We start from the raw sequence: 71,647 nt of genomic DNA on the forward strand, positions 1-71,647 counted from the left end.
GGACTGGAACTGTTTCTATTTAGGCTCAGTTTGTCCCATTCATAAACATAAAGTCAATTGAAATTACAAACTAAAGGAAACAGTCCTGAGCATGCCAAATTGTCCTTTCCATAAACAGTCAGTTTATGTTGGGCTCTCTTACCACTCATAGAGTCACCCATTAGTTCACTTAACTCATAGTTGATTTGACTTCCTCACTGCATCTTCATACAGCGATCCCCAGGATGATCAGCTGTTCCTCCAAGTGTTTGGACTTCCTGCTAATTATGAACCGTCTTCCCTCCAAACAGTTGACTCTCTTATCAATCAGCCCTCTTGTAGAGCTAATTTCTTCCCCTCATATCACTCTAAGTCCTTCACTTCCCAGTCCTGACTCTTAGTGACACCTCTTATCTTTTCTCTGGCATCTGTGCGGGCTGCTGTCTCCAACCCGATTAGGGTTTGAGTCATTTTCTCCTGTCTCCATGGTGTAGACTGATGGGTCTCTAATTGCCCTCTGTAGGGCTAATTATCTGCCTCTTAGGGCTTTTATTTCTTACTCTCATTCTCTCTGCTTCTGTCTTTTTGTCTTCCTTTGCAGTGCAGCAGTCCTATCAAATCACAGCAGTCAGCAGCAGCAGTGACGATCAAAGCATCCCCCTCCCAGCAGCTGTGTATCTCCCATCTCTCTCGTGGTTGGCCTGCCAGCACCTCCATGCTGGTACCAGGTCAGTCTCCTAGTTCTTCTTCCCCTTTCCAGGGAATTTCCCTCTCCAGTACCTTATAGGTTTTTCCTCCTCCTGGTGGCACAGAACTCCTAGGGTCTTCTGGGATTCCACTTCTTCCCCACCGGGCTGGGAAATGTTGGCTTTAAAGAGCCTGTGCCCATGGTGGTGACTCTTTGCCACTGGACTTCTGGGCCTGGTTTGTCAATGGGATGTGAGCATAGTGGGGCTGAAACTCAGCTCTGTGCTCCACTGTGGCAGAACACTTCAGCCTCCCTGGACACTCCATCCCTGACCTCAGAATTGCTGTTCTCAGCCAGAAAAGTAATTTTGAAAACCCCTGAACAAGAAATCATCCACAAACTGGACTGTATTACGTATGGCTTAAGCAGGGACTACATATTTTTATATTATTACCTGGATTAGCTTTTGCGATCCCTTTGTTCCCATGAACTTAATGTTTGTTTGCTTGTTTTCCCCAGCACCGACTGCCTCCACCCTCTGCTTCTCTCTCTCTCCCAACTTTTTCTTTTTTATTCTAATTTCTCTCTGTAACAGGGAATTCCTGCCTCTGTTATTAGGAAGGTGGTGAAGTGCAACAAAATTTTACATGGGGGTAAAAGTGACAGCAAGTAGTAACAGCACAAGTAAAATGAGCCAGGAACTAAAAAACACCAGACTGTTAATAATGGGATTAGCAGAACATAGCCCCTGGGTGCAGGAGAACAGGTTACATGATCAGAAGGAGGCTGGTCTTGAACATATAAACTTAGTTCTTGATTATGTAAGGGGTAGTCTGGCCCTGGCTGTTGCAGGACACAGAGCTCCCAGGTGAGAGCTAGTTGCAGTGAGGACACAAGGGGATTGTGTATAAATATGCAACATCGAAGAGAGAGATCACCCATGAAGCTTGTGGCATGGTGTAGGGGAGGAATGGAGCCATACAATTTGCCCTTACGGTTACAGATGCCTGGAAGAGATACAGAAAGGCTTAGAGGGCTACTAATCTGGAGAGAAGGGCTGTGACTAATGGGACCCAGGAGGGACCCAGTGGTGATTGATACAGACTCAGGCTCACTCAGAGTCCATGGGCAGCCTTCCTTACACAACCTTCAATAAGAATAAGATGTGGCAGGAGAGTGATCAGGGAAGTCTATGCCAAGCCTTAGCCAGGCAAAGGCTGCACAACCACTAGGGGGCATCAAAGCCTCCTCTGTGGCCATAAGCCTGCCAAGTTAGTGACATTTAGAGGTAGAGCCGAAGCCAACACGCTTACTGAATATCGCATGAAGCTGCAAACAGGAGCATGAGTTCTTATAAGCCTGCTTTTGGAACAGACCTCTGAGACTGCTGCCACAAGAAAGTTGTCCTACTTCAGGTTTGCCTCTGAATCCAAGTACATCAGCAGCTACTAGATCCTTTTCCTTCGCCATCTGATCAACTACTATATTTATCCAAATAGAAGATGAGGTTCCCCCCCCTCCCCCCCAGTCAGCATGGGGACCTACTGATTTAAACATGTCCACCCCTCCAAAAGTACCCTAACTAGGTTGTCCCTGACCCTAGGCATGGCGATGCCTCCCCTGGGTCTATCCGCAATTCTAGTGGGGGAAAATGTCTCGGTCCCTGTTCAAGAATCTGGAGGCAAATAATTTGTTAAAGAGGTCAGCTTTTTCGTTTGCTGCAATCATGAGATTGCAAAGTCGGTCTTGTAGGGGCCCCACATTACCTGGTACATAGGAAGTAAAAAGAAGGTATTTGAAAAATGACTTTTTATTATCCTTAATTCTGGTCACTAGCCGTAGCTCAATCTCTGATTTGGCCTTCCTAACAGCCTCCCTGCAGTCCCGAGCAATGGAGGTGTAATCCTTCTTGGTGATAACCCCTTGATTCCACTGTTTGTACACCTCCTTTTTTGCCCTTAGGCATCCCTGGATGCCTTTGCCAAGCCACAGGGGCTTCTTAGCACTTCTTCCCCCCTTGGTGCATGTTGGGACTGACTCCCTTTAAGCTCAAAGGATTGTCTCCTTGAGGAACAATCACCTGTCTTGGACTCCTATCTCATTGAAGCTCTGAGACCCCAATGCCTCTCCTACTAATCTTCTTAGCTCATTGAAGTCAACCATCCTGAAGTTGAGGACTTTTGCTTTACTGCTTGCTTTCACCACCCTGTGCTGGATACTAAATTCCAGCAGGCAATGATCACTGTTGCCCAGGTGGTTGAGTACCCCCAGACCCCTCACCAGGTCATTGCCTGTGGCAAGGACCAAGTCCAGCAAGGCATTTCCCTGGTGGGACTATGCAACTCCTGGGTTAGGTGGACGTCCTGTATCCCAGCTAGGAACCTACATGAGTGGTTGGACCTGGCTGACTGCTCCTCCCAGCAGATGTCTGGGTAGTTTATGTCACCCATGACAACCACATCCCTTGACTTTACTGCCTCCGTGAGCTGACCTGAGAATTCCAGGTCCAGCTTGTCCCCCTGGTGAGGTGTTCTGTAGTAGACACCCACTATCAAGCCCCTTTCCCCATGCCCCCCTTGCATTCTTACCCAGAGTGCCTCATTTTGCCCCTCCTCTGACCCCATCCTGATCATTGACAATGTGTATTACTCTTTGATGTATAGCGCTACACGCCCCCCCCCTTTTTTTTCCCTGCTCTGTCTTGCCTGTACAGTCTGTATCCCTTGATGTCCACTGCCCAGTCATGAGTAGAATCCCACCAGGTTTCCATGAGCCCCACTAGGTCTGGGTTTTTGCTAGGTAGCAGGTGGGCGAGTTCCTCCTGTTTATTCTCCATGCTTTGAGCATTTGTGTACAGGCATTTGAGGCCTCCTGTAGGTGTCCATGCCACCCTCTTGTTCCTAAGCCTGTCCTGGCCCCTGTCATGTACCTTGGTACTGCTTGTGCATGTTTCCTGCCTTGATGGCGAAGTGTCCTTGTGTTCCACTGTGTCCCCGTCCCCTGGTGAACCTAGTTTAAAACTCGCTGTACGAGATCAGCCAACCTGGAAGAAAAAAACACGCTTACCTTTTGGGGAGAGATGAAGTCCGTCCCGCCCAAGCATGTCCTCTGTGTGGAAATATGGGTCATGGTCCAAGAACCCAAGGCCCACCTGGTAACACCAGCTCCGAAGCCACCAGTTGACCTTGCTGATGCATGTCTTGTGGCGCCGTCCATGTCTGCTCACTAGAAGGATAGAAGAAAAAAACACTTGTGTCCCTGTCTCCTTGAGCTTTGCCCCTAGAGCCTTGTAGCCTCTCATGATGCTGTCCAAGAGATTCAGTATCAGAGTTCAGCACTGTAGGTTTAAGCACCGTAACAAACATCTGTACCAGATCCCATCGTAACTGACACTAGATCATATTCCACCAGCAACCCATGGGGCTCTGTGGCATCCTGCTCATCCCCATCTCCCAGGGTGGTCTAAGCTCCACCAGAGCTTATGTGGTCTGCCTGAGCATCAGGTTGCCCCCACCCCTGCGCTGTTACTGACAATAGTCAGCGAAGCCTCTGCCGCTGCGCCTGCCTGCGTCCTCCTTCCAATTAGCAAAGATCCATCTACACAAAGAAAACTGCTTATTAATTATTTTCTTTCATTGCATACTGTCATGGGTGCAGGTGAGCAAGTGCTGAATGCGAGTCAGATGTTATGTTTTTTCTGTTCATAGTTAACCTGTACTTGAATATTCCCAAAATGTACAGCAGCATACCTATACACACTAATATGTAGCATCACTATTTTCCAACTTGTCTGGGGGAACCAAATGTATGTGTAAAATGTAAAAGGTGATAAGCACTTACACTGCCTGTGTTTGGTACAAGATATGGGACAAGAAACCCATGAGTCCATCTCAGTGACACAAACATTGTCACCCCCATAAACATTAGATGTATTCAATAGGCCATAAAGAAACAGAGAGTGTTTCTCAGTTCTCATGCCTTAAAAAATATTTCTATTAATTCTTGTCACTCGAGTAATGGTTTGAAACCATCTGTACTTGATAGAAAATTGTTTCAGACTGTCTGTTACAGAGTTTGAGGTATGCTGCTGGGAGTCCCACAGATACATACATAGGGCAGCAAGGTCCAGGAACTCTGGCTTTGTGAACCTCTCACAATTGGTTTTATTAGTTACCATTTTACAGCTGTCACTTTTCCTGGCTGTATGAATATAATATCTAGTGGTCTTGCTAGTCTTAATGTAGTGTTCCTTTCTTAGAGCCACACACCATTAAAAAAAAAACCAACCCTCTGGAACGTGGAGCCTATGTTGTTCCTCTTAGGAAACACCTAACATTGTTCAATGGGAGGAAAGGAAGCTCTTTCCCTCATCTTCCCAATCTGCTGCTTGCAAAATCATTGACTTTTATTTTCCTTTCTGCACCCAGTAGTTTCTCTAACATCTGTACAAAATTTAGGAAGCCAAGAGACAAATAGGGCCTCATTGCTGAAGCCATAGTGAGTGGAGTGAGTCAGGGTGTCCCATTTGCTGGATCATGCCTGAGAAAGGATGATTTAGGATTACCAGGTTTTTGGTATTGTGTCAATACTCCATCAGTTGTTTTTCAATTGCCTAAATAGCTGGAACCCTAACATTAGCAACTGGTAGGATGCATTGTGTGTCTGAAGGACGGGCACTGCAGAAATATGTTATTTGCCAAGAAATTGTTCAAAGATGTTCAAAGGCATCATTTGTTTGCACACAGGGCAGTAACACTCTCATTGTGTGTCGTCTGAAGTAGTCTAATAGTGAAGTGAAACTTGGGGCCATTTGTTTTTGTTTTGTTTTGTTGCTTTTGGGTTGTTGGGTTTTTTTGTATTTTATCTCACAATTATTTAGTCACATGCAAATTGTTGAAATGTAGTAATATTTAATAGGGATGTGGGAAGTGGGCGCCATTCAATTTGGATTCAGACTTGGCCTGAATTGGGGACAGTGATTCAATTCATTGGTTTGGATCACTGTCCCTAATTTGATTTGGCCGAATCTGAATCTGAAGATTCAATGCTGATTTGGAAAATCAACAATTTGGACATGGATGCAGCTTTAAAAGTTTTTTCTACATGCCTTGAGGTAGCAAGCATGACTCATGATTTCTGTGATGCATCCCACAGGAGCTTGGTGGCAAACCCAGAAGTGGACCAGAAGTAGTTCCAGTCCACTTCTGGGTCTGGTGACGAGGGACAACAGCAAATTCTGGGTCTGCTGGGGAGCGCGCAGCCCCCCCCCCCACACACACACCCCAGCTCGGCAATAGGCCATGAGGATCTGGGGGGCACCAGTCACTGAGCTCGGGGGGGAGGGGGGCGGCCTGGTGCACTCCCTGGTGGACCCAGAAGTGGACCAGAAGTGCTGCTGCTCCACTTCCAGGTAGAGTGCCAAGTGCACTGGGGAGTCCCCTGCTCTCCTGTGGGATGTTCCATCTGCCCCAGCATCGCAGCATTCACAAGCCCCTGCTACATAGAGGTATATATAAAAAAACATTTAAAGCTCTCTCTATGTCCAAATCATCAAATCTTTGGATTTGCTTCCTAGCAGTGAAGTCGAGAAATAAGGTAATCTGGGGAAAATCCTATCCCTAGCTGGGTAATCATTAAGAGCAGTTACAGATACTCAAGAATTCTATAGTTTGGGGGAAGGACGAGGGACAACATCAAATTCAGGGGTGAATAAAACCCACTAAAACTTATCAGGTGAAGCTGATATATACACCTATAAAATAAGAATAAGAGCCAGTTATATGTGTGTATGTAAATCAGGAAAGCAAATTTCTTACTCCATCCAAAAGTTTTTTTGGGAAATACCCCCCAAAAAAACAAACAAACAAACAAACAAAAACAAAAAAAGGAACTATTTCTTGTCTTGGGTATCTACAATCCCTAACAGCTACTCTCTCCATCTTGCTGCTTACTTCATAGTTCCTCTAGAGGGGACAAATGTACCTTACCTTCTCCCTGTCTTTAGACACACAAGACTAAATACCTCTCTCAGAAGAATTTTGTAATGTACTGATGGAAATAGTGTCTTGTTCAAACCAAGTTTGTGTTTGTCTGAGATTTAGGTTAGATATGAATGTTGAACCAAATGTCCTTGGTTTTGCCTAATGAATTAAAAAATCACTTTCACTTAAGGGATAAATCTTTAAATATGAATTTTCAATTTTGGTGAGTAGGAGAGTGTTTGCAACAGAGTTTTGGATCTGAACCTCACATATGGTTTTAATATGAACACTAGAATAATTTTGTTTATGTGATCTCTCCTAATCTCTGTCTCTTGCCTCCTTCATAATGTCCTTCCTTTTAAAATGTCATGCCTCTCCATACCACATCAGCCACCACAATTCACCCCAACTTCCTTTCTTGCTCAGGGTTATAAAGTACATATCTAGATATATATATATATATATATATTTTTTTTTTAAATATCAAAATGAATTTGTAATGTTGCAAAACATCCACTTGATAATGTAAGTGCCTTGTGCCTTCTTGTTTCCGACATCTATATTTATATAGAAATATCCCCAAAGGAGGAACTTTGTACATGACCAATAAAGGATAGGGAAATAAATGGTCAAAGTGAAAAAAATGAAATTTAATAAAATTTGGGCAGTAGTATTTTGGGTTGAAATTCATAACTTTCCACTAATAGAATCTACTACACTAACGTCCTCCATTTATAAAAGTTTAAAGTAAGGGTGGCTGAGTTAGCCTCTAAATATTTACCGTCACTTTTTAAAACTTTTTTTTGGAGGAAGGTCTCCTGACATATGCTACATTCCCATTGAATTCACATTGACTCCCCCTCTTCTTCCTCACTGATCAACTACACAATTGAGTATGTGGGGGAAGGGGTGCAGGACTGAATCTCCAAGCTAGGGAGAGCAGACAGATGCCCCATGGTAACTTTAGGAAAACATGGGGCACAGCCATCTGTCTCCTTGATTGGAGATCAAGGACCCTTGAATTTTACAGCCCAGGCAGGGTATGTGGCATTGCCAAAATCACAGGGCAGGTGCTGAAAGCCCCTGGACATTTGGAGATTCTGAAGGTTATCTGGCCAGTGGAGTCCAGGTAACATGAGAACAGGGGCCACAAGCCTCTGAAGTGAGATTGAGAATATGCACCAGGAACTAAACCCTCATGCATCCACCACTACTTCCATCTATCCACCCTTCCAGCCTTCCATCCACCCACTTGCAGCCAGATCCTTCCCCACCCAGACACTGAGATCCCATGGGCCCTGCTGTGAATCATGGATGAACCAACCCAACTGCCTTTGCCATTACCAGCCAAACCTGGGCACGCATGTGGGAGTTCAGGGAAATAAAGGATCCAGAGTGAGGAATACGTCCAGTGCCAGCTTCAGATAGGACATTGAATCAGAGATCTCTTCAAATGCATTGCCTAGAAGAAGTATGCACAGGGGTACAACAAACACTGGTTGCACTGCCTCAGAAAGACCATGTTGAAGAGGCAATTATGATTCTATCAAAGCTTTTGATGCAGCCTTCCATAGCATTCTCACAGGCAATCTCAGGAAGTATGGTGGATAGAAAACTGGTTGGAGCATCAGGCTTAGAGAGTAGTAACCAATAGCTCCATGTCTAGTTGGCAGCCAGTATCAAGTGGAGTGCCCCAAGGGCTGGTCTTGGGGGCGGTTTTGTTTAATATCTTCATCAATGATCTGGAAGATGGCATAGAGTTCACCCTTAGCAAGTTTGCAGATGACACCAAACTGAGGACAGTAGTAGATACACTGGAGGGTAGGGCTAGGATTCAGAATGACTTAGACAAATTGTAGGAGTGGGCCAAAATAAATCTCATGAGGGTCAACAAGGACAATTGCAAAGTCCTGCACTTAGGATGGAAAAAACCCAGACACCAGTACAGGCTGGCAGCTGACTGGCTGGGCAGAAACTCTTCAGAAAAGGACCTGTGGGTTACAGTGGACAATAAGCTGAATATGAGCCAGCAGGATGCCCTTGTTGCCAATGGCATATTGGGATGCATTGGTAGGTGTGTTGTCAGTAGTTGAAGGGAAGTGATTATTCCCCTGTATTCAGTACTGGTGATGCCACATCTGGAGTACTATGTTCAGTTTTGTGCACCCCTCTCCCCACTACAGAAAGGATGTGGACAAATTGGAAAGAGTCCAGCAGAGGGTGACAAAAATGGTGAGGGGGGTGGGAGACATGACTAATGAGAAAACACTGAGGTAATTGGCCTTATTTAGTCTAGAGAAGACAAGACTAAGGGAGGATTTAATAGAACCCTTCCATTACCTGAAGTGGGGTTTGAAAGAGGATGGAACTAGACTATTTTTAGTGGTGGCAGATGATAGAACAAGGAACAACAGTCTCAAGTTGCAGTAAGGGAAATTTAGGTTAGCTATTAGGAATAATTTTATCACTAGGAGGGTAGTAAAACACTGGAACAGGTTACCCAGAGAGTTGAGAGAATCTCCATCCTTGGAGGTTTTTAAGACCCAACTAGACAAAGCCTTGGCTGGGATGATATTGTGGGGAATGGTTCTGCTTTGAGCAGGGGGTTGGACTACATGACCTGAGGTCCCTTCCAACCCTGACTTTCTGTGATTCTGCCCCTTCCATGAAGAAGGGACCCTATATATCCCTGTCATGACCTCATCACTAAGTTCCCACCAGAAGCAGCCCTATTGGCTGATGCCTGGTGCTTTCAAGTGACCTTACCTTCCAGGTCCAATCAGGCAGGTATTTCTGATGCCAACCAATCAGTTTAAAAAGCAATTCTGGTCACCTGGTAGTGTGGGTCCCTGTCCCCTTGCCATGAGGTCACTGCTAACATAGTAGAGAGGTGGAATTCCCACCCCTGGCTAACTGTAGCTTCTCACGTCCGGAGGAGTAGGTCCACCTTCCCTCAGGAATGTTTCCACCTCATGTGACAACTCAGGATTACATGAGACAGATGGGGGGAGGGCTGCCCACCCACTGCAGTGATCATGGCAACCAAATTGACAGACAGGTGATAAGCTTGCTAGAAGAATTTAGGGAGATACTGTGATGGCATTCTGCCACACTCTTGTAAAAAAAACAAACAACCCAGACCTTCCTCCCAGTCTAGGAAAGGGGCACATGTGATGGAAGGATTCCTGCATGAGAATAGTTCTCTTAGCCACTCAGCTCTCACTGCCAGGGTAACTCCTGGGTTGCACATCTGAACAGGATGACAAGTGGTCCAACAGCACTCCTCCCCCCCCCCCCACACAATCTGATCCATTGTTGAAGTCCAATAGCTGTTGGTAGATTCTCTGATTCCCATATCAAAAGCACTCACTTATTGACCTTTCAGGGCAACCCCCAACCACCTCCTCCAATCATGGCCCTATCCCTGCCACCCTCACACTCCCAACCCAAATCCTGAAAGCTAAGCAATTCCTCCTCTGTGTCTACAGGCTCTGCATCTGTGCACAGAAGGCCAGCTCACAGAAGCTGGCATGGTGGGTCCAGAATGGGCAGCCAAACATCTGCAGAGCACATGAAAGACATGTGTATGGGGTGCTGGAGTAATAAGAGATTTTACAAGCCATAGTCACCAGCCTCTGAACTCCAGCCATGGACTGTCAACTCCTGGGACTAGGGGTGTGAGACTAGGACAGGAAAGGAATTGGGACATGTCTGGGGGCAATGGACAGGCTGGTGGGGAGGGCAGTGCTTATACCCAGGTTGGTGAGTTACATGACCAGGGGCTCTGGATGGCCACCTGCTATTTGTAGGATACAGCTCATGGCACATCAGGGCTGACAGAGTTACAGCACCAAGGTAGGGAGTTTATGAATAGGGTCATAGGGCACTTTGGGTCCACCTATGAAACCCATGACTGGCACCAGTGCTGGCTCCTTCAGAGATACTGTAGCTGCACCAGGCAGGGGTGGTGGCTCAGGCTGCTGCCCAGCTCTCCATGGCATGGTGAGTATTGGTACTGGATTTATGACCCAGTCCTGATACCTTGTTCCAGGGAAACTCAAACCTTAAGACCAACTACGACATCTTCCTTTTGATAATAAACAAATTTTATTGATATGTAGTGATAGTGGATAAGAGTACTGTAGGCAAGCAAACAAAATAACGCCTCTCTCCCCACCCCTGATCCTACTTATCTACCAATTTCCAGGTTTTCACAGAGGGACAGTATGCCTGGCCAGTAAGCAAGTACCACCCTGTGGTTCTCTGCTTCAATGTCAGACATCAGCAGTCTTGGAGGTTGAGGGTCAATGCCCACCCCCTCCGATGGAGTTGCGGGGTATGGGCTGGTGGTGTGCCCTTTGCCCATGGTGGCATCAGGATCCCTCCCTGCTACTCTGAAAATCTCTCCTTTTGTATTTTTTCTCCTCCTGATGACTCTTCATTTCTGGGTACCATTGATTGGTCTCCCTGTGGTCATCATATTGTCCACATTCTATTCTGCCAGCATATCCCTTTGTTTCTGAAACATCAGATGTATACATCTTAATTTGCTCATTTACCAGTACCTTAATTTGGGCATCCCCAGCCTCCTGATTTGGTCAGTCCAACAAAACAGGGCCCCACTCCAAGGAATCTTTCTTGGTTAGACAGGAACAGGGGACCCAAGGAGGGGACTCCAGGATGGTGGCTGAGGGAAAATGCTCCCCATTGTGCCCTGACTGAGATGGTGAGGGGCAAGGGAGAGCTGTGACAGGAGGTGTGATGCATGGGAGCCACTGATCCATCTGAAAAGGCAGGAATGTATCTAGCAGGGCCCGCTCCAGGGAGCAGAAGTAGGTCAGTGAAGTGGATCTGGGTTGCCTAAGACATCATGTCAATATCATCAGGAACACCACCTTGCTTGGAGGCCCAACTCGCTACCTCTGAGCACTGGTGGTCACCCTGTATGCCCTGTCTCCCAAAGCAGTTCCAGACCAGTCACGAACAGGTGTAGGAGCACTTAGAAAAGTGGAGAGAGTATGGTCCACCAGCCTGCCAGGCCAGGGGGTCATTGGGGCAGCTTCTGGCAACAAAGCCCAGCAGTCCGAGCTAACTGGGAAACCCAGGGGGGGAGCTGTTCCACTCTCTGTGGCCCCACTCCTGGCCTGGGTCCCACTGCCAGGGACCAGCACAGCCTTGGCGGGGATAGTCAGCCCCTTGCAACATGTCAGCTGCCTGACATGAACCCTAGGTGTTTCATAGATTCATAGATTCATAGTTGTTAGGGTCGGAAGGGACCTCAATAGATCATCAAGTCCGACCCCCTGCATAAGCAGGAAAGAGTGCTGGGTCTAGATGACCCCAGCTAGATACTCGTCTAACCTCCTCTTGAAGACCCCCAGGGTAGGGGAGAGCACCACCTCCCTTGGGAGCCCGTTCCAGACCTTGGCCACTCAAACTGTGAAGAAGTTCTTCCTAATGTCCAGTCTAAATCTGCTCTCTGCTAGCTTGTGGCCATTGTTTCTTGTAACCCCCGGGGGCGCCTTGGTGAATAAATCCTCACCAATTCCCTTCTGTGCCCCCGTGATGAACTTATAGGCAGCCACAAGGTCGCCTCTCAACCTTCTCTTGCGGAGGCTGAAAAGGTCCAGTTTCTCTAGTCTCTCCTCGTAGGGCTTGGTCTGCAGGCCCTTGACCATACGAGTTGCCCTTCTCTGGACCCTCTCCAGGTTATCCGCATCCTTCTTGAAGTGTGGCGCCCAGAATTGCACGCAGTACTCCAACTGCGGTCTGACCAACGCCCTATAGAGGGGAAGTATCACCTCCCTGGACCTATTTGTCATGCATCTGCTGATGCACGATAAAGTGCCATTGGCTTTTCTGATGGCTTCGTCACACTGCCGGCCCATGTTCAACTTGGAGTCCACGAGGACTCCAAGATCCCTTTCCACCTCTGTGCCACCCAGCAGGTCATTCCCTAGGCTGTAGGTGTGCTGGACATTTTTCCTCCCTAGGTGCAGCACTTTGCATTTCTCCTTGTTGAACTGCATCCTGTTGTTTTCTGCCCACTTGTCCAGCCTATCCAGGTCTGCCTGCAGCTGTTCCCTGCCCTCCGGCATGTCCGCTTCTCCCCATAGCTTTGTGTCATCTGCAAACTTGGACAGAGTACATTTCACTCCCACGTCCAAGTCGCTGATGAAGACATTAAAGAGTATCAGTCCAAGGACCGAACCCTGCGGGACCCCACTGCCCACACCCTTCCAGGTCGAGACCGACCCATCTACCACGACTCTTTGGGTGCGACCCTCTAGCCAATTCGCCACCCACCGGACTGTGCAGTCATCCACATCACAGCCTCTTAATTTGTTCACCAGTATGGGGTGGGATACCGTATCGAAGGCCTTCCTGAAGTCCAGGTATACGACATCCACTCCTCGTCCTGTGTCCAGGCGTTTCGTAACCTGGTCATAGAAAGAGACTAGGTTGGTCAGGCACGATCTGCCCTCCACAAACCCATGCTGGTTTCCCCTCAGCATAATTTGTCCTGCCGGGCTCTCACAAATGTGAGCCTTGATAATTTTTTCAAATACTTTACCAAGAATGGAGGTGAGACTGACCGGCCTATAGTTGCCCGGGTCCTCCTTCCTCCCCTTTTTGAAAATGGGGACCACATTAGCCCTTTTCCAGTCCTCCGGGACTTGGCCTGTGCGCCACGAGCATTCGAATATTCCCGCCAGTGGCTCTGCAATGACGTCGGCCAGTGCCTTCAGCACCCTGGGATGGAGCCCATCCGGGCCTGCCGACTTAAAGACATCCAGTTCTTCCAAGTGACTCTGCACCACCTCAGGATCTACGCATGGAAGTCTGGCGCCTTGCTGCTGCCTCTCTACAACCCCAGTGAGAGACTTGTCGTGCCCCTCGCTTAGGAACACTGAGGCAAAGAACTCATTGAGGAGTTCAGCCTTGTCCCCCCTATCTGTCACCAATTGCTTCTGCCCATTTAGCAGGGGTCCTATTCCTCCCTGGGCCTTCCTTTTACTCCCTATATATCTAAAAAACAATTTCTTGTTGTCCTTTACTTGGGTTGCCATCCTCAGCTCCATGGTAGCTTTGGCCCGCCTAACTGCCTCCCTACAAGCACGAGCAGAGGAGGTATATTCATCTTTAGTGATCTCACCCTGTTTCCACTTTTTGTGTTGTTGAGGGCCATGTATCCATGGTCCTCAAAGGGGAAGACATGACCCCAGGACCCCAAGGGGCCCATGTAGGAGAGCTAGGTTTTCTTTGGACATACTGCAGCAACACCTTCTGACCCATGCTCCCTCCGCCCACCCCTCTCCTGCCCAGCAGCTGTCTCCCACCTTCTCAGACAGACATTGGGTCCAGAATCATGCAACTGTCCAATTCCTACATGAAGAAGTCCCTGATCTTCACTCTGGAATCCTGAAAGTAGGGTACCAGCTCAAAAGTCCCCTACCCCATGTCTGTCTTGTGTTTTTTGAGTTCTAAGATCAGTGGCATTCCCTCTGACCCCAAACTCCCTTCCATGTTCTGTCACCCCTTTCTCAACTCCCCCCTATTCCCAGGGGAGAGGGGTCATGGAGGGAGAGGGGAAAGGGGATAGTGCCTTGCCAGCCTGGGCTGTGGGCAGTGCTGCCCAGGACATGGGGCCAGAGGAGCCTGGGACTAGAGACCCATGGTCTGCTGCTGAGGTGGCGGTGTACCAAACTAAAAGTAAACTGGTTTTGTTTTGTTTTTTTTTCATGTCTGTAAGCAGCCATAGATTCTTTCTGTCTCCCTCACCTGGACTGGCAGATGGTTTTATTGTTGCTTGAGGTAGCAAAGATTTATAGATTTCACCTCATCTCTACAAAGCACACATGCACCCTCCCTTGTTTTGCAAGATCAACGAGAGTGTAAAGCAGCAGTTGTTTCAGTTTTCTGAAAAAAGGAGACCTGTTTCTGATGCTGCTGCCAGTTTAACTAGCAATCTTTCCCCATCACTCCCACCACCACAGCCTGGGTGCCGTCATGTCAGACATGGATCATAGCTGTGCTCCATCCCCATACTGTTACCACACAGTAATCCTGAGACGTCCATAGAGACCGGCCAGGACTTGGGTGGGCAGGGCATATTGCCAGATGGGCGGGATGGGGTTGCAGGTGGACAGGGGCTATGTCTGGGGCTGGGTCCAGAATATTGGGATGGTGACAATACGGGGCTGGTTCCCAGGGCAGAGCCATAAGCAGAGGGAGGAAATATTATTTGTGGGGGTTGGGCAGTGTGGGCACGCCCATCTGACCCCCTACCCTCCCTTCTGCAGGGCCATTGTGGGAGCCAACATACATTGGTACTGTACATGTGGCAGTAGTGGAGCATGTGGCAGGGGCACTGGGTGCAGTGCTGCAGTGGTGGGGTGGGGCAGTGGCACTGTCACTGGCAACCACAAAATTAGTATAGGGGGCTAAGCCCCTTTAGCCCCAGCCTTCCACTTCCTATGCATAGAGCCACAATCTGCTCCCTGCATGCCCCTGCCTATGGATCCTGAATGTGTCACAGGGGTGTGCAGGGAGTGGATTGCAGCTATGCCTCAGCCTTGGCTCTGCCCCATGATCCTGAATTGTGGGTCTGCCCCATGATCCTGCTCCATGATTCTGATTTCACCCACCCATTCTGCTTCCAAACACTACATCTTGCCTGCCTGCAGCCCCATTACCTGTACAGGTCCTGCTCCCAGCAGGGCACATGGGTAGGGGGTTCCTGGGCAGCAGGGCCAGGTCTGGCCATGGTGCCCAAGCCCTGCTGCATGCCTGTACCATGGCCCAGGCTTTCGCTTGAGCCTGGGCTGGGCAGGACCAAGGGACCCATTGTGCGCTGGACAGAATCCCTTGGTGGGCTGGATATGGCCTGTAGGCTGTATTTTGCCCGCCCCTGCACTAGAGGCGTTGTGATCAGGGGCAGGACAAGGAGCTAGGGAACGAACAGGCTAATTGCTCCTTTTGCTCCTGTGTGGAACCAGGTTTGGAAGCTCTGGGTACTGGGGTCTTGTCTATACTAGAAGCACACTGCTGAAAGCATTTCTGACAGCAGAGACCCACAAAGTATGTCCCTTAGCTGCATGACTTCTGGCAATACAGCATTTGTGCAGGCAAAGTGCCCAGTGGACCCTGGAAGGCTGTGGCAGAAAGTGTGGGCACATCTATATGGTCTTTTTGGTGGCTTCCTTGTGGCAGCAGGGACAGAGCTTGCAGGAGCAGAGGAATTCCACACAACCAGTGGCAGGGGCAGAGCTGGTATGAGTGGTTGCTGGGAGCAGTACCCCTTTACTGCTGCTTGTATGGGCTTGCTCTGCTCCTGCAGAGCAGAGCTAGTCTGGGCAGCAGTGGGAGGCACCATGGCCTCCTGGGATGCTGGAGGGCTTCATCTTGGGTTGAAAAACTGTGGAGAGTGGCCACAAATTAATGGAACAGGAGCAAAATTAGGCAGATTAGAAATAATCCTGCCCTGGAGTGGCATAATGTTAAACAGAATAACACGTGTTTTAAGCCATTTAAAGGTGTTAACGTGCAGCCAGGCCAGGGGTTAAGAGTTCCAGTATCTGCCTAGAGTTACCATGTAACAAGGGCCTGAGAAACACATATTCCTTTTCCTCATCTGTTAATCACAATGTGCCAGTACATTGCTAAATTTAAATAAAGTAAAACTAAACAATGGTGGGACTATGGGACTGGCACTCAGGATTATCAATTCCAGGCTGCTTAACTGGAATCACAAGGGTACTACATTATCAGACACTATGGTATTGAACAGCCTTCTCTCTTTGCCAGTATAAGTAGAGCTGAGATTTCCCTATCCCTGAGGATACTTTCTTGGCGTGGTAGAAGTAAGAAGCAAAACACAGAGAATTTGGATAATATACTCCCCTCCCCCCGCTCTGATTTTGTAAAGGACTCCAATCCCTAGCAGGGCTGCTATTCTAGCCTTTCTCATTAGCACTAATTTCATTAGAAACAAACCTTTGCTCCTAGCTTTGCTGCAAATTAGTGGCATTCAGCTCAAATTCCCTCTGAACAAACACTCCCTTTCCAATCCAGCTAATTCTCCTACTGGGGCCAGTTTAGAGGCAATTGCTTCCACATTGGCCATGGCCCAATGCATGACAAACAGTGAGCTATGTATCATACACAAGGGTCCCACCATTTCATTCAGCAGTTTTACTGAAAACACATGCCACAGATGCAGGCTAAAATGTACACAGGATGGAGTAGGGGGAGCAACTGGAGTGTACCACACACAACCATAAATTTTTCTAGTTGAATTCTAAATAGGAATGGTTGAACACCTAATCCAATCTTTTGGAGACCTGTGCCAGGCCAGAGCATTCTTGATGGCACTATATCTTAATGTAAATGTAACATTTGAATGAATAGCCCTTTAATTATGCTTTATCTGCCCTGCTCTTTTGCTTCCTGCTGCAGAAAGCCAAGTGAATTTTAATGGGAAGTTGCTCTGCAGGGCTGCTCACAGCCTCACACCTGCTTTCTTTCATGCTGCTGAATGCCTGTGCAGAGTATTAATTAAGTAATTAAGATGGAGGAGGTGTCCATTAGATTTTTACCCTTAGTTAAATGCTCTCTTCAAGGTCATTGGGCTCTGTTATAGCACCTGTCATTAAAGGTAGCTCATTGTACCTCCTGAGTCGGGTGCAAAAGAAATGCATTAGAGTCTCTGTGTTAGTCAGGCAAATACAGCATTTGAATCAAACAATGAAACTCATCTCTTTCAGGGATTCCATTTGCGCAGAGATTTGGCCTGACCTTTTCTTTTTTGGGAGCTTTCTATGTGCTGAGAAAAGCACTGTTTGAGCAGAATACAAAAGCTTTAGAAAAACTGTATCCACTAAACCTTCCTAGGACTCTTTTGTAATCTGCAGTTCAGAAACAAAAGCCCCTGTACTCTGTCCCAGTTTAGATGTCTATCAAAGTCTTTGTGAGAGGGCTGCCATACACAATCTCATTGGTAGCAGCAGAGTGCAGGGTTGAGGGCCTTTCCTATTCAATAGGAGCTGCAGTGTCTCTCTGCTGCTCATGTAGAAATATAGTGGATGCAGTAAAAATCTATTATTTATCTAGATGCCATTAAATGAAAGCAAGAAAAAAGTGGATAATTACTTTCCACAATAGTCTGAATTTAGAGCTTGGAGAATTCAAGTTCTAAAGAATTTAAGCTTTAAACGAATTTAATTTTCAACCAAAAGATACAAAAAGGGAAAGAGCAAGGGACGTTTCTGGCACTTGGTTTTCTAAACAAAGCATTATTATAAATGTTATTGTGGAACTCATTGCTGCAGGATTCTAGAGAAAAATAGATTAGCATAATTCTAAAACCATCAGGGACAGCTGGTGCATAATGCAATAGAAGGCTTGCCTTGATATTAGCCCCATGACAGGGTCAGCAACATTATAGAGGCCTGCCCTAGTTATCAGCCTCAGTATTACTTAACCCAGCGACTTGAGTATTGCAGTACAGTAACTGCTGAAGAATACTGGCATTCTACAGATAGACTCCTGCCAAAAGTACAGGCAAGTTACATACGGTATATTCTATGAGTTACTTTTCATTCATTGGAGTCAGTCAGGAATTTATTCCACTCCTCAGGAAAAAATATGAAAATCTATGTATTGTTGTTTATTTTTTACATCTTTTTCCTATGGGTGTTTTCCAGTTTTTCCCTGAGTGTGGCAAAATGGAAAATTTCCTCTCAAACATTCTGTTCAGTTAGAAAGTCTTTTAAATGTAGGCCCTGCCTGAGCTCAAGAGTAGGAGGCTCTGAGGGGTAAGACTGGACGCTCCATCCAGGGAAGCTGAGGAGAAGGGGTTGCATCTCAGTTTGGTTCCATAATCTGAAAGACTATCTGGGTTTTGTGTTGGTCATAGCAGTGCCACTGACTGATTCTCCTATAGTCCCATTATCTTTTATCTGTGCCAGGTTTGGGTTTTATTGCTTTCAGAAGAAACTTGTTCATTAGTTTTCTCAAGTCAGTGCACAAAGTCATCATGCCTGGATACTACACTCCAATCAAAAGGAGATTATGAAAAAAATCAAGAGGAGAGATTTTGACCATAAAGATTGCATCTGTAAATTCTAGATGTGGGACATCAAAGGGACACTGTGGAGCAGGAAGGAGGCAGTGTGTTTCTGGCTATTTTTGTATCTCTTGGCACAAGGATAGGAGCAAGATTGGGAAGAGTACGTTCGCAGCCCAGCCTCAAGAAGCACAGAAAAGAAAGCAGAAGATTCTCTTGCTGCAAATGAGACTTTCTGAACAGTTTTGAAACATTCATCCAAGCACATGGGTAGGGAAATAAGTTTTAAATGATGATGATAAAGAAGGACAGAGAGCAGCAAATGCCTCTTGCTAGGTTAATACATACATATAGAGAAACTCACTGTTCCCAAACACTGAATTCTAGTTGGGTTGTTGTATAAGCCTAGGTTAGTTAAAGAATGGAGACTCCATATTGGAAGAGAGCTGATGGGAGACACAGTATCATCTGTAGTGAAAAGGAAAAAAAGAACCAAACTGTCTACTCTATGAACTGCTGAATTGTTCTTTCCCACCAGTAACATAACGATGGGTGGTTGAGTGGGACACACACTCCGGGTGTTTCCAAAGTGGGGTGGGGGGAGGAGAGGGGGAAATATCAGAATGGAGCTAGAGGGACCCTCCTGTCCCATCTCTCCCCTGTACCCTTCATCTTCCCTGCAACAACTCTGACAGCAACAATGGCAATGCAGGAGCAGTGGCCAGAAGTTGTTGCTTCTAGGGGAGATGTCACTTCTCTTATTGCTGCCAAAACTGGTGGATTTTTTAGTTTCTCAACTTGCACATTGGCAGCCAAAAAAGGAGGTGACATGATCTCCTCCAACATTCACAAATCTCTGGCTGCTGCTCATGCACCACTGCTGTACCCTCCTTGTTTCTGGAACTAGATGCCAGGGGTGTGCAGTGCTGGCCAATTAAACCTCCACTTCCAATTAATGTTTGTTGTTTGGGTTTCCCCTCCTTTCTATCACTCCCTTCTAATGTCCCCACTTTAGAATTGTTCTTTCCCATCAATAGCATAATGACATGAGGTACCACTTTTAGCCTAATATATTATTCTAGCTCCTCCTTTCTGAGATTGCTTGGTCTTGGACTACTTGTGGTATATTCTAACTCTCTCCTGCCACGCCTTGATTATTGTATGATGTTATTAGTCAGAAGGTGTTATTTGTTTTCTACCACAGTAGGACTCTGGCAACCTATGTGGGGATCCTCTTGGGTTACCCCTTTTACTGTAACTTTTCTACACAACACCCAAAGCTTATATCATCAAACGAAATCAGTCTTATTTTGTTTAGGTTAACAATTTTCTTTATTTGTCAAGATTTATTTTTACATCTATAATCAGCTTGCTGTTTGAAAGGCTGTTGCTGTTGTTACTTCTCTCCACATCAGGTAAGTCTTAAAATTAACTTATACAGAATTCAACTTGGATATAATCTTAATTTAACAGCTATAATGCCAACGTAGCATTCTTATTCATTCTGATTTATAACACCCTGTGTTTTACTTTTTTCTTCAGGTTCGCTGGTCTCTAGGCCTGTTTCTTCCCAAGAACTCACAGCGTGTCACTGTCTCTTTAAGGAATAGTCGTCTCCCAGTCTCTTTTACCCTTCGTCTTCTATAGAGCCCAACTGGCTCAAAACACAGTACAAATGAAAAAATAACAAAACCCACTGTCACTGTAAAGTGGCTGATAGCCATGTTCCTTAGCTCCCTTCTTTTCGCTGCTCGAGTATTACCTTTTAAGGCTTTTCTTTGCCAGTGTTTCCCAGCTTAACTGGATTTGCTTGAGCTCTTCTCTTCACTCAAGCCTGGTCCTCAGGGTTTCTTCTTGTCCCCGCTATCCTCCCAAGACTTCTGTCTGGTGATGTCTTCTGTTGCCTGTTCCTCCCGTGCCCTGCCCCTCCCCTTGTGGGGTTGTTGTATCTTTACAGAGCAGCTGCTCCGGAAGCATCGCTCTCCTCCTGTTCTCATTTCTCTCTCCCACTCAGACACATTCCCTGTGGTGAGTGTTTTATTTATTGCCCATTTCTCTTCGCAGTTACACTCAACAGGGTTTCATAGATTCATAGATTGTAAGACCGGAAGGGACCTTGTAAGATCATCAGGTCCAGCCGCTGCACCAAGCAGGAAAGATAACTGGGTGACTGTCTAGTCTCCTCTTGAAGATTTCCAGGGTAATTGATTGCACCACCTCTGGAGGGAGCTTATTTCACAGTCTGGACACCCTGACTGTGAAGAAGTTTTTCCTAATGTTGAGACTGAATCAGTCTTCCAGGAGTTTGTGGCCATTATACCTAGTTTTCCCCTTGGGTGTCCTGGTGAACAGTTGCTCACCAAGCACTTGATGTACTCCCCTAGTGTAGTGGTAAGCTGCTAACAGGTTCCCCTCTCAGTCTTCTTTTCTTCTGGCTGAAGAGTCCCAGATTCCTCAGCCTTTCCTCATATGGCTTGCCATGTAAGACTCTAATCATATGTGTGGCTCTTCTTTGGATTCTCTCAAGCTTGTCCATGTCCTTGTTAAAGTGTGGTACCCAGAACTGGATGTAGTACTCCAGCTGTGATCTCACTGGTGCTGAGTAGAGCAGAAGAATCACCTCCTTAGTTTTGCTGGAGATGCCAGAGTGTTATTTGCTTTGCTAGCTACAACATCGCACTGCCAGCTCATATTCATACTGTGGTTTATTATTACCCCCAGGTCCCTTTCATTCATGGTGCTAGTCAGTTTGGTGCCACTGAGCCTGTAGGTGTGTTGGGCATTGTTTGTTCTGACAAAGCTTTTTGTTTCTTATCATCTTATTATCTTCTTAGGATCATATTCTATTTCACCAACTATGTGTAGAAATGGACTTATGTGACAACGCACAATTCTGTTCTATGTTGTACAAGTTCCTGAAAAATTCTAAATACAAATGGTAGGTAGATCCTCCATGCAGCTTTTTTATGAGTCCTTCTTAAGGATGGTGTATTACAAAAGTAGAAGCATTACTGGATTTCCAGGGACTTGAACAGAGTAGAACAGAATCACATTAAAGTGCTAAGGGTGGCATTCTGTTCTTTCTTGGTCATCTAAATGGCCATTTTTGGTCCTTTTGCATCTAGTACTGCTATATTCCTGGACATAGGCAATGTGTGCCTCCCAAGGCTTGGAGAGCATGGCAACTGGGTGTGGCGGTGACAAGTAGTCACGTTGACATCTGCAGTGAGCGTGGTCTGAGCAGGAACTGCCCGCAGGTGGCTGTAGCAGCATCAGTGCCGAGTGGGTGGGCGGTCCCCCCATAGCCAATCGCCCACCAGGGTAGAGGACACAGGGAGAGTTCCCCTGTGGCTGGACACTGAGCCCAGAAGTGGTGGCACTTCTCAGGGGGGACACCAGCACTCCGCCTGCCTCCCCCCTGCCCGTCACCTAAGCCGAAAGTGCTCGCTCTCAGGGGGAGCACCTGCAATCTCATGGGGTGCATATTCCCACCCTGCCCCATTCTCCTTCACCCCACAGCCTACACATTCCCTGTTGCAGCTCTGACTCCAGCAGCAAGAAGGGCAGAGTAGCAGTGGTGGTATATGGTGTAGGAACAGCAGCCAGAGGTTTGTTGTTGCATAGGCAGATGTCACCTCCCTTTTCTTTCCCACCAAGAATCAGCACTTAAATGGCTGCTTGATATGCCACCTGCTTTTCCTGTACCATGTGTCCCCACAGCCCAGGGCAGAGTACTAACGTCTATGTGTAGGTACATAGTTGTCTATATATGCAAAGCTACTTGTCTGGGAACAGAATATCCATGGACCTATGAGAACCAAAAATGTCATGTATACATTCAAAACTGGCCACTTAGATTATTACGAAAGAATAAGATGCTACCCTAAGTTTATTTACATACTTCATAGGTGGAATAAGCCCTGACCATAGGTATTTGCAAATTATTTGTTTAAAACTTTGTTCCAGCAAGCTTTAAATTAAGCTGGCTTGTCTATAATTTCCTGTATCCTAGCTTTTAAAGATAGTTACTATGTTTGCCCTCTTATAGCCCACCATGACTTGACAATAAATGCTGATGGTTCAGATTTTGTGTCAGCTAGTTTTTATTTAGTAAATTACAGCAAGTCCTTCCGACTCAACTATATCTAGTTTATGTAGCTTATTTTCACCCACATTCTTGTCTCCCAATTTAAAATTAATTGTGTTAATATTTGGTAACAATTAGCGTTTTTATGAGTACCAAAGTGGAAAAAAAGACATTGAATACTTTAACCTTCCCTATCTGTTGTTTGCTTTTATATCCTCTTGGTGTCCTTTGCATAAGAGCATCCATAGCTCTGAGATGTTTGGGTATTTTAAATAATAGTTCATTACACAAAGTCTTTATAGCTTTGAGCTTTCAAAATAGGGTGTGGGCCATGGGCTATTTTGAAGGGAGGCATGCTGATATTGAGAGGCAAAATTATTTTTGCTTATATAGTTCTGGCCCAGTTGAAGGCCTATCATCTATTTACTTTCTTATAACCTGAACTGTCACATGAAAAATAAATGGTTGATCACATACCTGGCTCAGAAACCTTTTTATTTCACCAGATCAAAACCTAGGATGCTCGCTGTGTAGCAAAAGTGTTTTGATTATGCAGACTGTCTCTGTTTCCCTGGTTGGTTGCAAAAGTAACCTGCATTACATTACAAATTTGCTACATACATTAATAAACACATTGCCCCTAAATCATGATTTCTGCTTGCAAAGCTGTTGGAGTACACAGGGGGCGAGGTGAACCAACTAGGAGCAGCTGAGGGTGAAACCTGCTTGCCAGTTCACTGAGGGCTTCATGCACAGACCTCTCATTATGTAATGTCTGTGAACTGTTTAAGGGGCTATTCATTGTTAAGAACCCATGATTGGTCCAAGCCATCGTTCCTGCTTTCTGATTGGAAGAATGGAACTTTTTTAATTGGAAGAGAACAAGATACAATTAATGAAGAACTCATTTTCTAGAGTTAAAGTACATTAAAATTTCATTAAACTTTGGGCTTTGTGATGATCTTCACTGATCTTCAGCAGCTGCCCAAACTGGAATCTAAATAACAGAAAAAAACAGAGCAGTTACATCTATTACAAAGGCAGCTGACCTACAAAAAGCAGCAACTAGCCAGCTCCCACTCAGCTATTCCTCACAGAGCTCAGAAGAGCTTATGTTTCTAGAAGCCCAGCAGGGTTTCTAGAGCAGCTGTATAGTTCTGAATGCATTGGATAGTGTAAAGGTTAGAGCTGCAATTTTGCTGAGAAACAGAACAGGGCCCTAGATTTTGGAGTTCATCCATAGCACAGTACTCCTCAAATAAAATGCTCCTAGATAAGGTATTTTGCAGAGTTTGGGATCAGTGGTCCCAGCTATATCTAAACACACCAAAATGTTCCCTAGTTTCTCATAAACCTCCATGGCTGTAGGAGTGTTTCCAGCTTTTTAGGCTTTTATCAAGAGGACTGTAATAGTTTGTTTGGTTTTTTTTTTAAAGCTGCAGTTGCTGGAGTCAGGGGATTGTATATGAAATTGCATCATCAACTGAAAATAAAATCAGTTCCTTGCCCTTGTCCCAGCATAGAAAAGCTGGAAATATGGCTCCTAAAAGCTAAGAAGGATTGGAGGCAAATGGTCCCACAGTTTATTAATTTTTAAAATCTCATTATTTTAAACTAATGTAATGATTGTTGAGACCTGACTCATGATTTTTTTGAATGCCTGGAGTTAGAGAGGCTGTTGTGGTGTGTCTTAGTACTCTGCTGCCCTCATTCACTATAATCAGATAATTAGCCATATCTAGTCTCAAAGCTGGAGTCTGCGCTGTATCTGTTGTTCCCTGGCAAATTTTCTGATATGTTGCCAGTCCGTATTACTTCCTTGGGGTGGTTTTGTGTTTGAATTATACAAGGTCTCTCCACTGTTAAGGTACTGTAATAAAATCATATACCACGTTGAGGCCCTGACTCTGCCTGGGCATCTTGGAAGATGGGATTAAACTCAATAACAATCAGCTTGGTGGCTTTCTGCCTAGTTTATGTTTGTGAAAAACAATCTACTATCCTATTAAGTGTACTTCAGCTTGGGAAATGAGCAGAAATAACTGGGAGTCGTAGTACAAGCACATAATTGTGATGTAATTTGGATAACGGAGACTTGTTTAGATGGTTCATATGACTGGAATACTGTCATGGGTGGTTATAACTTCTTCCAGAGGGACAGGCAGGGCAGAGAAAAAAGGTGGTAGTGTTGTTTTCTAAGACAGGAGGTGTAAGCTCGTTATGAGGTGCAGTATGAGGTGGGATGCAAGTGTAACAAGATGATCTGTCCCTTAAAGAACCAGTATTGAGCTATGTTGAGAAGGCCCAGCTACAGGGTGTTTGGATATGCGGGCAGTGTCCTGCATGTTTTTTAAAGGCTTCCAGAAGAATAAGTAGAAGAGAAGGAAGCAAGCTTTTAGCTTAACAACTTGATACAAAAAAGGGTCAGACGGTTCTGCTGGAGCCAGAGCTAAAGGGCTCCCCTCTAATGCCCTGGGCAAGACAGAAGGGTTTGGTTTAGTTTATTTGGTTTAGTTTATTTGTTTCTTCTTTGTTGCTTAAAGACTGTTTTAGTTGGGAAGACTGGCTGACGAACTCCTCAGGGAACAAAAATAACCTGGAGAAGCCAGCAGGCTTAGCAACCTGCTTACAGTAAGTCACACACACTACTGAAAGCATCTGGGTCAAGGTAAAAACAGAGAAGAGCAAGGGCGATGTTACAGTGGGTGTCTGCTACAGATCACCAAACCAGAAGAAAGAGAGGTATGAGGCTTTCTTTTAAAAAAATTAAAATCACATATATATATACAGAGAGAGAGAAAGTTGTGTTAAGCAGCACTTCATTAACTGGCATGCTCTATTAACCGGCACAGCAATTGACACCAGTCGATGCGACAAAAGGAAAACCGGAATGGGGACTTCCAGTTTTGTCAAATCCCACAGCCTGGTGGAAAGCATCCTGTGCAGGTTAAGCAGCCTGCGCAGAGCCCCCTCTCCCTTTCCCCCGGCACACTGACACCAGGGGAGGGTCAGGAGGGGTGGCATGGTTAATCTGAGATGTGGACGTGCTGGATGCAGCGGGAGGGGAGACTTTGCCTGACCAGGCAAAGACGCCTCTCACATAACCTGCACATTTGGTTATCCGGCACCCCACATTTCCTATGGGTGCCGGATAACGGAGCTTTTGCTGTGTGTATATATATATATATATATATATATATACACACACATAAAACAGCTTCCAGATCATAGGACATAGTTCTCATGGGGGACTGGAAGATCACCTGGGAAGAAAATGCAGCAGTGCACAAATAGTCTATCACATCCTTGAAGTGTGCTAAGGTGGTGGAGAGGCCAACTTCCTTCCCAATTTTTTTTTTCTGCTCGCCAACAGGGAGGAGTCAGTTAAGCATAGGAAGGCTGAACATAGAATTGGGTGACAGTAACCATGAAATGATACAGTTCAAGGTCCTTTTCTGTAGGAAGGAAAAAGCAGAATAAAGATACTGGATTTCTTAAAAGAAGCCTTTAACACAATTAAAACAAACTCTGGAAAATGGTGGAGATGATCCCCTTGGGCACATCCACACATGCAAGCATGTGTGCTTACAGCAGCTCAAATAGAAGCAGTGCAAATTTGAGTCGGGGCTTTTTGCCTCAGTGCACATGCTTGTCATGCACTTCATTATGAAGCAAATTGTGCTACTTGGGCCAAAATAACCCTGCCTGGCTCCTCCCAGATTTGCAGCCAGGGGGAGCTAGAGCCCAGGGCCAGCATCTGTGCTGTCCCCAGCAATATAAAAAGTTGCCCTGGCCAGCAGCTCAGGGATACTTGCTGCCCTGTCCTGGCCCCAGCAGTACAAAAACCTGCCTTGGCAAGCAGCTCAGGGCTACATGCTCTCAGGAGCTTCTGGGCTTGGTCACTTGGTATCTGGGGACATTACCCCTTATGCCAGCTGGACTGCTGCAGCAGCATCCCAAATTCATTTTTTAAAATATCCCAAAATCCATGTTTTTCCACAGTTAACAAAAAAGACCACTCTACACACACACACACACACACACACACACACACACTCACACACACACACACACACACATCTAGAGAGAGAGAGAGAGAGAGAGAGAGAGAGAGAGCGACAGCGACAGGGTAATGCTTTATTGGTATATTTACTATGTTAAAGAAATGTGGAAGCCTACCAGTGTCTCTATCATCAGGATAAAATCAATTCTAAATACCTATATGTGTTGATGTGTACTTTTGGTTTTCCTTGCACATGATGGGTGTGTGATGGGGGGATGTGGTGTTTGCAGGAAGGGGGTGGGAAAGGGTGTGGGGGAAGACAGAAGTGTGTGTGGAGGGATGTGGGTTGCTATGTGGGTATGTGTGGGGCAGATTGTGAGGGGTGGGAAAGGGTGTGGGGGAAGGCAGATGTGTGTGTGGGTGTGTGCGGAGGGATGTGGGTTACTATGTGGATATGTGTGGGGCAATTGCTGGGAGGACTGGGTGTGGGGGATCTTGTGAGGGGGCTGCTCAGGAGGGGTGGGTCCCCTGGACCCTACAGGGTACAGCCCCCCCACACAGCACATGGAAGGCACCCTTCACAGGACCCCAGCTCCCCCCTTGAGGGCCACAGCCCCTATCCCTCACATGGCCCCAGCCCCACTGCCCAGGGTCCCAGGCACCTTGGAGGACCACATCCCCCGCCCTGTCCAGGGTACCAGCTCCCCCTGGAGGGCCCCAGCCCCCCCACCCAGGGTCCTAGGCACTCTGGAGGGCCCCAGCCCCCTCTCCCAGGGTCCCAGGCATCCTGGAGGGCCCCAGCCCCCCACCCAGGGCCCAGCCAGGTCCTGGGGCCTCTCTGCTGCTGGGCCAGGCCATTGGTGGCAGGACCTGCCACCCTTGGGGCCCCTCTGCCACCCAGCTGGGCTGGGCCCTTGGTGGCAGGAACTGGTGCAGCATGTGGTTCCTGCATGCCAGGCCCAGACAGGCCCTGCCACCATCGGGGCCCCTGTACCGCCTGGCCAGGTGGGGCCCAGGGTGGCAGGACTGGGCGCAAAGTGCGGGGACTGCATGCTGGGCCCAGCCAGACCCTGCCAACCTTGGGGCCCCTGCGCCACCCAGCTGAGCTGGAAACAGGGTGGCAGGACCCAGCATGGCATGTGGGGACTGTGTGCTGGGCCCAGCTGATTCCTGCCAGCCCTGAGGTCCCTTTGCTGCCTGGCTGGCCCAGGCCCTTGGTGGCAGGACAAGGTGGCTGTGGTGCGTGGTCCCCGCAGCTGGGCCCTGCCACTCTCAGGGCTCCTGTGCTGCCTGGCCAGGCCGGGCCCAGGGTGGCAGGACCTGGCGTGACGCGCAGGGACCGCACACTGCACCGGGTCCTGCCACCCTAGGTCCAGCACAGGGGCCCTGAAGGTGGCAGGACCCAGGTGGGCAGGGATTGAGGAGGTCTTGGGGGCTAGTGGGGGAAGGGCCGGGAAGGTGTCTTGGGGGCTGGCAGGGGGAGGGGTCGGGCAGGGCAGGGATTGGGGCGGCTGGAGGAGTTGGTAGGGCTGGCAGGGGTCCCCTCATGGTCCCCTCCCCCCTCCTCCAGCTCCCCTGACCCCTTACTCACCAGCACTGGAGCCTGCCCAGCTGCGTGTTTCAGCACCAGAGTAAGGGGCCAACCATGGAGACGCTCTGGGACGCTCATGGATCAGGCCCATGCCCTGCCCGGCTTTTTTTTGTCTCATTTTTTTAAACCCCTGGATATCCAGGGGTCTAATTTTCTCCCTGCACTGCAAGTTTGCAGTGCGGGGAACATTTTTCCATTCCCGCACATGCCTCTTACCCCTCCTCTACCCCCTTTGAGATGGGGCAAGGGACACATGCACTCTTGTCTGGACGTGCCCCTTGAAAGCAAACATGAGAGGAAAAGGAGTCCAGGACAGTTGGTTGCATCCTTAATATGGCTACCTTCAGGTGCAAAAACAAGCTTTCCCAATGTGAAGAAAGATAAGACATGTATGAGGAAACCGACTTGACTAAACAGCAAGCCCTTCTATGAGTCGAGAATCAAAAAGGGAATCCTACAAAACTGAAAACTCAGTCATATTACTAAGGAGGAGTATAAGCGTATTATATGAGCATGCAGGGAGAAAATCAGGAAGTCCAAAGCACAAACTGAGATGCAACTAGTAAAGGCAATAAAATAAAACACATTCTTCAAATATGTCAGAAGTATGAGGAAGACCAGATAAAGCATATACTTATTACTTAGCACAGACAGCATTTTAGTAACAGCTCTTATTGAATACCTTCTTTACTTTGATCTTCATTAATAAGGTAGGTTATCAGATGATAGCCATTGACACTATAGGTAGGAGAGGAAATCACAGCAACACAGAAGTAGGGTCGGAAGGGACCTTGCAGATCTTCAGGTCCGACCCTCTGCCTGGGCAGGAAGAAAACTGGGCTCATGACCCCAGGTAGGCATCAAGTCGCTTCTTAAAGATCCCCAGGGTAGGAGCCAGCACGATTTCCCTTGGAAGTTGGTTCTAGATCCTAGCCACCCTAACTGTGAAGTAGTTCTTACAGATGTCTAATCTAAACCTACTCTCCAACAACTTGTGGCCATTATTCCTTGTTATCCCAGTGGGGGGGCGCTAGGGGAAACAAGGTCTCCCCCAAACCCTTCTGGTCCCCCCTAGTGAGTTTATAGACGGTCACCAGGTGCCCCCTCAGCCTTCTCTTGTGGAGGCTGAACAAGTTCAGGTCCCGTAGTCTCTCATTGTAGGGTCTGCCCTGCTGTCCCCGGATCATGCGGGTGGCCCTCCTCTGGACCCTCTCAATGTTGTCCACATCCCTCTTGAAGTGGGGTGCCCAGAACTGGACACAGTTCTCCAGCTGTGGCCTGACCAGTGTTGTGTAGAGGGGGAGGATCACCTCCTTGGCCCTAATTGAGATGCACCTGTGGATGCACGATAGGGTCCGGTTAGCCCTGCCAACCGTGACCTCGCATTGTTGACCCATGTTCATCTTGGAGTCAATAATGACTCCAAGATCCATTTCTGCCTCCGTGCTCTCAAGAAGGGAGTTTCCCATCTTATAAGTGTGCTGCTGGTTACTACTGCCCAAGTGCAGCACCCTGCACTTCTCTGTATTGAAACGCATCCTGTTTTTGTTAGCCCACCCCTGCAACCTATCCAGGTCTTTCTGCAGTCTTTTCCTCCCTACTAGCGTCCCCACCTCACCCCGTATTTTGGTATCATGAGCAAATTTGAACAGGTTGCTTTTCACCCCATAGTCCAAATCGCTGATAAATAAATTGAACAGCACGGGCCCAAGGACCGAGCCCTGGGGGACTCCGCTGCCCACTTCCCCCCTGGTCGAATATGACCCATCCACCACCACCCTCTGAGTATGACCCTTCAGCCAATTCGCAATCCATCTGACCGTGTAAGCATCGATGCCACAGTCACCTAGTTTTTTAATGAGGATGGGGTGGGAGACAGTGTCAAAGGCCTTGCTGAAGTCCAGAAAGACTACATCCACGGTGACACCTGCATCCAATGCTTTTGTGACCTGATTGTAAAAGGCAATCAGGGTGGTCTGACATGACCTGCCCCTAACGAAACTGTGCTGGTTGCCCTTGAGCATCATCCCTGATGCTGGCCTATTACAGATGTGCTCCTTGATGATCTTCTCAAAGAGTTTCCCCAGGATTGAGGTAAGACTGACGGCCCTATAGTTGCCCGGGTCCTCCCTTCTCCCTTTTTTAAAGATGGGGACCACATTGGCTATCTTCCAATCATCTGGCACCTGGCCTAAGCACCCGAGCGCTCATAAAGCCATGCCAAGGGCCCTGCAATAACCCCTGCTTGCTCCCTCAAAACCCTAGGGTGGACAGCATCTGGACCTGCTGATTTGAACATGTCCAGCCCCTCCAGTAGCACTCTAACCTGGTCCTCCTCAACCTTAGGTCTTGAGGCATTCCCCTCGAGTCCATCTTGAATCACGGTGGGGGAGTCCCTGTCCCTGCACAAGAAAACGGAGGTGAACTATTTGTTAAAGATGTCTGCCTTCTCCTCTGCTGCAACCACCAGATTGCCCAGTGTATCTTGCAGGGGCCCCACATTTCCCGGTGCCTTCTTCATCCTCCCTATATATTTGAAAAAGGACTTTTTATTATCTTTGATCTTGGACACTAGTCCTAGCTCTATGTCCACCTTAGCTGTTCTAACAGCCCCCCTACAGGCCCGAGCAGTGGAGGTATACTCCTCTTTGGAGATCGTCCCCCCTTGCCACCAGGTGTACGGTGCCTTTTTGGCAACCAGGCATTCCCGGACGTCCTTGGTGAGCCAGGGAGGCTTTGCACTCTTGCCCCCTTTGCTTCTAGTTGGGATCGTCACGTCTTGGGCCCTGAGTATTGTCTCCTTAAAGAATGACCACTCATCTTGGGCACTGAGTTCCCCTGCCCTCAAGAACCCCAGCGCCTCTCCCACCAATCTCCTCAACTCCTTGAAGTTGGCCCTCTTGAAGTCTAGGGCTACCGCCTTACTGCAGGCCCTTGACACCCTGCGCTGGATGATGAATTCCAGCAAGCGATGATCACTATCAACCAGGTGGTCAAGGACCTGGAGCCCCCTTACCAGATCATTGCCTGTGGCCAGGACCAGGTCCAACAGGGCATTTCCTCTGGTGGGACTGTGCACCTCCTGGGTTAAGTGGAGGTCCTGTATCTCGGACAGGAACCTCCTGGATCAGTCCGACCTGGCTGACTGCTCCTCCCAGCAGATGTCGGGGTAATTTAGATCACCCATAACAACTACATCCCTTGCCTTAAGTGCCTCTGCAAGCTGGCCCAAAAATTCCTGGTCCAGCTCCTCCCCTTGGTTGGGAGGTCTGTAGTAGACCCCCACCGTTACATCCCTCTCCCCACGACCCCCTTGTATCTTGAGCCAAAGCACTTCAGCTTCCCCTCCTCCGACCCCATTTTGCTGGCAGAGGATGTGAATTGCTCTTTGACATAGAGCGCCACACCCCCTCCCTTCTTTCCTTCTCTATCCCGCCTGTAGAGCCTGTAGCCCCTAATGCTCACTGCCCAGTTGTGGGATGAATCCCACCACATTTCTGTGATCCCTACTATGTTTGGGTTTGAACTGGCTATTCTGAGGGTGAGTTTTTCTTGTTTATTGCCCATACTCTGAGCATTAGTGTAGAGGCACCTGAGGCCTCCTGAGGGTGCTCGTGCCTTCCTCCCACTCCCAGGACAGTTTTGGCCTCCTGCTCCTCGGACGTTTATACTTACCTGTGCTTCCCTTCCTCTTGTCACATTGCAGGCTGGTGAAGCATCCTCTCCACTCGAAGTGGCCCCTTCCCCCGGCAAAGCTAGTTTAATAAGTGACCTAGAGTGGTGAGAGAACAGGGTAGGTATTACTCAGGGTTTTGTTAGGGCCTTGTTACACATTAATTTTAGGCAGCTCCAACTGTCTGCACTTTAACACCAGAAACTAGTTTTAAGCACATTTTAGGTGGCTTAAAGTTACAGCCATCCGGTGTAGGTTTAAACTGGTCTGTGTTACCTAGATAGTGTTCCATTAATATGTGGCCACTCCCCACACATGAACCAACCAAGTTGAAATGATCTTACAGGTCACTGATTTAAAATATTGAACAAAACTGGCCCCAGGAGCATAGGCAGAGGGGGAAACATTTTTTTCAGGGGGGCTGACAGTGTGATCACATGCACATGTGCCCATGTCCATGTGCCCATGTCTGCCCCAGCAGGTAAGTCTGAGGGGAGAGGGGAAAGGGCTGTGGGTGGGGAGGAGAGAGTGGGGCAGGCACTGCCGGCCAGGGCAGGGTGTGGGACTGAGCTGTGGCTCATCTGGGGAACACGGGGTGGTTCCCACCACTGCATGAGCCCTGGGAGGGCACAGGGGACATGTGCCCCTGGATCTGTGTGGGGCAGGGCAGGCTGCCACTGTGGGCTGGGGCCAGGGCAGTGCTCGGCTGTACCCAGGGGCCAGGCTGGGCTGTACTTGGGGTGGGCGGTGGCACTGGGAGGGTGGGTTGAGGGGGCTGTGGAAAATTTTAAGGTTGTTCCAGCCCCCACACTGTAGCCCCCTCCCAGCGCCACTGCCATCTGCCCTGAGTGCCACCTGACCCGCCCCCCCACCCAGAAAGAGCCCAGCACTGGCTCGGCCCCAGCCCACAGCAGCAGCCTTCCCTGCCGTCCTGCCCTGCACAAGCCCCTCATGTCTCCCAGGGTACACATAGCAGCAGGAGCTGCATCTCTTGGATAGCTCAGTCCAGTGCCCTGCCAGCTGTGCAGTGCCAACTCCTTCCCTAGCCCCAGGCTACCCCAGCCCCACTCCCTCCCTCACTGATGCCTGCTCACCCCTCCCTACCCCTGCTACAGCCATAAGAAACCCACAGCCAGGCTGCCTTGCAACCCTACTGCTGCCCTGTGTTTGGGGGGCTAATCCCCATTAGCCCTGCTTTCCACTGCCTATGTCCAGAAATAAACCCTGGGGCACTCCACTTGACACTGGCTGTCAAGTAGACATCAAGTCATTGATTATTACCCTCTGAGTCCAAAGATCCAGCTAGTTTTCTATCCCCCCCACTGACCATTCCTCGAACCTTCCTTAGCTTGCTTGCAAGAATGTTGTGGCAGACAATATCACAAGCTTTCCTAAAGTCAAGGTATATCACATCCACTGGTCTCCCCACATCTACAGAGCCAGTCATCTTGGCATAGAAGGCAATCAGGTTGGTTGGACATGACTTGGCCTTGCTGAATCCATGCTGACTGTTTGTAATCACCTTCTCCTTCAAGTGCTTAGAAATGGATTCCTTGAAGATCTGCTCCATGATTTTTCCAAGGACTGAGGTGAAGCTAACTGGTCTGTAGTTCCCTGGATCCTTCTTCTTCCCTTTCTTAAATATGGACTCTATATGTGCTCTCTTCTAAACATCTAGGAACTTTCCTGATCTCCATGAGTTTTCAAAGATGATGGCCAGCAGCTCTGCGATCCTATTGACTGACTTCCTCAGCACCCTAGTGCATCCTGTCCAGCCCCATGTACTTGTTTATGTCCATACTTTCTAAATAGTCCTTAACCTGTTCTTTTGCCCACTGTTGGTTGCTCACTTTCTCCCCAAATTGTGCTGCCAGATACAGTAGTCTAGGAGCTAACATTGTCTGTGAAGATTGAGGTGAAAAAGGCATTGAGCACTTCAGCTTTTTCCACACCATCTGTCACCAGGTTGCCTCCCTCATTTAGTAACAGACCCATATTTTCCCTGATCTTCCTCTTGTTGCTGACATATGTGTAGAAACCCTTCTTGTTACCCTTTACATCCCTTGCTGGCTACAACTGCAACTGCACTTTCGCCTTCCTGGGAACATCCAGACAAGCACACACATACCTCCTGCAGCATCTTAAATCCCTTTGAGATTGTGCAAGAGGCACATATGGGAACAAAAAAACATTCCCCACACTGCAAATTTGCAGGGCAGGGGAAAAATTAGATTCTTGGATATTCAGGAGTCAAAAAATACCCCAAGGGGGGAAAAGCGGGGCAGGGCACAGTCCCAAACCATGCCCTGAGGCAACTGGAAGCTCAGTACTCCACAGAGACACTCTGGTAGACAGGCAGAGCATCTCTATGGCTGGCCCTTTCCCCAGTGCTGAAGCACGGTGCCTGCCCATGCAGGGCAAGCAGTGGCACAGGCTGCAGGGACCTGGACCTAGCTTCATGGCAGGTAAGTAGGAGGTTGTGTGGGCTGGAGAAGGGTGGGGAGGAAGCATGTTGAGGCCCCACCTGGCTCCAGGCCCCATTTGTTCCCCCCACTCCCTGTTCATTCCCCGAACTCTCTGTTTGTTCCCTCTGCTCCTCATTTAAGTGGCACAATTTGCCCTGCATCAAAGTGCATGTGTGGGCACATGCGCTGAGGCAAAAAGTCCCAGCTCAAATTTGCAGTTTCTATTTGAGCTGCTGCAAGCGCTTGCATGTGTGGATGCACCCCCTGATTTCATCCTTGCATGCCCAAGCAATATTCCTACACTCCTCTCTAGAATTTTGTCCAAGTTGCCACTTCTTATAAGTTCCTTTTCTGGGTTTTAGTTTACTGAAGAGTTCTCTACTAAGCTGAGCTACTTTGACATACTTGCTAGTCTCCCTGCACATCAGGGTGGTTTGTTCCTGTGCTCTCAGGAAAGTTTCTTTAAAGTACAGACAACTATACTGGACTTCTCTCCCCCTCAGACTGGCATCCCAGAGGATCTTGCCCATCAGTTCCCTAAGGTTGAAAACAGAAGTGCAGCTCCCCACTGTAACTGAGAATGCTTTGCAGGAATCATTCTGAGTTACAACAATCCCTGGGACCAAGCAGAAGTTTACCATCGGCTCCAGGGGGAAGGGGAATTTAACTGCCGGCTGCAAGCCTGAAGCTGGTTTCCTCTAGCAATGACCCCTCCTCCCTGTGAGGCTGCAAAGTTTTCAGAATGGGAGGGAGGAATGGAGCAAAGGAGGTTCATTCTAGGGTTTCCCAAGCCAGCTCTAGAGGATGGGAGAGGTGAATTGGATCTCCCCTACCTTGCACGGTGGGGAGGTGTGTATGTGTGTGTGTGTCGGGGGAGGGGGTCCAAGACACCCACCTCACCTTCCAGCAGGGGCTCAAAAGCTCCAAGACCAATCTCCTACTTTTCCCTCTTCCTCACTCCCATTCTGAAAACAGTGACAGCTTGGCAGGCAGTGCAGACAGAAGTTACAAAAAATTCTCTGTGTTAAAACATTTTCATCCAATCCCTCAGTGCACTTGTATCTGGTGATAGGTAGAGACTGCTTTCTGTGCCCAGATTGGGTGAAATATCACTTCTGTTTGTACCCTGACCGAGTTGAAGTCTGCTTTTCTGAAGTCCAGGGTCCTTACTCTGCCGCTCTTCTTCTTTCCTTTCTTTAGGATCCTGAACCCAATCGAGCAAATGGGGGTCCAGGAGGGTTGGCGGTTTCTCAAGGGAGTGATTCTTGGGGCATAAAAGGAGATTATTCCATTATGCAGCAAGGGGGCAAGGGGACAAAAAAGCCCCCTTGGCTGAACAGGGAACTCCAGAAAAGACTGTCAGCAAAGAAAGAGATTTAAAGGCAGTGGAAGTGGGGAGCAGGCACCAAGGAGGCATATACCTCCCTGGTGTGCTATTGCAGGGAATCAGTTAGGCAGACCAAGGCAGGACTGGAGCTTAGGCTGGCTACAACAATCAAGGACAATAAAAAGTCCTACTACAGATACATAGTGAGCAAAAGGAAGGCGCAGAGTAACATAGGGCCCCTGCAGGACAAATCAGGACAGTTGGTGGCTGACACAGGGAAAATGGCAAAGCTTCCTAATGAGTTCTTTGCTTCAGTATTCCTAAGTACTGGCCAAGACAATTCCCCCAACTTGAACATAGATAAATGTCTGGGAGGCACTAGACCACCAATGGTTACTGCTGACTTAGTTAAGGAGCATTTGGAGGGTCTGGATGGGTACAAGTCAGCAGGCCTGGATAACCTACATCCATGGGTGCTGAAGGAGTTGGCCAGTGTCATAGCTGAGCCACTGGCATGGCTGTTTGAGCACACATGGTGCTCCGGCTAGGTCCCCGAGGACTGGAAAAGGACCAACGTGGTGCCCATTTTTAAGAAGGGGAGAAGGGATGAGTCGGGTAACTTTAGGCCAGTCAGTCTTACCTCTATCCTAAGGAAAACAGTGGATAAAATCATTAAAGAGCGCATTTGTGAAGGCCCAGAAGGGGAAATGATGCTGAAAGGAAACCAGCATGGGTTCATTAGAGGTAGATCCTGCCTGACAAAACTTATAGCCTTTTATGACCAGGTCACACATTGCCTTGACACAGGAGCTGAGGCAGATGTCATCTACATGGACTCTAAGAAGGCCTTCGAACAGTTTTGCATCCTGTTCTCATAAGGAAGCTAGCAGGCTGTGGAGTGGATGCTTGCACAGTCAGGTGGGTGGCCAACTGGCTTAGGGACCACACCCAGAGGGTGGTGGTGGATGGGTCATTTTCAGCCTGGAAGGAGGTGGGCAGTGGTGTCCCACAGGGTTCTGTCCTTGGACCAGTGTTATTTAATATTTTCATCAACGATTTGGATGACGGTGTGGAGAGTACCCTGTCCAACTTTGCAGATGATACCAAGTTATGGGGCAAAGTTAACACACCAGAGGACAGGGAGTGGATACAGGCCGATCTGGATAGGTTGGATCAATGGGTAGAATGAAACAGGTTGCAATTCAACAAAGACAAATGCAAGGTACTCCACCCAGGGAGGAGGAATCCCCAGCACACCTATAGGTTGGGAGATGACCTCCACAGCAGCTCAGTGGCCGAAAGGGATCTTGGAGTCATAGTTGACTCCAAGATTAACATAAGCCAGCAGTGTAATGAAGCCATCAACAAGGTCAATCGCACCTTGCTGTGCATTAGCAGATGCATGATCAATGGATCGAGGGAGGTGATGCTCCCCTTCTATTCAGCATTGGTCAGGCCACAGTTGGAGTAGTGTGTCCGGTTTTGGGCACCGCACTTCAAGAGGGGCGCAGAGAATCTGGAGAGGGTTCAGAGGAGGGCCACTTGTGTGATTAGTGGCCTCCATGCAAGACCCTGTGAGGGGAGGTTGAGGGATCTGGATCTCTTCAGACTTCACAAGAGACATCTGAGGGGAGACCTTGTAGCCACCTATAAGTTTATCAAGGGAGGACAACAGAGAATTGGAGATGTGCTATTTACCAGAGCACCCCGAGGAGTAACTAGGAATAATGGGTACAAACTAATGGAGGGTAGATTCAGGTTAGACTTTAGGAAGACATTTTTCACAGTAAGGGTGGCCAGAATATGGAACGGGCTGCCAAGAGAGGTGGTACTATCACCTAACTTGGAGGTCTTCAAGAGGAGGCTAGATAGGCACCTGGCTGGGGTTATCTGACCTTGGTTCTCTTTCCTGCCTGGGCCAGGGGGTCAGACATGATGGTCCTTTGTGATCCCTTCCGACTCTACAATCTATGAATCTATGAATCTCATGGTCACTGCTGCCCAAGTTGCCATCCACTACTACATTCCCCACCAATTCCTCCCTGTTTGTGAGCAGCAGGTCAAGAACAGCTCCCCAACACTTGTACCAGGAACTTGTCCCCAATGCTCTCCAAAAACTTCTGGATTGTCTGTGCACTGTTATATTGCCTTCCAAGCAGACCTCCACCATGACATCACCCTTGTTGCTCTTCCCTCTGACTTTAATGAGAGACTTTCAACAGGCCTGTCTCCAGTTTCATACTGGAGCTCTCAGCAATCATGCAGTTCTTGAACTGGATTTATCTTTGCAGTGGGATACTTGACCTCATGCAGCCTCTGCATAAGGCCTAGTTCTTCACTTACCTCAAAGGTCAGCAACTATCATTTTGCATCTTTAATTATATAGATATTTTCCTCTATAGATGCTGTCTTATACTGTAACTCAGGGATGGGCAATTATTATGGGTGGAGGGCCACTTAGCAAGTTTTGGTGAGCTGTTGGAGGCTGCATGCATAGCCCCGCCCTTTGACAGTTGCCCCACCCCTACTCACAACATTGGTACTGGTAGTACTGCCCCCTAACCCCTGACCTTTGCCACCAGAAGTCCCTCCCCTTGCTGCCCCCCCTTGCCCAATACTCCTTTGGGGTGGGGGGCTGCCATTTTAGAACCAGAAAGAAACCAAGTCATACACTAGAAGTCAAAAACCTACTATAATATATTTTAATTTTATTGCAAAAAAATATTTGTCATGACTTGTGATTGTGTACTATATATAGAAGGGATAGCATAATAACTCAAAAATAAAGTGTCGCTCTTTTATATTGTGTGTGTGTGTATGAGGGTGGAGTGTGTTTGTGTGTGTATATGGTGGGGTGTGGGGATGTGTGAGGGGTTGTGAGAGGGTGTGGCTGTGTAGGGGGCATAGGTTATGTTGGGGTGTATGTATATGTCGATGGGGTTTATGGGGGCAGGGTGTGGATGTGTGGGGTGTGAGAGAGGGTGGGGGTGTGGCGCACTTGCACTATGAGTGTGGGACTTGCAGGTCCCACACTCATAGTGGGGAAAGCCTCACACTGGAGCCTGCTGGCTTCCCTGCCCGCTTCTGCGCAGGTCCCAGCACACTGCCAGGAGTGGAGGCAGCCCTGCCCCTGCTTCCCTGTGGAGTCCTGCATGGGGCTTCCCCACTGTGAGTGTGGGAGCTGCAGGAATGCTACTCTGAGCCCCTGTAATAGCTGTGCTCCTTACTGCCAGTGCAGTGCTGGCCACCTCTATCACAGGGGCTTTGTGCCATGTGCCTGCAACTTTCATATTATCCTAGCCTGCATTGCACCTTAATCCCACAAGTCACCAGGGATGTAGGATGGCAGTCTCTACAAGGAGCTGTCAGCATGGGTTTGTATCTAGTATGCTTCACTGATTTTTCTCCCAACACCTGCCCCTTCTGTAACCAGAGCATGACTATATTGATAGGGCAGGCAGCAGCCCCTTCACTGCCTCCTTAGGAACTTCTTCCTGAGGTTATAGCTGAACTTTTCCCACACCTCTTATCTTATGGGCTCTTTCTCCACCAAGTCCTGGGACCTTCTGGTTGACCTTCTCTTGGCTCTGTCCAGGAATTTACCAGACCAGGATGCAGGCACTGGGTAGAGGGAACCTGGGCAAGTGTGGGACTGTTTTCCTCTTGTTTTTCATGCACATCTCCAGGCAGTTTCACTGGACAGCATCCACAGGTTCCTTGGATACATTTAAGGAGAAGTGGGCTCTCATGGGTGTTCTCTTCTTGGTGCACCCCTTTGATGCATTTTTATTAACCTCTAACCCATATTCCTATTCCTGTTTTTTTAGTTTCATAGTTTCATAGTTGGTAGGGTCAGAAGGAACCTGAGCAGATCATCAAGTCCAACCCTCTGTCATGGGCAGAAAAGAATGCTGGAGTCAAATGACCCTGGCTAGGTGATTATCTAGCCTCCTTTTGAAGACCCCCAGGGTAGGAGTGACCACAACTTTTCTTGAAAGTTGGTTCCAGATCCTAGCCACCCTGACTGTGCAGTAGTGCTTCCTGATGTCTAGCCTGAACCTACTCTCAGTCGACTTGTAGCCATTATTCCTAGTTACTCCTAGTAGTGCTCGGGGGAACAGGGACTCTCCTGTTCCCTGCTGGTCCCCCCTATTAAGTTTATAGATGGCCACCAAATCCCCTCTCAGCCTTCTCTTGTGGAGGCTGAACAGGTTCAGGGGTTGTAGCCGCTCCTTGTAGGGTCTGCCCTGCTGCCCCCTGACCATGCGAGTGGCTCTCCTCTGGACCCTCTCAATGCTATCCACATCCCTCCTGAAGTGCAACACCCAGAACTGGATGCAGTACTCCAACTGTGGCCTGACAAATGTGACATAGAGTGGGAGGATCACCTCCTTGGATCTGCTTGAGATGCATCTGTGGATGCATGACAAGGTGCGGTTAGCCTTACTGACCGTGTCCTCACATTGGTGGCCCATGTTCATCTTGGAATCAGTAATGACTCCAAGATCCTTTTCTGCCTCTGTGCTGATGAGAATGGAGTTCCCCAGCCTTGTTGACCCAAGGATCCATTTGCTATGCATTTAGTAGCCTCCCTGTAATTGAGGGAGACATATAGTTCAGGGGTGGGCCTAGGGCCTAGTTGCCATCTTGGCACCGTAAGTCCCACCCCCTGACCTTAGCTATCTGAAGACCCTCCTCCTGCCCCCAGAAGTACTTCTTTTTGGGACGGGGCTTACCATCTTGGAACCAACCCCCCCCCCCCGATACTAAAAATAAAATATGTACTATAACATGCTTTAATTTTATTTTAAGAAATATTTCTGCCCTGAGTTGTGTGTTTGCATGGTTTATATATAGATGATTGCATAATAGCTTAAAAATTAAAGTCTTATTTCTGTATATTGTGTGTGGTGGGGAGGAGGGTGATGTGTGGTAGAGGTGGGTATGTGTCTGTGTGTATGGTGGGGCGTGTGTGGGTTTTATGAAGGGGTGTGGATGTGTGTGTAGGGGGTGTAGGGTATATTGGGAGGTGGGGGTGTTTGTATGGGTGGGGTGATTGTGGGGGGTGTGGGCAGGATGTGGTTGTAGGTATGTGGGGGGTTTTGTGTGTGAGGGAGGGTGGGGGAGTGTGAGGGCCCCCCACATGCCTCCCCATGGTGCACAGCCCCCGCTGCTGGTGGCAGCAGCAGTGGCCACCAGGCCTTTGGAGCGCTAGTGGTCTGTGCAGACACCCAGTGGTGCACGGCTCCACCCAGTTCCAGGAGCTGCATGTGGTGGCAAGGAGTGAAGACAGGCCGGCCCATCTCTGTCACACAGGACTCCCATGGCTCACGTGTACCTCCTGAGATTTGTGCATCACCAGAGGGTTTCCCCTCATGATGGAGCCACTGGCTTGGTCCTATTCCCTGCCACCATGTGCAGTTCTTGGGACTCCACTAGGAAGCAGGGATCAGGGCTCCATGCCACTTCCAGAGTTTAGGGCAGACCCAGGCTCTGTGCTCCTGCTGGGCATGGGCCCCAGACCCTGGGCTCTTGCACCAGCCCCAGCCACACGCTCCATAATTCAACCCAGCAGAAGCTTCCCCCTGCCTGCTGCCACTTCCTTACCTGTTGTGCAGAGTGAGCGCTGCAACAGGGACATGAGGAGCCACTGGAGGCAAGGGAAGATGAGCAGATCCTGCAGCAGTTTCAGCAGTGGCCCTGCCTGGAAGCTGTGTGTGCTTCCTGGTGCTGGGGCCAGGGCCAGGGCCAGGGCCCTCCTGCGCATGAGGGTGGGAGCAAAGCATGCAGGCTGGGTGGGTTAAAATTACTTGGTGGGCACTCACGAGCCAGATGAAATTGCCTGGTGGGCCAGAATATGTCCCGCAGGCCATTTTTTGCCCACCCCTGGCCTAGGCCTACCGTCTCTTTGTATAACAAATTGGCCTGACTTCAGTTTTTCCTCTCTCCTTGCTTCCAGAATCATATGTTACTGATTCAGTTCACTCCTGCATCTCTGTTTGCCCCTTGACCCCTTGCTTAATGATTTTGCTTGCTCCTGGCCTCTTCTTGCCAGCTCTAACTCTGGCTTTGATATTACATCTCTCCCACCCAATAACTGATATCTGATTAGTCCCCAGGCCTAGCTATCTATGTTCTGGCATTGGTATGTTAAGGGGGTGGCTTTGATCTTTGTCAACCATGTAGGGTAGGATTCTGTTTTTCCATATTGCCACACAACTCCCATGCAAGTGTGAATTACACAGCTTTTAATTAAGCATCTGGATTAGATTCTATTTTCCTATGTCTTCTAAATTTAATCATACTTACATGTGCAAGGGCACTGAAATGTAGCTGTAAAAGTTGGGTGTGTGTGCATGTGTCTTGCCTCTTCTAGATGCATAATGTCATTCCACACCTAGGATCATTCTTTTAAGTGCCCCTAGCATTCTAAAGCTCTGTGCAGCTAGAAAAATGTAGTTGCACTCAGACTATGACTAGTAGGACTTTGCCTATTGTTCTAGGTGTGGCTGTTGAGAGAAATTCATGGCACTGAATGACCCAGGGACAATGACTGGCTGTAGGGAGAGGCCCTGTAGGCACAGCTGAGCCAGGAATCATTGAGATGGATTACTGAGGGGACCCTAGGAAGATTCTCAAGAAGTAAATTAATGACATGCAGGTTAGTTGCAGGGGCTGGATACTGATCTAGGGAGAGCAGGGCAAGGTCAAGGAACAGACTAGAAACATCCAGGGAGAAGGTATCTAGGCAGACAGGAGTGGGATGCTGCAAGAGAGCCTTAAGGACAGCTGTGGGTTGCCAGGTACTGGCCTAAGGTGTTGTTCCAGTCTGCCTTGCTTCACCATGGTGATTATTTGCCCATCTGGCTTTTGAATAAATTTCTCTGTCTTGGGCTCTGTACTCTCTACAGAGTGAGCTGGTCAGACTGGAATCTCTCCCTGTGATTGCCTAGCTGCATTTTTATACTTGTAATGTAGGGCTTATGGCTGCCTATAAATGTTCTGGTTGGCATTCTAATGAGAACTAATTGAGTCTGCTCTGCATTCTAATTGAAATGCAGCAGCATCATTTGTATTAAGTCCCTTCATGTTTTAAAATGGTCGCAGGGCATTTTAACTAAACTTCGTCAAGTGAGATTTAGATAAAGCGCCCCACAGCCATTTATAATTGCACAGGGGCTTCATGCACATGATGGTGAGACATTTTAATAACAATGGCTGCTTGGGAACTACTGCAATTAAAATGCACACCATTCCCTGCCAGCATGTGTATAGGTAGCCTATGTGTCCACAGGGAGGAATAGAACAGACATGACACATTGGTCATCTAGATGGATTTTTTTTGACATCTTCATTTTTGCAAGTCTACAGGAGAAACTAACTAGTTTTCTACCCTTGGGTTAGGTTCAAATTACATTTTGACTCTTGCAAGGTCTGCAAAAAAAAAAAAATGGACTGCCCATCATGATTCTCTAATAAAGTGTTACAGGGGGCTCTCATACCTTATGGGGGGGCTCAACACCCCAAGCTCCCCCATAATTTGAACCCTATCCTTGGGCTGTCCATCTGATTTCTAAATGATTTGGAGAAGTGCTTGCAATCAATCTCCACTACTCTTAAATTCTAGTTTCTTGATTCATACCAGACTTCTGCAATCTCAATTGAAAACCGCAGGCTGGGAGTGGATTACAGCATCCAGTGTGAACTAAAGATCCGTCAGTATCTTAGTATTTTAATCTACCAGCCAAGATGCATTGGCTAAATAGAACAGCCAGCTAAGTATGAAGTAGGGGTGCGAAGCTTTGGTCCCTGATTCGATTAGGCAGAGATTCGGCTCTATTCGGTGGCCAAATCTCTGAATACAAATTGAATAAGGGGAACCTTTTACTGTCCCCGTTTCGAATCAGAACTCCCCAAATCGATTCGGAGAGATTCATAAAGATTCAGAGATTTGGACATGGACACAGCTTTGAATGTTTTTCTACATACCTCTAGACAGCAGCCAGGTTGTGAATGCTGTGATGCTGAGGTGCATGGAACATCCCACAGAAGCACAGGGTGGGGGTGGGGGGAAGGGTCCACAGCATGCTTAGCAGCAGACCTGGAAGTGGTCCAGATGCACTTCCAGTCCACTTCTGGGTCCTCTGGGGAGTGCACCAGCCCCCCCCCCCCCCCCCGCAACCCCCAGCTCAGAGACTGGTGCCTCCTGGGTCTGGAGGTGGCACCTGGGGTCCCCCTGTGGTTGATCACTAAGCTGGGGCAGCATGGGGGGGGGGGGGCAATATGCTCCCCAGTGGACCATAAGTAATTCCAGGTTCACCACCAAGCACACGAAGGGCCCTGCTGCACTCCTGTGGGATGCTACATGTACCCCAGCATCGCAGTGTTCACAAGCCTCACTGGTACCTCGAGGCATGGGTGACTGCTGCCGCCTTAGTCAAGGGAGGGCACATGCTGCCAACCGGGGGAGTCCCCTGCAGGCAATCCTGTGGACCAGGGTGGGGGGTAGTCCCCTCCCGGGTGATCCCGCAATGGTTGATTGCTGCGGTCGATCACTACAATTGCTGCAGCTGCTTCCAGGAGGGGCTGCAGCCACTTCTGGGAGCAAGCACTGGCTGATTGCTGCAGCCACTCCCAGAAATGGCTGCAGTGATTGGCTGGCACTTAAAGGGGGGGCACCAGCACTCCCACCTGCCTGCCCAGCCCATCGCCTAAGCGGCAAGCACAGCCGGTCAGGGGGTGCAGTGGCACTCTCAGGGAGTACATGTGCACACCTATGCACCCTCTATGCATCACCACTGCCTTGAGGTATGTAGAAAAAACATTTAAAGCTGTGTCTATCTCTATGTCTCAATCTGTCTCTGAATCAACATCATATCTTCAGATTCAGATTCAGCTGAATCGAATCAGGGACTGGGATCTGAATCAAATAATCAAATCACTGTCCCTGATTTGGGCTGATTCTGAATCTGAATCGAATAGGGCCCACTTCACACACCCCTAATATGCAGGCACCATCCAGGGCACTAGTCTATACAAGAAATACTATGCCATTAACTGAATGGTCCAGCAGGGAGCAGTGGGGCAGTTTCTGGTTACAATCTGAAAGAAAACAAGGTTCAGAATTTTGTGCCAAGTATAGTCATTGCAATATCCAACATTTTCCAGTCCAAGGCACACTTACATTAATACAAATTCTCCATGGAAGACCTGTTAAGGCATTCCCCATCTTTATACCAATTGCAGCTCATTGCCATGGCAAAATTCCACAGCACGCTTGTTCATTTCTGATGGCACACTTTTGTGCCGTGGCACACTGGTTGGGAAAAACTGTGCTAATGAATTCAGGAGTTGTGCAATTTTTCTTGGCTTCTCCCCTGCTCCTTCAGCACATAGTGATGGAACAGGAAGCAAGGGAGATTTGGACCATCCATTTCCAAATGAACATTTTTCTGTTTCTCATGCTGTAGCCAAGCTGATGTCTGCCTTTCTGCAGTTTCTAGGAGTGACTTGGCTCATAGCTGCTTATCTGGGTCCTGTGCCCATGGCTGGAAGCAGAACCCATGCTGCAGGTGGCAGAGGGGGAGGAAATGTTGGCTCAAGTCATCAAGGTCATTGTTTGTTTTCCTTGAAACATTCTGAAGTGAAACAGTCTGATGCTGCTGTTCTGAGTTGCAGCTGCCTTACGGAGCATGTAAACCCTGTCAATCGTGGGGCTAGCCAAAAATATTTGCTTTGCATTGCCCAGGGACTTCACCCTCCTACAGCAGAAGACTTCAGTAGAAATCACTCGCATCTGACAGAAGAGGCAAGATTCCAAGGAGTCCCGTGTGCAAATGGGGAGCTGGCTCATGCTGTGCATAATAGGACCACAAAAATTCATGTTTCAGCAACTTTTATTTCCATGTCCATGCTGTCACAGTGATAGTATTATGGACAGTGACAGCCAGTGACACAGAAGATGCCAGTATGGATACTAAAGACTGGAGCTGCAGGTCTGATGGTGGAAGACATTGTTCATGGAATAAATGTGTCATAAACATGCAGAGACTGTTATAAAGTCAGGTCTTTATCACTTTGAATAATTTTGTATCATCTGAAAATGTGGCCACCATGCTACTTATCCTGTTTTCCAGATAATTTATTAATATTAAACAACACCAGTCCCAATACAGATCCCTGGGGGATCGTGCTGCTTACTTTTGTCCATCCCTAAAACTGACCATTTATGCTTATTCTATTTTCTATCTTTTTAAGGCAATTTCTAATCCATGAATGTATGTTCCTTGTAATCCTATGACTACCTAATTTCATTAAGAGCCTCTGAAGGGAAAACATGTCAAAAGTTTTTTGGAATTCCAGATATACTATGTCAACTAGATTGCCCCGATCCACCTGCAATAGGTTGGTGAGGCTGACAGCTGTATGTTATCCTCCTACTTTCCATCTTCCCCCTTGCTTAGCATTTGTATCATGGCAGAAGTTCTTAACAGGTTGTCCCATATCCAGAGCTCAGAGAGGGGATGATCAGCATGTCTGTATTCTTGACAACCTATTCTATGTAGAGAGGAGTTCAGGAATATGATCTTCTTGTTAAGCACAACCATGATCACAGCCACGTGGGTAGGAGCATAGGAGAATTTTACTCTCAGCTTTCTGTGATTCCAGGAGAGCTGAAAGTGAATAGGTCCCTAATGAAATCTGAAGCAATGCTGATCTACCTCCTTTGGCAAAACTATCTTAATGGCCAGGAAAACCGAGTACACTGGATGTCAGTCCTTTCCATGCTCTTCCACACCACTTCACTCTGGAACACCTTTTATTACCCTCACCTGCAACCTCAAGGAAAATTTCAGCTATTTCATTCAGGCATTTTGAAGTCCCCACTGTGCTGCTAGGGTATCTTAGAGGAATGAGAGAGTCCCAGGATATGGTCCCATCTTCCCTCATGGTTCATATTTGGTGCCATGGTTGATACAACTCTATGATTTTTTGCAAAATTCATGCTACCATTTTTTCCTTCTTTCCTTCCCACTACCTGTTTACCTGCTGGACATATATGAAATGGCGATGGGGTGAGCCAAGCTCTGTAGACCTCTAGGATGCAATGATTCTCAAGTGAAACAGTGAAGGAGCAAAGCACCTTTGGAACATACAAACAGCATGAGAGTCAGTGGCGTGATATGACCAGGGGAGTGTAGCATTCACTCTATTCCTTTCTTGCTTGCCTAACTAGCTATTTTTGGTCATCCACATGACATGCAGGTAGAAATTCCATTTCTGGACAAACAAGCAAGAGCACATACCTGGGCATTTGTGCCAGAAACAAAATGATAGGAGGTAGTGGGGCTTTCAATCTTTTTTCCCGAAAGCTGAGTGGCTAGGACATTCACTTGGAGAGTTGAAATTCAGAAATGATGCAGATGTAGCAGGACTCCTTTAATTCTTACCCTGGCTCCTTGTCTATATGTGAGATTAATGCACACAAATAAACTCAGAAGCTTATTGCTCCAGAGTTTTTTTTTGCTCCTGGGTATACTGTTTGAACGTGAACCAGGAGCAAAAAACTCCAGAGCATATTGCTCTGGAGTTTATTTATGCTTTGGAGCAGCTGTCCGGGGTGCTTCAGCATGGGAACTGCCTGCCAGTTAGCCACATATTGAAACACCCTGTGTCCCAGCCAGGTGGTGCAGCATCTACATGTGCACTATTGTGCATGAAAAAAACTCTGCATCAGGGTAGTATTTGTATTTTACAAGTACTACCCTGCTATGGATTTTATTTGTTTCGTGTGCCCTAATAAGGGTGTATGTGTAGACACCAAGACACTTACTGCACAGTTAATTAGTCAACTACACGGTAAAAGTCTTGTGTAGATATGCCGTAGATGAAGTAGTGTTAAAGTTGGAACAGTTTTGCTCCATTTGGCTGTCTACATCTAACTATTAGAACTGTAACTGCTACCTTGTGGTTTGGACCCCACCTCCCCTTGTAAAATGTACATTTGTTCATACCATACCCTCTGACTTGCTTATTTCCTTCTGGTCCCACATATCTCCATTTCAAGGCTGCTCAAAGAGCCAGCTGCAAGAAGAGTGGCAGAGCAGGTCCTGGGTAGCTTGTGGTGTGTGGTGGTTAAAGCAGTGCATGGAGGGGTCAGAAACTAGTAGGTTTAAACTCCTTCTAGGTGACTGAGGGCTAGAATTTGGGCTTTTGGTTTCCTGGGTGAGTGACCTAGCCAACCAGCTGCTGATCAACAACAGGCAATAGATCAGAAGTACCTCCATTCCTTCTAGCATCTAACAGTTGCTAGTTGTATATTTTGGCCAACTACATTTTCAGGCCTTAGATGCCATTACACATCCACAGTGAGCATGAGGAATAAGAAATCAACCACACACTGGATTGTATTAAGTATGGTTGTAAGATCTGTATATTCTAGATACTTATCCCATTACCAGGACTATCTTTTGTAATCCCTATGTCCCTCAGTTGGTTAACTGCTTTATTTATTTCTTTGATCTTTTCAACTCACCTTCATCTCTATCAGCAGTGCCCCTTCCTATCCTCCTCCTTTCTTGATCTTTTGTATTTAAATGACATTATTCCTGACTTCTGCAAGTCCATTCACTGTCTATTGACACTGTTTCTCACAATGTTCTCATTAACAAGTTAAAAAACTACAGACTAGATGAAAGTACTGTAAAGTGTGTATATAACTAGCTGGATTATTGTACTCAATGATTAGTCATCAATAGCTCAATTTCTAGTTGAGAGAAGGCATCAAGTGAGGATTCCCAGCACTCTGTCCTTCATCCAGTATTGTTTAATGTCTTCATTAATTATTTGAAAGATGGGATTGAGTGCATGTTTAGCAAATTTCAGGAAGGTACCATGATTGGTAGAGTTGACAATATTCCAAAGAGCCAGGCTAGGATCCAGAATGACCTGAATAGGCTGGAAAATCAATCAGATGAGATTCATCCAGGGCAAGTGTAGAGTCTTGCACTTGGGATAGAATAATTACATATATGAATACAGTCTGGGGAATTATTGGCTAGTCTGAAGGACTGCAGCAAAGAACCTGGGGTTACAGTGGGCCATAAGCTGGATATGAGACAACAGTGTGCTCTTGTTGCTAAAAAAGCCAACAGTTCACTGGGTTGTAGTAACAGGGGTGTCACTTGCAAATTAAAGGAAGTGATTCTTCATTTCAAGTCAGCACTGGTAAGGCCTCACCTGGAGTACTGTGTCCAGTTTTGAGCCCTACACTTCCAGAAGGATGTGGACAATTTGGAAAGAGTCCAGTGCAGAGAAATAAAAATGATCAGGGACCTAGGAGACAAAAAATATGAGGAAAGGCTAAAAGAACATAGGGTTATTTAGTTTAGAGAAAAGAATGCTGGGGATGGGGTGGGGGAAGGAGTGGGGGATTTGATAACAGTGTTCAAATACCTGGAGGGTGATTATTGAGAGGAAATGGGATTTTCTTTGTGGCTATAGGGGACAGAACTAGGAGCAATGGCTTCAAGCTGTAGCAGAGGATATTTGTGTTGGAGCTCAGGAGGAACTCTCTCACTTTGAGGGTGGGTCAAGCATTGAAACAGGCTACCTAGAGAAACTGTGGACTCTCCATCCTTGGAGGTTTTCAAGAGCAAATTAAGACAGACATTTGACAGGGATGATTTAGTCAGAAATGATCCTGCCTGATCAGGGGGCTGGATTAGATGACCTTGTGAAATCCCTTCCATCCCTACTTACCTATGATTCTATAATTCATAGCAAAGCAAGCCATAGCTTATGAAAGCTCATGCAACTCTGAATGAGTTCATCTATAATGTGCCTCACTGCCTTGCCTAAATTAGCCTGACAATCTTCCTCGGACAAAAATATGTTATGCTTTGCCTCTTTTTCCATTTACTTCTGTATCTTTGGCTTTTTTCATCTTCATAATTTGTTCTAAGGTCCTATATACTACTCAGATCAAGCCAAGAGGTTTCTAATAGCCACTCTTTATATAGCAGAATAAGTAGCATTTTTTACATTTTTGCAGGTTCTGCATTTTCTCTCACCACCACAGCTACTTTTGTCTTTCTAAATATGCTTAGAAGACTCTACTGTAGCCACGTATGCTCTGTGGTGTAATAAGATCATTCAAGTAGGTTTACAACATCATGCAAGTCCTGCAAAATGTGGTCAGAAAAAATGATTGCTAATATCTGTTTGATGATGGAGGATGAGAGTGCTCCTACCTTTTAGCCCAATAGACTAATGGATAGAACACTTGACCGAGGAGGAGGATACCTAGGTTCTAGTCCCCTTCCCAAGAGGGAGTTTGAACCTGTATTTCTAACTGCCCCCCTAGCCAGTATTTCATGAGCTAGAAAGAATACGGCTCTAGTGAGATGGATGCTGTCCTGAAAGAGAGGAAGTCTAGGGCTTTTTTCCTTGTTGCTGCCCCTAAGTCAGATTTTTTTTTTTCTATCAAATGTAACAGTCATTGGATAAATAGCCAGCCTTACTTAGAATATTAAAGTAAGTATGTTAGCTTCTCCCTCATTGAAGCCACGAGCAAGAGCAGCGGCTCATTTGCACAGGTAGGCGGCAGTTGTGTGTGTAAAAGTGAAATAGAGTTTGGTCCTAAATAACTAACAGACTGTTCGAACAACTCCAAATGGATTGTTACTGGCCCAGAACTAATAATTCATTGTTTTAGGATGTATTAGGAAATAAACAATTATCTATTGAGTTCTTCCCAGGTTCACAAAGCATAGTGGTGTCAGATCTGAACTTTATTTATATGCAATCTATGCCCAAAGTGAGTATTTTGGGGATTGAACTTTTTAGTTTAGACCATTGATTCTCAGCCAGGGTGCCTTGAAATCCTTTTAAGAGTGCTGCAGGGTGCCATGCAATGTTAGCATTGTTACATGTGATACCATGATTCACAAGATAAAGCCAGAGATTTCAAATACAAATTCATAGTGTTAAAAATATTCTGATGCATTGTGGTCCTTCTGAGTTCTTTGCAACAAAAGACTTGCTCTATTTTTTTTTTTTTGTAGTAAAAAAACAAATGAAGCCGAGACCTGGCATTTTCTGAGGGGTTCCTTGAATCAAACAAGGGGGTGGGGTGACTTGAGGTTTAAAAACCACTAGTTTGGGCATAAAGGCTAGAAAGTTGAAGAGACTGTTTTGTTGCCAGGACCCTTGAGAGCCAGTACCTCAGTGATCCTTGAATGCTGTCAGTTTAATTACATTTTTAATATCCTAAGTTTTTTTTTTTTGTCTCTGAGAGGGAAGATTATTTTATCTGTAGCCAGAATTGGGCCTTCTTAGAATGGTTGGTGTCATTAATCTATAAATTAACTTTCTTTTTTATCTAGTAGCAGGTATCTAGGTTGTAGCTATATTGGTCTAGAGGGAAAAGCAATCAGGACTCATAGTAGAGATGATATATTTTATTAGACCAACAAGATTTTTGCAAAAAAAAAAAACCCAACAATCTTTAATTGCAAGCTTTCAGGCACAAACACCCTTCATCAGGCATTGGTGAAAAGATTGTAAAACTAGCCATGACAGCTTTTACAATCTTTTCTGCAATGCCTGATGAAGTATGTTTGTGCCAAAAAGCTTGCAATTAAAGATTATTGGGTTTTTTTGTTTTGTTTTTTTTTTGGGGGGGGGGGGGGTGTTGCAAAAATCTTGGTCTAATAAAATATACCATCTCTACTATGAGTCCTGATTGCTTTTTTATCTAGCACACTTAACCTGTATCATATTAACAAGGTTCAAAAGTTCATTAGTTTACTTTTTCTTTTTTTTACTTGCCATAAGCTTCTGAGAAGTCTGGTTAAGTCTGGTATAAGTATGTAGTTACAGTAAAGTGTCACATAATTTATATAAAGGCATATAATTAATTACATAATCTTAATATGCTAAAATCTAAAACTGTATGTTGCACTTTATATACAATTTTAATTGCCTGTAATAATCTGTGTCAGCCGGCCTATCATTACCTAGGTCATCAATCTGGCTTTTTTCATTGGCACAATATTAACTCTCCTTCAGTCATCTGGATTTTCCCTACCATTCTATAATGTATTAAAGATTTACATCAGTAAGCAGAAATTTCATCAGCTAGCTGTTTCAGGACTCTTGGGTGCAAGGTGTCTAGGTCTACCAATTTAGAGATGCTTGTCTGTAATGGATACTGTTAGCATCCTGAATAGCTACTAATAGGCTCAAAAGTACTTCATCATCCTCAGTGAGATACTTGTAAAGCATCTTACTTCTTTGCAAATACAGAATATAATTATTGGTTGAATTCTTTTCTTTTTACATTATTCTTTACAATTTTACCATCTCCATCTAGTAATGAGTGTATGCTGCTAGGAAGGTTTCTTCTGTTTTTAATATATTTTAAGAAATATTTTTTTTCTGGTTTATAGTCTCTAGAACCATGGATTTTTACCTAATCCCTTTAGCTGCTTTGCCAATTTACTAAACTTCAGAACCGATTACAATTTCCCCTTTTTTCCATTAGTTATGTGCTCCTTTTTTATTTCTAATTGCTGCCTTCACTTTGCCACTGAAATGGTGTGGACTTCTAGCCAAACCATCCTCTTTCTTGATGCTGGAATCATGAATTTTAGACTATCTAATAAGTTCTTCTTAAAAAAAAACAAAAAACTTCCAATTTTCATGATTGTTTACATTTTTTTCCTAATCAATTTCACTCATCGGCTTCCTTAGTGTTTAAGGAATTAGTCCTTTCAGAGTACAATGTGTGTATGCATGTGAGTGCATATGAGTATGTATATATATCCTGTTGCTGAGCTGTGACTGCTCTCTCAGATGGTATCAGTAAGATGCCTGAAGGTACTGCCATCATTCCCCAGAGATACTCCCACCATTTTTGGGTTTGCATGCTTGGTGTTCAGGCAGGATTCATAGACAATTAAAAGAATCTTAGCACTTGGTCCTACCTTGTCTGCTTGGAGACTGCACACAGGTTTTGTGCGAAGCAGCATGACAACCAGCAAATGCCAGTATCCCTTCAGCAGGCCTCCAATAGCCAGAGACAGTGTACCAGCCCTCAAGTCAGAGATTTGTCCATATTGCACACCCTACACAACAGGTTCAGCCAGGCCATTGGCATGTGCCCCCCCGAGATTGGTCCCCAGAAGTGGGGTGCTGGGAGAAGTGCCAGTGTGCATTGAGAGAAGAGCCAGCGGTGAAACCAGAAGTCATTTAGTACTTGTATGTAACACCCACACACAGGGTAAAGTGTGTTCTGGTTTCATGTTGCTGTGTATCTTACTTGTGCTGTATATTGATGATCCCCACCACCCCTGCAGTTTTCACCCTGCTGTGGCATAACACATACACATGACATGAGTTTTGCTTTCAAGAATTTGGGGTGCAGTTTCCCCCAAACTCCTGTACCTATCTCCTTGAAACATGGCAGGCTTCATGCTCACAGCAGGGGCTACCATCCCAGCAAGTTTCATCCAAACTGGACAATAAACAACAAAGTTATAGATATTTCACTGATTTCCCATTATACCCTATGGCCTATTCAGCCGAATCGCAGCAGGAAACAAATTTGGAGCTCTGAACTGAATCACTGGCATCCGAAATGGCTGAATCCAAACCCAAATTGAATAGTTCCCTAGCACAGGTCTATTGACCACCTTCGGATTGATTGATCTGCATTAGCAGTGTTCAAATGATGCTGCTTCTGATTGGGACCCTGTAGTGAGGTCAGGAAAATTATTTGAGGTTCAGGCCACCTGGGCTGTTTTTTTTTTTTTGTTTTTGTCTGTCATCTCCACCCTCCCAGGGCTGCTGAAGCCTGAAAGCTGAACTGGGAGCCAGAAAGCCTGCTCCCCGTGGTGGGGTCTCTTCCCTACCGCCCTCTGTCTTTTGCTGGAGAAGCAAACTGAAGCTATGTGAAGGGAAAGGCTCAGATACGAGGAGAGAAAGTCTGCATCAGGGCTTGAGACCTCTGTTCTCTCCCTCTTCTTTTCCCTTTTGCTTTTTATGGGTTTTGAGTGGGATGATGCCATGGTGGGTATCAATTTCTGCAGCAAACTAGCCAAGGTAGGAGCCTGGCAGTTTTGATGGCAGACTGGGTCAGGGCTGAGAGCCTGGCATGTTTCAGGTGCTGTTGCAACTTCTTTTGGGTTCAGCATAGCTGTGTCGCTGAACCCCAGCTGTGTGTCTTGCTGGCAGTTTTGGCCATTGAGGCCTTGAGAGGGGTGGTGCCATGAGTGTATTACTCCCTAGTGAAGGCTGCCTGGGAACAGAGTCCTGACAGCCACTGGCTCCTGTGCTGCAGATTGTAATGTCTCAGCAGGGTGGTATAGCTGAGACTGGATGTCCAGGCTGCAGCCAGAAGCCTGGTCCCTTTTTGCTGTTTTACAGCTATTGCATTTCAGCCTGCCTGTGTGGGGATGAACCCCAGCCATATGTTCAGCAGGCAGATTTGGACCAAATAGGCCTGGTGCTCTTTTGTTGCATGTCCAGGCCCTGGTGCAAGACAGGCCTGAGTCCCCTTTTTATTGTCTTACAGCTGTTATGTGTCAGCCTAGCTGTGTTACTGAGCCCCACTGTATGTTTGCTGCATGTCTGGACCTGGCTTGAGGCCTGGCACACTTTTGTAGCTCTGCATCCTGACCAAGCAGCGTGGTTGGCATTGGTTGCAGTTCAGGCTCTTTTGCTGTTTGGCTGGCTTTTTTTTGAGTTCTCTTGCAGTTTCCTACCCCAGCAGAGGTAGGACTAGGACTAGAAACTTTGAGGGACTATATGCAATGAAAACTGCAGTTAACCCCTCAAAGCCACCACATGGATGTGGAGATCAGTGCTACAGTTTTGCCGGGAGCAACAAGGGGCCCTCTGAGTTAGTATTTACTTTGTTTTTTCTTTATTCTTTGTAATAAATTTGGATTTTGTGTTTATACTACTTGTGAAGGAAGGGTTGTTGGTATTATTGGACACTAGTGATTCATTTAGTGTTTCTGAGGTAGTCTGGGTGGGGGGGTCGAGCCAAGATTATATATATTTAGTACCCCAAAATTGAACCCAACCCTTCTTACTACTAACAGGTGCTCAGCAGAAGGGTTAAATGTATGAACAAGTACTAAATGACAGATGACAGAGCAATAACAGGAGTTATTGAGCAGTAGCTCCACCAAATTACTTTTTTATGACTGACTGAGCAATAGTTCAAGACTACTGTGCAGTAGCATTGCATCACACTTTCTGCTATGTGATGCTACTGTGCAGTAGTCAGACGCAGGCACCATAGACATGTAGATGCGGGCAGCATATCTTAGCTCATGTCTGGCATTAATAAAAAGCACATAGCATTAAGCAGTATTAATTTTTATCTTACTATGCTGCAGAAGACAGCCAGCCAGTCCAGAGAGAACATTTTACAGGGTTCTCTTCCACAGCCAGGGAGAACATACCTTAGGGAACTGGTGAAATCCCAGGGCAGGCAAGGTAGTTATGTTCTACAGGCTGTGTCCAAACTCAGAAGCCTGCTCACACAGATCTGTTCATGTTTATGCTTCCTTTCTGCATCCAGCTTTGTCTGCAAGCCTGGCAGGCATGGAACTGGTCCAGCCCGATGGCACACAGGGTCCATGGAGGTAGGGTCTGGCCTGGCACAACACGCGGTCCCTGCAAGGGGGGCTGGGCCCTGGGTGACAGCCTGAACAGCCCCATACCTGCCTGATGCTGCAAAGCCCTTCACCAAACCAAGCTGTGCCACCTATCACAGGGCCAGGTGGTGCTGCCTCTGAGGCAACTGGTGCTGCGCCATTGGGGGCTCTGGCCACAGTGGACCCTAAGCGCCCCATGGTTGCTGCTGCTAAGAGGGTGATCTGTGGGCCCTGTGGGGGAGGGGGGCATGAGGGCCCTATGGGGGGGGCAGTCTGTATGCTGTACAGGGAGGCTGCACCCCGTGGGGAGGCAGGGGGCCCAACCCTCCTGAGCAGCCTCCCCACACAATCCCCCCACAACACCCATATCCCCAAGCCACCCCCACAACCCCCCACCCACAAACCCCGAATCCCTGCACAAGCCCCATACCCCTCCCAACTTTACCCCCATAAACCCTACACCCACCCAGAAACTTCCCTAACCTCTCCTTCAAATTGCTTTAGACTTGTAAACATGTCAACAAAACATTGCCTAACTGATCTCCCTATATATAGTGGTGTGTTTCATTTTAATAGCAGAAGAACAGTATTTTGGGTATTTTAATGAGAGAATTTGGGTTTCTTATCAGAGTATTTGCAATTCATGAACAGGGAACACCTGAATCTCTGCTGGCGAGACAAGTGTTGGGACCCATGTGGGGGAGCTTGTCTAGGGCTAGCACTAGGGACCCAGCTGGAGGGCAGACGACAGAGCGGACTACAAAGTGGGCTAGCACAAGGAGCACATATTCTGAGCAATAGTGGCCCAGATGATAGAGCAGGGGCACCCCATCTGGGTCTGGCAGGGCTGCAGCCTTGGGACTGCAGGTCCAAGGGGGCAGATGCTGTCACAGGTGGCAGCAGGTCACAGGAAGGCAGCAGCCCCCACTGCGAGACTGCTGCAGTGGGGAGAGGGTGCAGGGGCCACTCCAAGTTAGGGCTGTTTCAGCAGTCCAACTGGCACAAGGGGTAATGTCCCCAGGTACCATAGGGCTGGGAATCAGAAGCTCCTGTCTATCTGTAACACTCCTGTGGTGGGTCCTAAGGACCACCTGGCTAACTAGTAAACCCGTGTAGGACTAATGAGTGAATGGTACAACTAAATTCTTGGCACAACTAATGAAAAAAAAACAAACAGGATAGGAGTGGCCTGTGCATCAAAGGGTCAAAACATGAAAATAAGTGATTGAGGGGCACACTGAGCAGAGCCCGCTGAGCCACATGCACTGGTCCTCAAAGGCATCTAAGGAGCTGTTGAATGCTGCCAACTGGTGATCTGACCGGAAATATGCACAGACAAGTGAGACCAAAGCAGCCTCACAGTCTCCAAGCACCTTCCTGGCCAGAGCCTCGTTTCTGGTCAAGCACAGGACTCACTTGGCCAGGGCTAGGAGGAGGTTGACCAGGAGGTCCTGGGATTTGGTGGGGCCATGGATGGGGTGACCAAAGACAAAAAGGTGGGGGGTGAAATTCAATCAGAACCTCAGGAGGAGGTTCTAGAGGTGGAGGTGGAGGGGCTGCAGCCTGGTGCATTCAAGGGTCATGCACCAGGGTCTCCCTCTGCTTGCAGAAGGGGCAGAAGACCTTGGTGTCCATGAAGCTTGCAACATACACACCCAGGGTGATGGCTGCATGGAGGAGCCACCAGCTGAGGTCCCCAGTGGCTCATGGAATGAGGGTAGAGTACAGACCCAGCCACTAGGGTGCCCCAGCCATGCCCTCGCTGAGTAGGTCCCACCACTTGGTGTCCGGGCAGGACGCGAGGGTGGCATGATGGACAGTGTGGTGCATGAGTGTGTAGAGGTGGCGGTGATGGACGATGGAAAAGCAGACTGGTCTGGTGTCCTCCAGTCAGCTCAGGTGGTGGAGCAGGGAGCGCCATGAGGCCAGGTGAGGCACCAGCCCCATGACAAACTCCAGTGGGCTGAAGGACACATTGGGTGGACAAACCACTGTCGCAGAGGACCTGGTCACCGAAGGCAAGGGCATTGGGAGATAGGGCATATTTCATCTCCTGGACCAGATGGCAGGTTGCATGTGTCATGGGTAGAGCCATGTGCTGGGCCAGTGCAGTGGGGCCCACCCACTCCTGCTTATCATAGTCCAGGAGGTCTCCAATATGGGTGACGCCAGCCGGGATCAACCTCCGTCGCAACTGGAGCACCTCTGCCATCAGTACCTGCAGCCGGGGGTTCCAGAGGAGGGGCTCAACAAGCAGGCTGGTATCCTGGGTGACTTTTGCGGGGGACCTGGAGGCAGAGACCAGCCTCCAGGCCCAGAGGAGGTCCTTGTAGAAAACTGGCAGAACCTCACAGGTCCTTCAGGGAGAAGCCCCACAGGCCGAGGAGCTGCCAGTCATATCGGAGCCCCTGGAAGTGGTGGAGGAAAGCGCGCCGCAAGTGGCCCCATGCCGCATAGCTGCCGATACCACATAGCAGTCATTGCAGGGCCTGAAGGTGGAATGCCAAGACCCGGCTGTGAAGGCAAACCCGGCCCTGGCTGCCCTCCCATAAGGGGAGGCTCAGGACCTCTGCAGTGACCCAGTGCCATCCCGGCGAGAAAAACTCCAGCACCCATCTCTGAAGTCCCACCAGGACCTCAGGGGGCACAGGCAGCTTATGTAAGCAGTGCCAGAGCATAGATAGAACCAGCTGGTTCAGCACCAGCACTCTTCCATGTAGGGAGAGATATTGCAAGAGCCCTACCCATGCCCGGAGCTGCTCCACCACCCTTGCCTCCAGCTGGGGCTAGTTCTCTGGCAGGGAGGGGTCTATGGGGGACAGGTAGACCCCCAAGTAGAGCAGCAAGCCCATGCCCCAGTGGATCCCATGGAGCATGGGTGGGAGTGAGCCCATCTTCCACCTGTCACCCACCATTAGGCCAAAGCTTTTGACCCAATTGACCCAGGCAGAGGAGGCCACTGAGTACAATGCCTGGCAGGCCTCCACCCGTGCCAGGTTGCCCGAGTCCTGGACCATGAGGAGTACATCATCAGCATACGATGACAGGACCAGCTGCACTACCAGCTCCCAGAGCGTCAACTCTGCCACCCGCTTCCTCAGAAGAACAAGGAAGAGCTCCAGGGCCAAGGTGTACAGCTGGCCTGATAGTGGGCAGCCTTGATTCACCCCTCTCCTGAATGGGATGGGCTCCATCAGGGTCCAGTTGATCTTGAACAAACATTCTGCAGAGGCGTACAGCATCTGGAGAGCCTGCATGAAGCGGAGCCCAAAGCCAAAAGCCTGCAGCGTGCCTGCGAGGTACCCGTGATCCAGTGTGTCAAATGCCTTCTCTTGGTCCACAGATAGGAGGGAAAAAGACAGGCCCTCCCAGAGCGCTAGCTCTAGGAGGTCCTGAACCAGGTACAGGTTGTCCAAGATGGAATGTCCAGGCATTGTATGTCTGGTCAGGATGGATCATGTCTGTCAACATGGACCACAGGTGCAGCAAGATGGCCTTTGCCAGAGTACCTTGTACTCTGTGCAGAGGAGGGACATGGGACACCAATTCCTTAGGTCACAGGGATCTCCCTTCTTTGGCAGGAGGGTCAGCATGGCCCTCTGACATGCCAGGGGGAGCTCCCCACTTCCATCAGATTCAGCCCAGACTGCAACAAGGTCTGGGGCCAAAGACGTCCCAGAAAGCTCAGTAGAACTCTGAGGTCAGTACATCAATGCCTGGAGCCTTGTTGCCAGGCATCAAGCACAGGGAGGCTGAAAACTCAGCCAGAGTGAGAGGAGCTTCCAGACAGTCCCGGTCAACCATACCAACCTTTGGGAGTCCCTCCCGCAGGGTCTGACAGGCATCAGCATCAGTCAGATCCAGAGGGAAGAGCACTTCATAGAAGGCCTGCACATCTTTCCTAGATCCATGAGGGGGGTGATATCACCTGCCAGAAGGCAAGTGATGTACTTCTTGTCCCCCCACCTCCTCTCCAGGGCATAGAAGAAGTGGGACCTGTGGTTCATCTTTCAAAGGAGCTGAACACATGAGTGGACAAATACACCATGGGCACGGTGGTCATTCAGAGCATGAAGCTCTTCCAGGCTCTCCCAACACTCTCCACAGAGGGATGGGTTGGTTGGGTTGGTGGCCAGGTGCCTCTCCAGCTCTAGCACGTCCTGTTTGAGCTGCTCCCAGACTGCCTCCCTCTGCTGGGTTTGCCCCCGAGTGTAGCCACAGCAAAAGAGCCAGATGCACACCTTCCCCACACCCCACCATTTCTGAGCTGAGGGGAAAGCTGCCTGTTGCTCCCGCCAGGCCAGTCAGAACTCCTGGAAAGTCTCCCTGAAGCCCACATCCTCCAGCAGGCTGGCAGTGAAAGGCCAGCAGGCCAACCCTGGACACCCAGGTCCCAGCATGGCCTGGGCCCAGACAAGGTGGTGATCGCTGAAAGGGGTCAGCTGGATGCTAGAGGAGTGGGCCCAGGCAAAGTGCAGCAAAGAGATATAAACCCAGTGTAACCAGGAATGGCATGTTTGCTTCTTCCCCACCCTCATATAAGTGAAGACAGGGGGTTCAGTGAGGTGACAGGCACGCCAGATATCCACCAAGGAGTAATCCATCAGGATCTCCCCGATGACATCCATGGCAGCCTGGTTCCGCTCCTTGCACCTCCGTGCTGAAGAAAGGTAAGCACCTGGCAACTCCAGAGACCTTTCCTGAAGCCATGGACATTGAGGGTCATGACCTTAAATGACCTCATGGCTGGGGTGAGGGGGGTAGATGATTCAGCAGGGTCCTCATGCATCTCAATGCCCAGTGTGGGGCCCGCTGGTTTGCATAACACCCTCCCATAGAGGGCATCTATGAAACTTCAGGCCCACCTATAGATCTGGGTGTTGCAGATTTTGGGCCACTTGCCTTCCCCTGCCAGTGCCCTCGCAGTGGCGAGGATGCTCTCAAAATCTCCCCAGTGGTCCAAGGCTACCTGTACCTGGCTGGGGGACCAACGGGTGTAGTCACGGTCAAGAAATGCAAGTAGCTCATCCCTGGGGACCACTGGGATGGAGAGGTCTGCAGGCTCCATGGAGCCTGCTGGGTCTCGGGCATCCTTCTTCTGGTCCTGGAGCTCAGAGGGCTCTTCTGGTACCATCTGAACCCCTTGGTCTGCTAAGACCCTGGACTGTGGTTGGGATTGGGAGAGCTCTGCAGCCCCTTGGGACAGGGGTGGGGGTTATGGTGGGGCTCCTTCACAAAATGGTGGGGTAGAGATGGAGCCCTGGGGGGGGGGGTCTGTGCAGGGCCCCCAATGAGATCATCCCATTGATTAAGGGACTCCACCATGACCCCCTCTGGTGCAGGACTATGGGACAGGCTGCAGGTGAGGTTTTCCTGGGAGGGAGAAGGGAAGAGAGCCACCAGGCACCGGAATGGCTCTGCCATCTGCCTCAGGGTCCCGGGAAAGGGGACCTTCTCCCTCAGAACTCACTGGGGTGAGCCCCAGGCCCTCTGTATCCCCTAGATCAGAGGGAGGAGGCTCTGCTGCCAGGCCTTCCTTTGGGCAGGCCTCAGCCTCAATGCCCATGGTTAGGCCTTGGTCAGCAGAATGAAGGGCTTCACCCACAGGCTCCTATTTGAGACTATCTAGCAGCCCTGAAACATTCACCATGGGGATCACCCATTTGATCTTTGCCAGGGGTGGGGTGTTAGGTACAGCTGGGGAGGCCCCCCAGAGGCTGGGCCACTCCTTCCCCTCCATGTGGTGGTCTTGAGAGGGGGAGAGGAGTCCTCCATGTCAGAGGGCTCCAGCTGTGCCTAGGGTTTCCTCTTGCCTTTACACCGGGAGGGGACCTGCACCCATTCAGCCATGGGGTGGTCCTCAAGTGGACAGGCTCCAGCAAGAGAAGGTGAGGGTTGTGGAGGACAGCCACAAGGGGGGGTATGACTAGGGCTGGTGCCCTTCCTGGGACTCCACTAGACCTGGTTGGGGGGCGGGGTCCCTTGAGTTCACAGGTGGGCTCGTAGTTGTGGCAGGGGTGCTAGGGGCCTGACGGGGGTTGGGCACTGGTGATAGGGGCACCCCTTTGTTCCAGTGGGACCCACAGATGCCCTCCCTGCCTGGCCCATGGGGCACTCATGATGCAAGTGCCCCAGGGCACAGCACCAGAAGCACTATAGGCCCCCTGATAAGGAATTACCAGGCACCCCTCAGCCTCCAGCTGTGCTCCCACCACCAGCTGGATCATGACCTGGCGACGGAAAGAGCGCATGTGGCAGAGGCCAGGGTCTTGGCACCACAGTGAGAGGACCACCACCAGGGAGATAACTCTTCCCAGGGTTTGGAGCTAGGGACCAGGGCCCAATTGGGGATATGGGGAGGGATGGAGCTGAGGACCACCCTGGTCCCCAGGTAGTCTAAAAGCTTGAGGGGGATGTACTTACTCTCCACCATGAGCCCCTTCTCCACCGCCTTTTGTGCAGTGGCTTCCAAGGCAAGGAAAAAGACCCCCTTGCCATGAAAGTGGGAGGCCGCCATGATCTTGGGGGCCCCCCACTACCTGATCCAGGGCCTGCACGCAGGTCTCAAAGTGCAGGTTCTCCTGCTTGGGCAGTTGGCATTTTACCCCATTCCTGCGGGTGAGTGCCAGAAAGGGGGCTCCACTGCCCAAGCTGGAAGGGATGCCGGTGGAGGGTCCAGGCCCCCTGGCTTTGGGTCTCCTTGCAGCTGCCTGTGCATACCTGTGGCTCCCCCCTGGGGGGCCAAGTTGGTGGGGCCTGACCTAGGGCCAGAGACAGGCTGAGTGGGTATGCTGGCTAGTGTAGTGCACCTGGTCCTCTCAGAGGCTGCTGGACTAGGCTTTGGGCAGGGCCCTTGCCCTTCCCACCCTCAGCTGTGGAGGAGGCTGAAGAGGAGCCCTTCCCACAGCCCTTGCCCATTGGTCTCCGATGATGGGAGAGGGGGCTTGGGAACCCCACTGGGGTGGGGCTGGCTAGGGGTGACTGCCTGGCCCTGTTGGGTCCCTACCAGAGTTCCACCTGCCCCTGCAGCAGAGTTTCCAGTCTTCTCCACCCCTGGAGGAGGTTGGTTGGACTCTGCCTCTGGGGTGGAGGTTGCAGGGGCATGCATCCCCTTGGGGGCTTGGCTGGGATCTACCCCCATAGTGGGGGCTGCAGGAAACTCTGTGGGGGCATCTGCCCCCCCCCCACAAAGGTTCCTTCCTTGCCACTGTTTCACATGAGGGCAGGGAAGATAATAAAGAAAAACAAAATATCCCACGGGGCTGGTGAATCTAGTAGGGGCCGGCTGGGGTTGTGGGGCAGAAGGGGGATAAGGAGGAAGGGGGATGAAGCTCACTGAGCCAGAGCCCCACAGGAATAAAAAACAAAAACCTGCACACTGGGAGGCCTATGCTTTGAGAATGTGGGTGGGGAGGGGGAACACACACACGCAAGGGCTGGGGAAAGTCAAGCTGGCTTACTCAGCCACACAACAAACACCAGGTCAGGGTGAGTGGACCACAGGACTTACCACAAAAGGGCAAAAAATACACAGGGATGGCTGCTGAGGCAGGTAAAAAAGATGGCTGGAGCAGGAGAGGGTCTTTGTTTATGGAAGATCTGTTCAGAAGCCCCTCAGGCCTCCAGCCAGTCACTCAGCAGCAGAGGAGTAGGCAGGAAGACAAATCAGGATCAGACGCAGTGAGGTAGCTGTGGGGGAGGGTAGAAGCAGTCAGTCACTTAGGAAGTGATCCAGGGCAGGTGTGGTGTCAGGTGGTGCAGCAGGGAATCTCCCTCTTTCCTGAGAGGGGGCAGCAGCAGAAACAATGGCAGCAGCAGCAGCAGTGACGGTAGGAACCATCCAGTTCAGCTACTCAGGGTGTGCTTCTGGTGAAGGTGAAGGTGGGGGTGGCCTGCCAAGGCAGCTGTGGCAGGCAAGGTTCCTTTAGGCTCTGGCAGTGATGGTGGGGGAGGGGCCCACAGGCAGCACAAGCTCCCTCCCCAGGCTGTCCCCTGACCGCAGCTTGGCGGCGGGCTGGGCAGCAGTCTGGAGTGCAGTGCTGGGGTGCGGTGCAGCACAGGGGGCCTCTCCCTTAGGGGGGCAGCAGTGTGCAGAAGAGGACCCCCCCAGGGGGGCAGCAAACAGTGGCAGCAGCTTCCCAAGGCAGGAAGGGGTGCAGCCAACTTACTCCAAAAGCTCTGAGACCAAGCCAGCAGCTAATAGTAGCCAGAGTCAGGGCCTGGCCAACTTCTCCCCAGAGGCTCCTGAGACCAAACTTGCAGCAATCAGCCACAACAGCAGCAGCCTGGGAAAGGAAGGGGAATGGCTAACTTCCTCCCAGAGGCTCCTCCTCCAGAAGCTCCTGAGAGCGAGTAGCCCTGAGCTGTTTGCCGGGGCAGGTTTTTATACGGGCACATGTGCCGAGATAAAAATCCCTGGCTCAAATTTGTGCTGCTTCTATTTGAGCTGCTGCAAGCACACATGCCTGCATGCGTGGATGTGCCCTTTGGGTGCATCCAGATGTGCAGGCACATTAATTTATGGTGCCAGAAGCCCATCTCCATGTGCTGCTCCCCAGCTGGCTGGGGTGCAGGTTGCCTTAGTGCAAGGACTGACTGCCAGCTAGCCCCATGCTGAGGCACCTTTTGCCCCAGCCAGCACCCCCTGCAGCACATGGAGCCCAGCCAGGAGCTGGGAAGGACCCACAACAAAGGGCATGTGCAGGGGTGTGTGCTGTGACACAAATTAGCAGCACAAATTTGTGCTATTATTTGTGCTGCTGCAAGTGCACACCCCTGCTCATCTGGATGTGCCTTTGAAATCCACTTAGCCAAGGTGTGGATACTGTTGAGAAACATTGCCAAAGGGCACCCTTGTCTTCAGGAAAACTTCGCTGAATGTTGTGCAATGAAGCAAAGAGCCATTAGGCATGAGTGATGATTACTTCTTGAAGACTGCTTTGTAACTGAGCCATTGGCCATGCCATGCAAATGTTAACTGAGCCCCGGAACATATCTGTATCTTGCTTTTCTATATGCTTTTCATCCACTTCCACTTTACAACTGGCATCACCATTTTTAAATAAGACATACTGGGTACATCTAAACATGTAATTAATGTGAAGCAATAAACTCCAATGCATATTGCACTAGAATATATTGCTTCTGGGCTCTGTGTTTACATGTGCACCTGGGACTGCAGTACATTGTGCCAGGTTGTTGCATCCCCAGCTGGTAGGGGGGCAGCCTGCCAGCCAGGGCTGTTCTGACACAACTCAACGTGCTGCAGAGTGGCTGGCTGGGGCATAAGGTGTTTGTGTGGGGCTAGATGGCAGAAAGCCCCTCGCTGGAGCACCCTTGTGTCCCAGCCATCTCTGTTGGCATCTACACATGCATTGCTGTTCAGTAAATAACACTGCCAAGGGATAGTACTTGTATTTACAAATACTAACTTACAGTGGCATTTATTAGTTTACTGTGACCCAACAGGGTGTGCATGTAGACCTGTAGATTTTACTGCAGAGCTAATTAGACAGTTCCACCATAAATATCTTGTGTAGATGCACCCACTGGGTGTATCTACAAATGCACATTAAATGCACAGTAACAGAAATTACTGCACAATACGGGCATGCGTCTACACATGCATGCCTATATTGTGCAGTAAATATGGCAACTTATGCCAACTTGAGTGCAAATTTGATACCTGCATTATGCAGGTATCAAATTTATGCCTGATTAGTTACTGCACAGTAACACGTGTGTAGATGCCTTACTGAGCAGTAACACTGTGTATGTGGACTGATTTGGGACTAACTTTAATCCCAAATCAGTCCATTCACAGCATTAATGCATTTAACACCTGCATGTGTAGATGCCGGCCTATTCCTGCTTACTGTGCAGTAAATGTAATTCAGCGTAAATGTGCATGTATATCATAGAATCACAAAATCATAGGACTGGAAGAGACCCTGAAGGATCATGAGGTCCAGCTCCCTTCATGAGCAGGAAAGACATCTGGGGTCAGGTGACTCCTGCCAGGTGACCATCCAGTCTCTTGAAGACCTCTAGGATAGATGATTGCACCACCTCTGGTTGGAGTTTGTTCTATAGTCTGGACATCCTAGTTGTGAAGAACTTTTTTCCTAATGTTCAGCCTGAAACTATCTTACAAGAATGTGTGGCCGTTGTTTCTAGTTTTCTCCCAGGGTGCCCTGGTGAACAGTTGTTCAGCAATCCCCTGATGTACACGTCTGGTATAGCAGTAAGTTGCAATCAAGTCCCCTCTCAGCCTTCTTTTTTTTAGGCTCAAGAGTCTGCGATCCCTCAGCCTGTCCCCGTATGGCTTGCCATGCAAGTCTGTGATCATACAGGTGGTTCTTCTCTGGACCCTCTTGAACTTTAGCACGTCCTTGTTGAAGTGTGGCACCCAGAAGTAGATGCAATACTCCAGCTACAGCTGAACCAATGTTGAATAAAGCAGGAGAATCACTTATTTGGCTTTACTGGAGATGCATCGATTGATACATGCCAGAGTTTTATTGTCCTTAGTGGTTACTGCATCGCATTGCCGGCTCATATTCATGCTGGGCCTATTGTTACCCCCAGATCCCTTTCATTTGTAGTGCTGATCAGGTTAGCGTTGCCCAGCCTGTAGGTATGCTGGGGGTTCTTCCTTCCTAGATGCAGAACTTTGCATTTCTCTATGTTGAACCTCATCTTGTTCTAGTCTGCCCTACATGCCAGCCTGTCTAAGTCTGCTTGTATATGCAGCTTTATCTGCGGATTTGTCTGCACAACCCCATATCTTGGTGTCATCCACAAACTTGGCCAATGGACTTTTCACCCCCTCATCCAGGTCGTTGATGAAGAAGTTGAACAGCACTGAGCCAAGTACCAACCTCTAGAGTATACCACTGTCCACATCTCACCAGGGCGACACCGATCCATTTATTTGGACTCTCAACATCCTACCCCACAACCAGTTTCACACTCACTTGATGGTCCCACAGTTGAGCCTGATATCTTCCAGTTTTCTGATCAGCACTTCATGGGATACCAGGACAAAGGCTTTCTGAAAGTTGAGGTATATGATGTCAACCACTTTTCTTTCATCCAGGTGATGAGTCACCTGATCACAGAAAGAAATGAGGTTGGTCAGACAAGACCTACCTGCGATGAAGCTATGCTAGCTGTCATTCAGTATCATGCCTTCTGCAAGTTTGTCATATATAGCCTCTTTGATGAATGTTTCTAGGATTTTCCCTGCAAAAGAAGTTAAGCTAATTGGCCTGTAGTTTCCTGGTTCCTCATGCTTTCCCTTCTTGAAGATGGGCATGACATTGGCCCTCTTGCAGTCCTCTGGGATTTCTCCAGAAGCCCATGGTTTTTGAAAGACTTTTGCCAGGGGCTCTGCGATTACTTCAGCCAACTCTCACAGCACTCTTGGGTGGAGTTCATCTGGTTCTGATGATTTATATACGTCTACTTTCTTTAACTGATCATGCACCAGTTCTATGGCAATGGTGGGAATTGTGTCAATCCTGCCCTGCTCATTCTGTGCCCTACCTGGCTTGTTGTTCCCCTTGGTCTTGTGAAAGATTGAGTCAAAGTAGTAATTTAGGAGTTCTGTTTTTTTCCTGAGTGGTAGTGACCAGGTATCCTGAGGCATTCGACAGTGGCCCCACACTCCCATTAGTTGACACAGGTGAATGGATAGATAAGTCCACCAGGTAGAATACTATTATCCTTTGCACACCTAAATGGTAATTTTCCAGCCATATAAGTGGCTTTTTGGTTCTACATACAGTTTGTGATTCTATTACCCTCTAGTATTTGGGCAGTGTGGACATTTAAACAGTTGTGACCATGCCTACACAAGACGCTACTATGCACTATTTATTTATTTAGTAGTTTTATAAAAAAAGTACTAAAAAATGCACAGTAACCAGAGTTACTGCACAGTAGCACTGGCAAATGCCTTTTTTGTGATGCTACTACACAGTAGGCTAATACTATTGTGCAGTAGCATCGCATCACAGCTTTTGCGACACAATGATAGTGCACAATAGTATCAGGCCACTGCACAGTCAGCAACTTGTCTAGACACTCCCAGTGAGTACATTCTCAATGAACTGTAGGCTATGCACTGGTCAGGCAGTTACACGCTATACACGCTTGCCTAATGTATATGCACCCAGAGACCAGCTTCAAAAGCCATTCTGGAGAGGCAGTGCTTAAGCTGTTGGGCAGTGGTTGGGAGCATAGTGCTAAGAAATCAGAGAGAGAAAGGTTCAAACCCCTTCTCAATGAAAGAGGAGAGTAATGCCTCCTGGAGGCATCTACATGCGCAGTTAATGTGATTTAGGCTTAATGAACAGTAAACCAGCCCTGGGAAGGTGTCTACTGCATATGCACCCTGTTGGGAGCAGATTTGCTTCTTACAGAATTAAGTAGATCTAGGCCTATTCCTGCCCTGCTCTGAACTCCTGCAGCAGTCACCCACATGCCAGGGGGCTCCCAGCAGTGCAAGCTCAGTCTGGCAGGGGTCTCTGGGGGGACTGAGCCTGGCACAGGTCTCCAGGGTGGGGGGGGGGTAGTGGCAAGCTCAGGCTCACTAGTCTCTGTTGGGGGGTAGACTCAGCCTGGCAGCAGGCTCCAGGCAGGGGGACAGGCTCAGCCTGGCCAGAGACACTGTCCTGAGAGCCTGTGGCTACTGCACCATAGACACTCCCCCACCCCACCTCTCCCCAGCAGTGGTGGACAGGGCACTGTCTCTTCGAGGTGGTCATTGAACACCTCCTTCCCCACCCTCTGCAGTTGGGCATCTGAGCAGCTGCCTGCAGACCCCAGGCCAACATCACACCCTCACCACATGCACTCTGGACAGTTTTCACTCAGCAATCTGTATTTCCCTACACCACAACACATTCCCCCCTGCCTTCCCTCCCAATCAACAGCCCAATAACAGCCCCCCACCACCCGAATCCCAACACCCATCAACAATAAAACACCCTGTCCCCTGTGCAACTGTCTATAAGAGTGTAGTGGGTACAGTGTCAGTGGGGAACAGTGGGCTAAAGGTGCTTAAGGCATGGAGCTTTGGGAGAGGTGCCTGCCAGATGGCTTCCAGAGGTCAGGCAGGGCCAGGACTCGGGGCTCAGTGGTGGGTGGCTGCCAGAGGTCCAGGTGTGGCTGGAGTTGGGGCCTGAGTGGCAGCCAGCTGCCAGGGAGAAGACAGGGCCAGGGTCAGGAGCTGGGTGGCACAAAGGTGACTGCCCGGGCCATGATGGTGTCCAGCACTCAGTGGTCCTCCTCCATGCCTCCACTGCCTGGGCCACCATGGTGAATTGCTGCTCCTGGGTCTTTATCATCCTCTCAAGGAAGATGAGGTGCCTCTCCTCAATAGTGAGGAGCCATTTCTGAAGGCACGTACCTCCTGGTCCCTTTCTTGCTCTCATGTCACATTCTCAGCGAGGCCTGTGAGTCTGATACCTTTGCCTCCGCTGCGGTGACAGGCTGGTCCAGCAGTAGGGTTTAGTCCTTGATGCACCCTGGTAGAGGCAGTGCATGCAGAGGGTGCAGACTGACACAGGTAGTGTCCTTGCCAAAGCATCCCTGCAGGCAGCTAGTGGTTCTTCCCTGCATGCAGCTGCTAGACCTGCAGAGCCACAAGAAAGAGAGGCTCTTTGTGAGACTTTTGCAACGTTTCAGAGAGAACCTGTAGTGTACTGAGGGGCTGTGCACCTTCCAGCCTAAGTTCAGGGGCTGTGTGTGCACACCTGCCCAGGGACCACAGTAAATTGCCTGGGCAGACCCTGCCACAGATGGATGCTAACTGAGCCTTCTGGCCCTGGTACCTCTGCAGGGGCAGGCAGTCTGCTTGCTGCTTGTGGCAACCAACCTGCTTTTCCCATCCTTTCCCCAGGCATGGCCATGACTGGCTCCTGCTGGCTGCTCCAGACCTCATCTGCCCTTCTCCTCCCTTCAGGCCAGGGAATTTGCTGGCATCCAGGGTTGAGAGGTGAGGGGATTCCACCTGGCTGGGACACACAGCTGGTAGTGTGTCATGTGCCCTCCCAGATTTGTGCATGGGGCAGTGGTGGATGCAGGTTACCTGCTGCAGGCTCAGGGCTTCCCACTCTACTGCCCTCCTCCTTGGGGCCATTGAAGCATAGCAGGTGGTACCCAGCATGGGAGGGTAAAACAGGGTGGAGAGGGTCCCATGTAGGCCCCCAGCATGGTGGCAGCAGAGTGGGGAGCCCCAAAACCACAGAAGGCAGCCCACATCCTTCTCTGCCCCCATGGCCTCCACTTGGCTCTGTTCCAACTGTGCTGTGGGGAGCAGGGGGAGGAGGAGGTGGGCATGTATCCCACCTTTCCATTTTGAAAAGGGGGTCAGCCTACCTGAGGGCCAGGCCAGGGGCCATCAGAACTGTTGCAGTGAGCACACGCCTAGACTGAAGGAATATGTGGGGCCAGGGAGCAGCTTCAAGAGGCCTCGGGGTCAGGCTTGGGCTGTGCAGCATTGCCACACCCTATCAGCACACAATAGCCAGGGGCAGGCAGCAGCTGGTCCAGTCCCCGGGGGTCAAGCCAAGGGTCTGGAGGCCAGCCAGGGACTGCTAAAGAGCCATCCCTGCCCTGTGGCTGAAGGGACTCCCAGCCACATTGCTCTGCCTCAGGCAGGGGGTTGGCCCCTGCTGGTTTGGCTGATCAAGAACAAATTTGCTACTGGTCAGCATTTACATGTGCACTACTGCACATTAGCTAATGTACAGTAAATCTATTACTTGTATTTACAGGTAGTCAAAAACCATGCATTTTAATGCACAGTAGCTGTTGTGCATGGTTACATAGTGAAGCTTTTATTGTGCATTAGTCTACTGTGCAGTAACGCTTCTCATGTAGATGTACCCCTCGAGTCCTACTTCTCTGGTGAGTGCACTAATCACTTAGCCTCAGTCCTGTCCCCCTCCCCTCTCCCCCCCAGGACTTATGTTAGTATATACATAGACATGTAGCTGTGTGGCCAGTGTGCTGCCTACTTCTCATGCTCAGTGTGTGCATACATACTCACATGTCTACACTGGAGGAGTAGTGGATTCATTAACTGTGGCCACAACACCACACTTGCTGCTGGGTTTCTGCCTCTGTTTAAAACAAAATTTACTCTAGGATAGAGGCTAGATACAGGAAGTGATTTTGCCCTCACCAGAGGTGCCCTTATGCTGAATCAGAGGGACAGCTACTTCTCAGAACCAAATTGATATTCTATATTTTCTTGCATATGACTTACAACTTTGCTCCATAAATCAGTTGGGGAAATTGGGTTGCACATTATATACAAGGAAAAGGACTCTAAACAGATCTAGAAAATTGAGGTGTGGGAGGCAGAGAGATGGCAGGATTAATTGCTGCAGCTCTAAGAGCAATTAATGCTGGAACCATTCCCTTCCCTCATATCTGCCACCAAATTTCTAGATCTGCTGGGAGCCCTGCTCCCCAGTTATGTGTCAGATTGTAATGGTGCATGCGGTTAGTCCATGGCATGACTTGGAGCACTGGGCCTAAACCAGCACATGACCCAAGACCAGGAATATGGGTCCAGAGCCACTATGCAGTCCTGGACTTGGTGCATGCCCCAAACTGGTACGTAGGGTTGAACCTGGCATGCAGCCCCAGTATTAGCATGCTGACTGGGCCCCTTCAGTGCTGGCATACTGGATTCAGCTCTGCTGTGCCATGCAGCCCCAACACTGATGAGCCAGATCAGGCCCTACCAGGTGGCTCCAGAGTCAACATGCTAGATCAGGCCCTAATGCAAGGCCCCTGGCACCTAGCCCCTGATATTCCAAACCTCTGGTACTTACCTGTACTTCATGGTAAGATTTTTTTCCTTCTTGCGGCACTCCAAAAATAGGGGGCATGTTATATTTGGGCGTATGTTATACACAGGGGTGGTGCTAGCCTCTTCCCAGTGGGAGGGCTGAGGTGGGCTAGACGTAAAATGGAGGGGAGGGGCTGCACTATACACCTTCTGGCCAAACATAATTATTTTGCCAGGCCAGGAATGCCACATCTCTATGGGTGGGAGAAGGGTGGGCTCAGCTTTGTGGGATGGGCAGCAGCAGCCCC

The 71,647-nt window shown here is 48.7% G+C and overlaps 2 long non-coding RNA genes across 5 annotated transcripts; one reads left to right on the forward strand and one right to left on the reverse strand.

Annotated features, from left to right (window-relative positions):
* Positions 1-23,278: 23,278 nt before the first annotated feature.
* Positions 23,279-32,180, reverse strand: LOC109285174 (uncharacterized). Of its 3 annotated transcripts, XR_009455199.1 has the most exons (5): positions 32,072-32,180; positions 30,723-30,798; positions 29,079-29,215; positions 26,066-26,257; positions 23,279-23,799 (listed from the first exon to the last, which is right to left on the reverse strand). It is a non-coding gene; the product is annotated as an uncharacterized LOC109285174 (long non-coding RNA). The 3 variants fall into 3 exon arrangements; XR_009455197.1 differs by lacking the exon at positions 29,079-29,215; XR_009455198.1 differs by lacking the exons at positions 26,066-26,257; positions 29,079-29,215.
* A 271-nt stretch (positions 32,181-32,451) lies between these two features.
* On the forward strand, positions 32,452-46,023 carry LOC109285175 (uncharacterized). 2 transcript variants are annotated; one of them, XR_002092825.2, is made up of 3 exons: positions 32,452-32,550; positions 36,669-36,779; positions 45,358-46,023. It is a non-coding gene; the product is annotated as an uncharacterized LOC109285175 (long non-coding RNA). The 2 variants fall into 2 exon arrangements; XR_002092826.2 differs by having other exon boundaries at positions 45,610-46,023.
* Positions 46,024-71,647: the final 25,624 nt, after the last annotated feature.

Source organism: Alligator mississippiensis, chromosome 10 (genome assembly GCF_030867095.1).
Source record: "Alligator mississippiensis isolate rAllMis1 chromosome 10, rAllMis1, whole genome shotgun sequence".
Lineage (NCBI taxonomy): Eukaryota > Metazoa > Chordata > Crocodylia > Alligatoridae > Alligator > Alligator mississippiensis.